Raw genomic sequence first — 62,356 nt, 5'->3', positions numbered from 1 at the left:
GCTATTCTCTCTGTCATCCCACAAAAACGTATCCATCGCTTACAACTTCTTCAAAATTCTGCGGCCAGCATGATAACCTGCTTTTCTAAGTCCTCTAAATCCACTGAACATATCACGCCTACTCTCTCTCAACGTCACTGGCTCCCAGTTCACTACAGAATACAATACTAAATCCCGCTCTGAACATTTAAAGCTCCCTCCCTCTACCTCACTGATCTCCTTCAGACTTACACTCCTCTCGCTCACTCAGATCCTGTAATTTGAGAGTATTCAGTCTGGCAATGTGGTGCAGCCTTAGTTTGGTGAAGACAGACACAACTGAAGACATGAACATTAAATGATGGCTGCCAATTTCAAACTGTGTTTCCTCAATGTGTGCTCCTTGAGTAAAAACACATCATCTGAACCAATCTCAGCCCGAACAAACTGATTGATCAAAGATACACTGACAGCTTGCCCTCATGTCGACTGTCAGATAACACGCTCAGCTACTTTGACCACCTTGAATGGACCCTCAGAAGGAATCATCAAACCTCCTCTGTTTTTTAATGCGAGCGAGCGGTAGCTTTGATCATATGATGCCGGTACAGCATCTGTTCCCAAACTATCACAGGACAGCTTTCTCAAAATCCTGTCTAAGGGCTACCTGACCTCCCACTGCTTCCTGAGGTGGATTTCTTCGGGAAACCTTCAAAGTCTGAGAAATGTTAACAGCTAACAACAATCTACATAGTTAGTGACTAAATACATTTTGTCAAAACGTTGTTTGGAGGCTAACTTGAGCACATAAATGCATAGCTTTGCTAGCCCGGCGTTTATAAAGTGGGAATTTCTAATGGCCAAATATAACCAAAACAATTGTTCAGCCTTACCTATGAAATGTAATCCCCTGGGATCTGGTTTGGAGTGTGCAGCGGTTTGCACAATCCCAAGCAGCACATGCGTGAGGCATCTTAATCCATTACTGTACTTCATTCCACAGCAGTGCCACTCGCAATATGGCGGCGACGTTGACGTACGATGCTGCTGGTCATGCGGCGTCTATTCTATATCTATGGGTGCGGCAACGTGCTGTAATCAGCGCATGCTCCCAACCTCACCATCCCTCTCTCTCTCTCTCTTTATCAACTTCTGGGCCACTTCCGAACACATGTCAATTTTTTTCATGTAAACTACGGCTATAAATAAAGATTTATGATTAAAAACTTGTGTGCATATTAGAAATGACGAAAAATAAATAGATATGAAAGTTGAGAAAAATCGCGCAACTGGAAGTTGTACCTTAACTGAATACTTTCGCGAATTTTTAAGTAAACTATGGTTATAATTACAGATTGATGATTCAAATTTTGTGTAGATATTTATAATGATAAAAAGCAAACAGATATGAAATTTGAGAAAAAATAAATTTTATTTAAACAACCATCCAAATTTTTGTATCATGTAAAAATAACACGGTGGCGCAGTGGTAGCGCTGCTGCCTCGCAGCTAGGAGACCCGTCTGGGTTCACTTCCCGGGTCTTCCCTGCGTGGAGTTTGCATGATCGCCCCGTGTCTGCGTGGGTTTCCTCTCAGAGACATGCAGGTTAAATGGATTGGGTGCTAAATTGGCCCTAGTGTGTGCGCTGTAATGTATGTGCCTGTGTTCATTCTTTGATGGACTGGAACTCAGTCCAGTGATTCATTCCTGACTGGCACTTTTGTATTTTTAATTACCAAGTATAATCAATAAATAGTTTCAAGATGGCTTTTTAAAATGCCACTTTGTTAATTACTATTATAAGTTTTTGTAAATCAATAAACTTCGCTGCTTTAGACCGTTACATCTAGTGATGTTTTTGTTGAATAAATGATTTAAAAGACCAATTTTTCTTGTGTTTTATTGAAGCAGATCACCTTTACCGACTCTTTGTGAAGAACTACTGCATGCCTGTTAAAAGTGTTGAAAAAGTCAAACTTTTCCACGATTGTGTATCGAATCATAAAGTTTTGCCTGCTGTTCTTGTATCTGTAATTCGTAACCGCCATCCTATGCTTGTGGGGACTGAAAGGGCTTGATAAACCCGCTGACCATGGCAGATTATTTGTGCCGAAATGAGAATTCAATCAAAGTGTTAACTACATTGCAGTGCAATTCCATACGCACGTGGTGCATTTCAGTTCGGCACAATTTGATCGTGTTATATTCAACCAAATGATAGTTTGATCTTTATCATAGCGCACAATTTTCGTGTCATTTTAAAACGCAAAACAAAAAGCATTGTGCATTGACACAGATAATCTTCCATAGCCGTGTATGCCCCCATTTTCTGACAGACTAATCGATTCAAAAACCGTATATACGCTGCCTAAGGTACATTGCAAGTTCTATTTTCTAAACCGTGGCGGTGTGACTAGAGGTCTTCTCTGTCCGAGACCTGAAGCCAAGTGTGCCAGCGCGAGCAATTTTTTCATTGGTTGTCATCATCTTGCAGGACTTTGACGTCACCGGAAGGCCATGCGCTGAAAGGTCAACGTGTTGTGAGGAAGATGGCGGCCTCCTTGTGGCACTGCGCGCAGGTGACTTGATTTATCTATTAGTTTTTTTTCTGTCCCTCTTTCTCTCTCAGTCCGCGTAATGATCCAGTGATGTTTTAAGGAGTTCATGTTTTAAATGGTTTATTTCAATTCAATTGTTCCGTAAAACAACCGGGCTGCTTCGGATACGTGTCCGTGCCGGCGGAGAACGAACAATCGGCCTGGAGAGGTGAAGCAGGCGGAGATAAGAATTGGGGAAGGAGGAGAGCGCCAGAGAATAGCGGGGTTAATGGACGGAGAGAGACAGGAACGAGCGCGCATCGATAGCGGGTGAAAGGGGCAGCGATTGCACCGATTGGCAGAGGCAGCGGGACGCCAGTAAAGGAGGGTGACCGGACTTGATGCAGTCATTGCTAGAAGACGCTGAGAGGTTTGTTCAGAGAGAAGTGACAATGGCCGTTTGACCGTAAGGGTGACAGAGCCGAGTTACTACGGAACCCGACAACCAAAGTACGGAAGTTCTGAATTGGCGTAAGGCGCCTACCGTCGGGGCGTTCATAACAAATGTAATGATTGACTTCATGAGGTACACAAGTACATGACAAGCAAGAATAGTTGTCGGATAAATGAAATGCTAAAATGTACGTTCCAGTTGAAAAGGTAAAATATCCTCGATTGTAATGGAGATTTTAAAAGATTTCGCCCACTGGTAGAGGTCCATAGAGGGGATAGATCACATCCAACTTCATATTCGGAATCGCTGACCTTGAAAAAGTCTAAACCAGATGTTCACAAAGTCGGTTCCGGGGGGCCCATTGTGGCTTCAAGTTTTTGTTTCAACCAAATTCATAATCTGTGACAACTGATAACACAGCTCAATTAATTAGCTGGTATTTTTTCTCTTCTCTTATTCTACATTATGAAAGCCCAGCAGCATGATTTTTACATTTATAAGACGTTTAGAAATACTTCAGTTTTTTTGCTATAGATTTAAATGCTTAACTCACTTTTGTTGCTTTCATTATATTTTGCCCTTTCTCTGTGCAGTTTGCCCCCTTTGTTATTAATGACAGTTAAAAATGAGCAGAGCAGACACCCGGGCAAACAATATTGAATCGTGAAAGGCTACAACTACTGCAGCATCAGACCTACTAATTAGAAAACAATGAATTAATTAAACAATTAGAGCACCTGGAAAAACAGAAGGAACAGCAAGATGAAAATATTGTTAAAAAGAAAATCTATTATTCCCATATAACTGCTTAGTACATTTTAATATATATATATATATATTACCAAACTTAGTTTTCTAATATCTACATTGTTCCCAAAACACAGAATCTGGGCAGTAACAGTTCACTTAATTAACCCAATTGCTTGGAACAAAACCCTGCAGCCACAGGGGGTCCCCGGGACTGACACTGAGAACCCCTGCTCTGAACCAGAGGTCTCTAACTCCTGGAGTGCTACTGTGGCTGCCGGCTTTCATTCAAACCCTTTATTTAATTAGTGGTCTGTTTTTGCTGCTAGTTAACTTATAGTCATTTCATTTTAATTGTTCATTTTAAAGTTCTTCTGCTGGGGGTGGGATCGGTGGCCCTGAGGCTAGGGATTTGTGCCGGTTCGGTTCCTCACATTCACTGGGTTGATTACCTAACTTAGGGGCCTCCAGGCCTCGGGTTTGGGGGCCACACCAACACCTCGCCTCGTTCTGCACCTTACCTTCACAAATTGACTCATCTATACTAATAAAAGGCGAAGCCCTCACTGGCTGACTCACTGACTCACTCATCACTAATTCTCCAACTTCCCGTGTAGGTAGAAGGCTGAAATTTGGCAGGCTCATTCCTTACAGTTTACTTACAAAAGTTGGGCAGGTTTCATTTAGAAATTCTATGCGTAACGGTCATAAGTGGAACCTACTTACGTACATATATACGGCCATAGCCTGCAGCTCGGTCACCGTGTGAGGCGGAGTTGCATCCCGCGTCATCACACCTCCCACGTAATTGAGTGCCTGCCCTTATAAGGTAAATATTCGCGGGTGAAGGACTGTGCTTAGCATATTCATAAGCACAGCTACTGCGGAAACCCTCTGACGCTAAACAATGCTTTGTACACATATCAATAAGAAAGCAAGGTGTAAAGCTTAAGTTTAAATTACGTTCATAGACACGCTGCCGCTAAATATTCGCGGGCAAATCTACAACTTAACATCGGGAATGCCTGTTAAACATCTTAGATTCACGAGTAGTGATTTGGGTAGTGATCACTTCGATGAATGAAACCTGTTCAAAAAACGCATTACAGAATTGAGAAGGCAGCAAAAGAATATAAAGCGAGTGACGCATACAAGCATATTCATAAGTGCAGCTACTGCGGAAACAAAGCACGGTGTAAACCTTAAGTTTAAATTACGTTCATGGACAGGCTTCCACTGGCATTTGTGATGCCTAAGACGAATACGATATTAATTTAATGAGAAGACACAGGGTATAAATGAGACTTTTGATCACTTTGTAACAGAGTTAAAATTGCTGGTGAAGGACTGTGCTTATGCAAACGAATAGGAAGGCAGGGTGTAAAGCTTAAGTTTAAATTAGGTTCATAGGCACACTGCCGCTGGTGTTTGTTATGCCTAAGACGAATACGATATTCGCGAGATACAACTTTTAAGTGCCGGGTCTGAGCTAACATTAAATAAAGCCGTGGACATTGCGAGATCGCATGAGATAGCACAAGCACAGCTCAGAAGCTTTGATGCATGTACTCCGAGCGGCTCACGTGAACTGACTTTGCAGGACTGGGAAATGTTAAATTAAGTTCATAGACACGCTGCCGCTAAATATTCACAGGCAAATCCACAACTTAATACCGGCAATGCCTGTTAAACATCTTAGATTCACGAGTAGTGATTTGGGTAGTGAACACTTCGATGAATGAAACCTGTTATCTTTATGACGGTTGACAAACACGGAATGTAAACTTGAACACAACACGTCCTCTAAATACGAACCTGATTGAAAGAAATAATGATAATCAAATCCTTGATGACAGCAACACTCATAACAGTCACAAAACAATTACATTGACAATCATGTTACGTTATTTTTAAATGTTCTTCTTTAACACATCACTTCTCCGCTACGAAGCGCGGGTATTTTGCTAGTAGCAAATATAAAATGCAGATCACTGTGTGGGACCTTGTGCTTGAAACATTCATTTCAATTTTACGAATGTAACAATATGTTGTGGGCCATGCAAATGCACATTGTGAATTACCAATCTGGATTTTGGGCCAGACATTTGATATCTGCAGTGCTGCCTGAAAGACAACGAGCTGCAGACATAAATGGTGCGTATGAGGAAAAATGTTGCGTACGTCCGTTTCCACGCTCACTCCAAGATGTATAAAAACTAAACTTTGCTGAAAAGAGAGCACGCATTTTCATTGCAGCCTCACACCTTGCGTACGCACGTTTCTGCTCGGTTTTGTAAACCGGTGGCACCCAGCCTCAAGCGCTGCTACCATTTCTGTGTGCTTTCAGTTTCTTTTTTTTCCAGATTCGCATCAATGACACAGGTTTTATCAAATACACCAAAATTAATTGCATATCCTTTGCAAATTTAATTTTGTAACAATATAATGGTGCATGGAATGGCCAAACTATTCCAGCTGCTTTAGTGCTGCTAGAAGACATCGCAAATGGAAGAATTAGAAGAGAGCGCGTATTTCAAGATGATGATGATGACTGGCTTCTAAGTTGTTTTCCATTTCCCAGTCCTCTTCTCTTGGCACTGTGTGCTGAACTGGCGCCGGCTTTACAAAGGCAGACTTTGAGGAATTGTGCTCTACCTGCTCCTTTGCAATTTCTGACCACTCTCGCGTTTTTAGCCACAGGAGCTTTTCAACATGAACTGGCTGACCGATCGGGTATTTCACAAACATCGCTTGAGTCGCGCCATGCCAGCTGTATGGGATGGTATTATCCGCTTGTCATCCAGATATCTAAGATTTCCTTACACTGTGGTTGAGCTCGGAAACATTAAAGTGTAATTCACAGCAATGTCCGGTTTTCCAAATGTAATCAGAGAGTCAACTGCACGCACATTGCTATTGCAATTTAGCTGGACAAGTTGCATCAGTTAAGGATGAATTGGCAAAATAATTAGCTTCTATTGCATCATCTATAGCAGAGAGAGAGGCTGAGGGCATGCACCAATAGGACGTTGCTGCACCCACCACATGATGAACCACCTGGATTGGAACCCGAGTGCAGAGGGTGACCCCTCAGCACCACACTGAAACAGTGTGAGGTTTTTCTATGGTGACTGGAGTGCCAGTCTTGCCACCAGCCCTAAGTTTTCCCTGTAAGTTGGAGGACCTGCCTGCAGTTTAGCGTCATACCCAGGACAAACCAATTGCAGGTTAAGGGCCTTGCTCAACGACCCAACGGTCCTATGAATTGGCAGCTCCGCACACTCACAGGTGCTTTTTCCAACTAGTGCGGCAAAAGGCGAGCAGTCCTTTAAAGATGGCGAGTCACCTCATAGAGCTGTGAAATGATCCATTGTGGCGCTTGGTGCAGATACTGCACTATAAAGGCACCTTCAGAGAATGAATTTGCTTATGTAAATAAAAAGCATTTCCGCTCTATTAATGTGCTGCTCTATAGTGCACAGAACGTGCCGCATTGTGCCAACAACAACAACATTTATTTATAGAGCAAGTTTTCATACAAATAATGTAGCTCAAAGTGCTTTATAATGTGGCAAACAATCGCGTCATGCCCGTACCTGAAGAGATGCGGCATCATGAACCTGATCCACCAAATGATCATCCAAATCGGACAGCGTTACAACTTTGTTTGAGTGTAATTAACAGAATGTAAAAACAGGTAATCAGTTGCAGCAGTTATTTTTTTAACCAATTCATTTAATTTGCGGTCATTATCACATATTCTTTAGATCATTAGGCCACATCTCTGATAGCAGAGGTGTCCAAACTATGGCCCGTGGTCCATGTTTAACTGGCCCACAGCAGATTCTAAAAATATAATGAAATATGGCCCACACCGAAACTCGTTCTTAACTGTATTGTACTACTTAGATTTAACATACGGCGGGGCTACTGTCTTGATCAAGGCAGCGTCTTCACAAACAAGCGCAACCAAAGAACAATTTTGCTACGGGTGACCAAAAATGGCCAAAGAAACACACAATAGCAAGTGAATGCAGGTGGGAAAATGAATATTTCTTCCTAGAAGTCAAGGGCAAGTGTGTCTGTTTGATTTGCAATGAAACTATTGCAGTGGTGAAAGAGTATAATGTGCATCGACACTACGAAACCAAACATCCGACCTACACGTCCCACACTGGTGCCGAGCGAGAACAGAAAGTTAAGCAAATGGCAGCTAGTCTGCTAGCTCAACAACAGGATTTTTTCCGTGCTAATAAAACACAAGAACATGCCACATTAGCCAATTATGAAGTAGCGCAACTCCCTGCCCGTCACAGATGGTGACTTCATAAAACAGCGCCTCACTAAAGTCGCAGGAATAATGTGCCCGGAGAAAATGCAGGAATTCAACAACATTAGTTTGTCCAGAAACGCAGTTATTTGACAAACTGAAGATTTGTCAGCTGAACTAACTTACAACGTCAAGTGTCAGATAAAACTTGTGCTTTTGATTTTTACTCGATTGCATGTGATGAGAGCACTTTGTAATACAATAAATGAAAACCCATTAATCGAGAGCTGTGATGCTGTTTTTTATTTAAGCATATTCAATTATGAAGCATAATTTACCGATAGGCACGGTGGCGCAGTGGGTAGCGCTGTTGCCTTGCAGTTAGGAGACCCAGGTTTGCTTCCCGGGTCCTCCCTGCATGGAGTTTGCATGTTCTCCCCGTGTCTGTGTGTGTTTCCACCCACAGTCCAAAGACATGCAGGTTAGGTGCATTGGCGATTCTAAATTGTCCTTAGTGTTTGCTTGGTGTGTGGGTGTGTGTGTGCTCTGTGGTGGGCTGGCACCCTGCCTGGGGTTTATTTCCTGCCTGTGTTGGCTCCAGCAGACCCCCATGACCCTGTAGTTAGGATATAGTGGTTTGGATTATAGCTGGAATTTACCGATATTTGATTAAATTTGCTAGCTTAATACACAGGAGGTGAGGCAATAGACCTCACCCCTAGTGGGTGGCCCAGTGCTTTGTCTATTTCTCTGTATGTGGCCCCCAGTGAAAAAAGTTTGGACACCCCTGTCTTACAGCATCCCCTGTTGCATTTTGTGACTCCAGAATAGCGTCTGTCAGCACATAGCCAGATGGTCGTCCAGTGGTTTTTGAGACAGAGGTGTGTGTGTGTGTGTGTGTCCGGCCAGCACCAGAAGATGTGTAGGGCACAGCAACACCATCAGTGCACAGGGGTCAGCTTTTGTAATATTGTCTGAAACAGAATAAGCAGATGGTGGGCTGCGACTCACCTTTTTACATCGACTTTGATATCTGACCGCTTCTTTTTTATATTTTCGGCACTGTGCGACTTTCAGAACTTGAACGTTCGAGTGTCTCTGCCACACTGTATCACTCCTATACTACTGTTTAAACCAACAAATAGTACGTTTTTCCTTGCCTCCACTTAGCATTTGCTGAAATTCTTTTTTCCACATGCTTTTGCTATTGTCTTTTAACAACACACTCAATGGAACGGGCTCTTTATATTGATTTGCATATTCAAATGTACAAAATGCTGAGAGGAGTCGGGTTTGGGCCGTAGGTGCGTGGACGTGTGTTAAATTTCACATTCATTTGGGTTTATAAAGGGGAAGTGAGTGGAACTTGGCATATGCACAGTTTTATGCATCAGGATTTTTTGAGCGTACGCACGTTTCCATTTTTCTCTGTATGCCATGTTTTAGTATGAATTCTATGCATGGCGTTATACATGAGGCCCCAAGTGATGTCAGTCAGTTGCAAAAAACAAAATATAAGCACGAAGGTCAATTCCACCAGTCCGCACATTGGCGTAGTGCTGTTTAGCCAACAAACCCACAACATCCACAGAACTTTGGGTGAATGGACAACACAAAATACCACATCAGCATATTCTATGGGCCAATTTTCATAAGATTTTTATACTGGTGTTCTTTGTAGCAAACTTCTTTATGATTCCTTTTAAATCCAGCTCTTGAAGGATATCATTTTTAAAAAGTATCAGCGTTAGACTGTTGCCTTTCTCCTCTGACACCGTAAACCTCAGCCTATTTTACGTCAAAGACAACTTTGACAAAGTGCCATCCACACTGGCCTTGGTGGCAGGTAATTGGGGAGGGGCTGGGATTAAAAATTGGCCCTGTACTGGCACACCACAGTCTGTCACACACCAACAATTAATATTCCCCATTATTTGCATGCACCCATAATAATTTATAAGTAGTGTAGGGCACTGGTTCTTAGGTTCAGTCTCAAACCCACAATCCCATACCTGCATTAGTAACCACTTATTCACAGAAACCTGGGTTTTAAAATGCCATTTAAAGCCTTATTCTGATTAGAGAAACCATACATTTCTCTGCGAGCAACGTGGTGATGTGACCATGTAAACCCTTAACCGGGTTACACTTAAAGATTTTGTAGATTTCATAAGATCCTCCAGTTAGCTGTGAGCCACCCTGTCTCACTGAGATTGCACAGATGGTGAACCAGCGTAGGGTAGGGAAGGCTGCAGGAACCTGTGGTATTCGGGCTGAACTTTTCCAGGCTGTTGGTAAGGCTGTCCTCCTGGTGTTGCAAGCAATCTTTGCTTTCATTTGGGGGACGGGTGCCATCTCAACTGACTGGAAACTGGACTTGTCATCCCTATCTGGAAAGGTAAGGGTGATCGCCTGGATTGTGGCAACTATAGGGGGATAACACTGCTTTCGGTGCTGGGTAAGGTCCTTGCTAGGGTCGTCCTCAATAGGATCCGTGAACACTTTCTCACCTACCAGTAACCAGAGCAATCTGGTTTTACGCCTAAGAAGTCTACCATCAACCGCATCCTGGCACTGAGGGTTCTCATGATGCGCAAAACATGAATATCAGCAGAGTTTCTTTGCAGCCTTTGTTGATTTTTGTAAAGCATTTGACTCAGTTGATCGAGCTGCCCTCTGGGATATCCTGAGCCTTTGCCAGCATCCCCTAAAGTTTGCTGGATATCATGGCCGGCCTGTACACTGGTACTGTGAGTGCTTTGCAGAGCGGAGGCTGAACCTCTGTGTTCTTCCCCGTTGATTCAGGGATTTGTCAGTGGTGTGTTCTGCTCCTACTCTGTTCAATGCCTGCATGGACTGGGTGTTGGGTGGGTCGTGGGGTACAGCGCCTGTGGGGCATCTGTTGGTGAAGAAAGATTCACGGATCTTGACTTTGCTGACGATGCTGTGATCATTACAGATTCAATGGAGGCTCTGATCGTGGCTCTTAAAAGAATGAGCGAGGAGTCCGAGTGTCCTGATAAAAACCAACATCCAGGGGCCTCATGTGTAAACGGTACATACACACATAAATGTTGTGTACAAATGTTTCCACGCTCAGTTCGCGATGTATAAAACCTAAACTTGGCGTAAAGCCACACACATTTCCACAGTAGCTCATACCCTGGCGTACGCAAGTTCTGTGCTCGGTTTTGCAGACTGGCGGCATCCAACGTCAAAGCAGTGCTACTGTTCCAGTGTGGTTTCCCTTTCTTTTTTAGATCCACATCCCTGACGTGGCTTTATAATTACACTGGAATTAACCGCATATTGTTTATTAGTTTAATGCATCTGATTGTAATTGACTTGTAATAATATAATGGTCCACGGAATGGCCAAACTATTGTAAATACCACAGCTGCTTTAGCGTTACTCTCACTGCACCTTCTTCTTTCAGCTGCTCCCGTTAGGAGTTGCCACAGCAGATCATCTTTTTCCATATTACTCTTACTGCACCACTCGTAGTATATATATCACTGTATATGAGTGTAAATCACAGCTCTACAGCAGCTGACTGCAAAGAGAATTATTGGTATACAGCATCAAGCACACGCTGCCTCAGCCATGCTGTCTATTGAACTGCTCTCAAACGGCAACCGCTTCAGAGCCTTTCCTTGCGGTTCAGAAAGAGTTTCATCCCAAGAACTGTAAACGCAGTGAATCAGTCCATCAAGTGCTTCTTGTAGAACACTTTGTACTTATAAGTACAATTACCTCACTGTAAACTTGCGATACAGTTATAATATTGCACAACCTGAGCCACTTTATAAAGAGCGTATATACATATGGTGACGATATCATTTTTAAGATGAAATGCAGCAATTTATGTTTATTATATTATACAGATAAAATTGTAATTTAATTTAAATAATCTATATTGTTAATAATTAAGCATGTGAGGACACGGTGCCCCAGCGCTAGCGAGGAGCTTGCGCTCCGTTTACAGATTATTCCTACCTCGCGCTGTATTCTTGCTGAGGCTGGCGCAACACTGGAAGGATAGAGGGATAGAATAATTAAACACGTACTGCGAAGATATTTCAGTGTTCCTTAAAAGTTTTGAAGAATCGGCGTTCTAAGCTTACAGATGGCTTAAAGTCTATTACAGAGCTGATTGTGTGCCGGTTGGGTATTTGGGGATTATTGGGTATATTAAGGAAGGACAGGAATTGGAGGTTAGTACATTTGAAAGAGACAGTACTGCTACAATAAATTATTTCATCGAAGTTCGTGCACCGTGCAGCAAGCATCTTGCATGAGACATGAACAGTCACTGTGCCACCGTGTTCCCATGTTTAATATTATACTTTAACTCCTGTCATCATGAAAATGATATCGCATATATATCTCAGTATTTTAATTATTCAGAGAGCTGTAATATCACTAATGTAATGGTTTCTGTGTCCTGTCAGAGGAAGAGAAAGCCCTTTTAAGAGGCACGTAGTGATTCACACACACAGAGCACATAGAAGAACAAATACAAAACAAATCATTTAACGTGCTACTTTAGTTACGATGGGATTTGAGAAACTAGTAAATTAAATGATTTTAAGATGAAGTTTATGATGTTTTAGTTTAATGACAAAATAAACTACATGATTCAAGTGGAAATTTTGAGATTGAAGTTAACATTTCGTGCTTTTTTCTCGCTGTGTTCCTATTTTTCTTTCCTCTGTACCCTAGTAAGCTTTCATTGGACACTGAGATGGTGGGCTATGACTCACCTTTTCATGCTGACTTTGATATCTGACAACTTTTTTTTTATTTCGGGCACTGTGCGACTTTATGAACTTCAGCTTTTGAGTTTCTCCGACACTCTGTCACTTGATCAACTTCCTTTTGCTGTTCATACCACTGTTTAAACCAACAAATAGTACGTTTTTCTTTGCCTCCACTTGGTATTCGCTGAAATTCTTCTATTTCCCCCCGTGCTTTTGCCATTGCCTTTTCACAGAACACTGAGCTTAAGGGCTATTTATGTTGATTTGCATATTCAAAGAGGCGTAATTCTGGGAGAAGTTTGGGAGTGGCAGCAGGCGCATGCACGTGCGTTACTTTTCACGCTGACTGGGATTTATGTAGTGGAAGAACGTGGAAATTGGCAAATGCACATGTTTCTAAACCAATCCAGCGCTTCATGAAGGCGAAGCTCAGAGTAGGGGCGGTGATATAAACAGCAAACGGTGATGGTGAGCTTGTTAACCTGGTCTGACAGACAGCAAGTTTTTGTTTGTGATGGACCGTCTACACTCGAGAAGACTTCTTGAAAAAAAACGCCATTAGACATATAAATGTGTGTCGCCCCTGCACATTTTAAGCCTGAAGCAGTGGAAGAAACCTTCCTGTAGAATTAGATGATACGTTGCCTTTTGACAGTATTACTGGTCGAGTCGTAAATGGGAATGAGATGTTGCAGCAGGTGCTGTGTGCGCTCTCTATTGTTAAGACGATAGTGTAGAAGTCGACGCGGGTTTGAAAGAACTGGCAGCTGCAGTATATTCATGAAAACGTGAACTTCAAAATAAGCAATTGAAGTAAGCAGTGTGTCACACTGTAGCAAAAGGACTGCCATTAAGAGATCTGATAATGAAGAGCCACAGGAGATGCAGATTTCAGTACTAGAATCAGAATCAGAAAACTTTATTAATCCTGAAGGAAATTACTTATGTTACAACCTAACAACAGACAAGGGACATGTTGCACTAAGAGCAGGTATAAATTAATCATGTAAATATAAATAATAAAGTATAAGAAATGTAAGTATCAAACTAGAGTGCAGAGTGTTGCACCTTAAGTTAACATTGCACATTCTGAGAACAAATAAGTTTATTCTCATGTGAAGAGAAGACAATTTATTGCACAAGAACAAGTCTGCCGTACCACACCAGTAAAATCAGGGAGAAGGCTGCACAGCATTCACCTTTTGCCTGCACGTCTAAACAAATAATTTAACATTACTGTCTAATTAGAAATGGAATCATGCCATGACAGAACAGGAGCAGCGGTTTAACACGTTGTATACCAAATCATATAGGTATAGACACATGGAGTGAGAACCATACACACACAGCATAAGGTACCAGGTGGCAAGTTAGACAGTAGAACTTTGAGAACCTTCAAAATGCAACTTGATGTTATTTTGGAAGAATTAAATGGATAGGACTGGCAAGCTTTGTTGGGCTGAATGGCCTGTTCTCGTCTCGTTTGTTGAAATGTCGAAACATTCAGCCCAGTGTACACACCATGTTGCTATACCGCTTGGTAACTTAATCCATGTTTCTGTGGTTCTCTGTGTGAAGAGAAACATCTTAATGTTTGTGCAAAATTTACCCCATGTCACCATGTTCTTGTCCCCACTGTGCTTATTCCTTTCAAAATTTTAAATACTTCGGTCAGGTCTCCTCTTAATCTCGTTTTGCTTAAACCGAAACGGCTCAGCTCTTTAAATCATCCCCTGTAGTCCTGGAATCAGCCCTGTTGCTCTTCTCTGGATTATTTCCAGCACCCGTTAAGTCCTTTTTGTAGCCTGGAGACCAAAACTGCACACAGGACTCCAGATGAGGCCTCACTAGTGTGTTATAAATCTTGAGCAGAACCTCCTGTGACTTGTACTCCACCGATCAAGGCGCTATATAATTGAACATGCTGTTAACCTTCTTAATGAATTCTGAACACTCTCTGGAAGTTGGAAATGACATGTCCTTCACTACTCCTAAATCCTCCTTCATAAGATGGACTTTCAATTTTCAGACCCCAATTGTGTATTCAAACCTCACATTTTTACTTCACATTTACTGACATTAAATTTCATCTGCCCAAGCGTGTCTGCTGTCCAAGTCCCTCTGTGATTCTTAATTATCTGCCAGTCCACCTAGCTTGGTATCATCTGCAAACTTAACCAGCTTGATATTTAGTTTCCTTTCCAAATCCTGTATGCATCAGATTATAGTGTACCTGCTCTGGATACTCCAGTCAGCCTTCTTACACCTCAGCTGTCATGTTCTTTAGGTTGTGTCATTGCTGTTGCTATCTACCAATCAGAGTGCCTGGTGCTTCCATTATACCACTCGGTGAATTGCTCCTTTGGCAAGCCCTTTTATCATGTGAGCTCACTGCTGATATCATAAAAGAAGGGTTTGCCATCAAAACCCTCTTAATCATTATTCAGTTTCCAACATTTTTTCAAGAAAGGATTTATCATGCTGCCCCTGTTGATCTGTTTTGTATGTTCATTTTTTTAGTACTGGGATATTCTTAGTAATTGTGTTCTGGACCAACATAATCACTAAACAGACACACTTTTTTGTTGACATAAAAGTACCAGAGAGTACAGCAGGGCCGTGGGATGTCCAGTTAGTAAAATGTTTTGTAGAGAGAGAATTTTGCTGCGACTAAACTGTTGGTTTTCGCCTATGGTTTGAATGTGCTGTATGATGGGGCCTTTCAGAGAAACACAATCTTCTGAACTGGTTTTTCTTTCCTTTTGTCAGCTGTGTGCTGCGCGGCCTCTGCGGTTATTGTCATCTCGCTGCTACGGCTACAGCTTTAACCAAGTCCATGCACAGCGGATACCCTGGAGACCCACAGCAGTACTGCAGGTATGGATTTAGCTTATTTCTGTTTGGCTAAGTTTAGAAATCTTTATGTCTTTTAATTCTTATCTAACAATTTTGAAATAAACTAAAGGTTTTCATATAATCTTAATCAAGTATGTAAATATAACTAAAAAAGCTAGATATTTTAAGGGTGAACAGTTTATTTCTACTATCAGCTTTCAGACTGTTTTTATTAGATGTACTCATTATAACCCTAACACTGGACGGTCTACCCCTCCCTCAACCCTTAGCTTAACCTCCATTGACAAGGCAGCTTTTATTACAGTAAGTGCCTAATCTTAAAATACTGACAATGGCAGCCTTAATGTTAAATTATTCTTTTCTTGTATTTTAGATGGTCAACCCCTCCCTCCCTTAACCCTTAGCTTAACCTCCATTGACAAGGCAGCTTTTGTTACAGTAAATGCCTAATCTTAAAATACTTACAATTGCAGCCCTAATGTTACAATCCCCCCTTTTCTCCTGCTTTTCAACATACTGTTTATAACCCTAATTTAACAGGATTATAGTCCTCCGGGTTTAAGGATTAACCCTATAGGACTATATAGGTATGGACTAGTTTTTAATTCATTAATTATTTTGAAATACCTTTTAAATAATACCTTTTTTAATATCTATTTAAATTAGTTTTAAAGGTCTTTTAAGGTTTAAGAATGGGTGGGTTATTAGGTCTATTTTAAGGGGTGGGTATATTACGATATGTTATCGCCTGCTTTTAGACTTCTTTATTTACTTTTTTTGGACTCTTTTGTAAACCTATTTATATCTTTAGTACAGGGATACTTTTTAGGGGGGAATTATATTAATATTTGGGGGGAGCGGTTGGAATAGTTGTGAAATGTTTCTAATTAAAAATTATTTTACGGGAGGAGTATGCCAGCGCCTTTGTCCTGAGGTACAATCATCCTCCACTAACCCTAACACTGGTACCTGGCAGATTCTCCACATGGTCTCCCTGAAGGTCGATACGCTTCTTGTATTGTTTCACTAACTTCATTCCTGGGATGAAGAAACGTTTTGACTGCTCCAAAATCCAGATCTGCATCGCTTCCTTAACCTCATCATCAGGGGTGAACCTATTACCCCAAAAAGCCTCTTTAACTCTTTTAGGGTTTTTTTTGTTTTTGTTTCTTTTCTTCCAGGGCTGAATATTTTTCCAAAAACTTTGTTTTTTAAAAAGAACACAAAGCAATGGTTTAACACATCAAATCAATAAAAAAAATATATATATTTTTGACAAAAGTTACTGTCTTGCATGTTGTATGAGCCTGCATACCATGTGATTTCATACTGTATACATATCACACACATGTTACAAAGCAAAGTCCTACAAAGTATGATAATACCACAGAGCCCTTCATCTCGTCTTTTATTGTGGGTTTCCACTTCGAAAACCGAGAATGTGGTGCAAGTGCACCCCACCATTCAAAAGATTGCTCCGTATACCTGTTTGCCTCGTCCGACGGTAGCGGAAAGGCAGCCTCAGGAAACAACAGCCTGAAGTAGTCCAGCGGCTGGTAATCTGTCATGTCCAACAGCAAGCCATGCCGTCTTGTAAAGTCCGGTAGTCAGGTTGGCTCTCATGGATTGATGTCTGGGTATTCCACGCAGGCGAACGCGCTTAGCTGGCAGCTGATCACTCCCAACAAAATCAGACTCCTGAAAATTCAGAGTCCGACTCGGCGATAATGCGCAAATTGTTGTCTGCGGAGTATTTTGTTTTCTGCACTCGCTTCGCTCCCTTGAGAGATGTCGATGCCATCTTGCCTTAGTTTAGGTTTCATAACTCACGCACATGCAAGTATTAGATGCCGAGTGAACAAGTCTAACGTTCCTCCAAGCAAAGAGGGAATATTTTTAACATAACTGTGAGTTTTGTCGCAGTTTACAGCTGATTATCACCCTCTACCCCCTGGATGTCGACTTTTGTTGATGGGCGCCCTCAACCCCTCATGTCGACATCCACCCTGAAAGAGTAATTTGGACGAAAGATGTGGTTATTGGATGGTGCCAGATCAGGGCTGTCATGGAGGGGATGACAGACATTTAAGCCACAGCTGTTGGATTGCCTTCACTGCCTCTGCAGTTGCATGGTGGACGTGCGTTGTCATGGAGCAGCAAGACTGTTTTTGACAGCATTTTGCTGCAAATTGCAGGTTTCAGTTTCTCTCTAAGCATAGCGCAGTACGTTGCACTGGTCACTGAATCGTATTAATGTCTTTGTTCCAGAAAATGCTGCAGAATAGGACCCTTCATGTCCCAAAAGACGGTCATTGTGATTTTTTTGAATTTTTTCTTTACTGGAGTAGGTGGGTCTTTCCACTGCATTCTGTGTCTCTTTCCGGGCGACAGGGATGGACAGATGTCTCATCTCCAGTGGCAGTCTAGTCCAAAACACCCTTCATAACATGAGTTTCTTCATAACATTTTAAGAATTAACTTGCAACTTCCAGTCATTGTTGCTGGTTCAGATTATTAAGCTGTTTGGATACTCATTTTGCACAAACTTTACGGTACCCCAAGTCACCATGCACTATGTCATGTGTAGATCCATGGTTGATATCCAAATGTGCAGCAACAGTGGACAACATAATCCCATCGATCATCTCTGATGAAGACATTCACCATGTTGAAGTGGGATTGTGTGCATGTTGTTGATTGGCGACCAGCTCAGGCTTCGTCGGTTGCAGCTGTTCTTCCTATTGTAAACCTTCCTACCCAGTCATAAACTTCTCATGGAGTCTTGGTGTTTTCACTTTTCATACTGAACCACCATCCATCCATGAATTTCAGCAGGTTTCATTCCCTCTGCTCAATGAAATCTCACTACGGCGTGCTTTTTCAACAATCCCACAGTGGAGTGTCCATGTTTATTTGACCTTTAAACTTCACCTAGAATGCTGCACTATGCATGTTCGAGCTACCCATAAGCCATTGCGAACACGTTGTGTATTGTCTGTCGTGATTACTGCATAATTTTCAAATTGCCTTTACTTTTTGATTTACTCTCGTACATTCTTCTAGCCATTTGCTAACCAACTTATCCATCTCAGTGTCAAGAGTGAACAACAGCCTGCCCTGCCAGCTCTGTCACAGGACACACTCCCTGACACACCCATTCTCATTTGTGCTGGGCTAATTAACAGTTGGCATTTAGCCTAACCTGCATGTGTTTGAAATGTGGAAGGAAACCTGGGCATCTCACACTTGTGGCGTCTGGTCCATTATAAGAATCCTGCACTCTAAAGCTTTTTGGGTGTACTCGCACTGGACATGTTTGTTCCGTACTGTGCCCAAGCGTGATTGTCTGCTGGTCTGCATTCACACTGTGCTTAACATTCTGGACCTGGGTACGGTTTCATCATGATGTTAAGGGCAGGATAATGCTCTGCCCTCTTACGGATTTATTGAGTGTGCAGCGCAGTGTTTTGCTGTTAATCGTGCTGCACTGTAGGAGAAAATTTTTAGAACATTAGAACAATCTACTTTGTGGTTTGCTGTCAGAAGTCAGTACATGGATTGGGAGAGCATGGGGGGTCATGAGGTCGCTGGAAAGGGGCGCGTGGCGCTCCCGATATCTATGCAAAAGGATGAAGGTCTAAGGCTTTAGAGTCCTGGTGCTTCCCGTCTTGCTTATATGGTTGTGAGATATGGACGCTATCCAGCGACCTGAGACGAAGACTGGACTCCTTTGGTACTGTGTCTCTCCGGAAAATCCTTGGGTACTGTTGGTTTGACTTTGTGTTGCTCATGGAGTCCCGAATGAGGCACATCACCTGCATTGTGTGGGAGCGTCAGTTACGGCACTATGGCCATGTGGCGCGTTTCCCCCCGAGGGTGATCCGGCTCATGGGATCCTAATTGTTGGGGACCCAATTGGCTGGACCAGGCCAAGGGTTCGCCCACGTAATACCTGGCTGCGGCAGATGGAGGGTCATTTCTGGAGGGTAGGACTGTACCCATGTCTGCCTGGTGGGTTGCCAACCGGGATCCCGAGTTGTTTTGCTGTGTAGTGGGTACGGCAATGCACTGTACCAGTCCATGCTCCCCCTACTTGACTTGATTAGAAGAGAACAGGCCATTCAGCCCAACAAAGCTCGCCAGTCCTATCCCACTTATTTCTTCCAAAAAAACATGAAGTCAAGTTTTGACAAGTGATGTTATTGGAGTATTTTGCAGCTTTTCTTGCCAACTACAATTCAAGTTCATGTGTAAGGTGAGAATAAAAACCTGTTGAAATGAGAATTGCACAATCTGACTTGTCTCATCATTGACGTCATGTCTATTTTCCGTCCTCGGGCACATTTAGTGATCACACTGTTCCTGAATGCTACTGACCCATACCTTTTCCACCTCTTCCAAGTGGGCCAGGGTATGGTATGGTTTGCCTGGCACAGAGCGATCACACTAGTCAAATGAATGAGACTTTGTGGGATTACATGCGGACAAACGTGCTCGGGCACGGCAGTGTGACAACAGTGCTATCCACTACACTATCATGTAGACCCTTATAATTTCTATTATTTGCATTAATTTCTCTCCTCTTTTGATGATTCATTGTGGAGGCTGTGGGTGTCATGCCAATCCCCAAAGCCACTTTAAAGAAGAGGATACAATTCCACTGTGTATAGATTTTCTTTTTTTGTTAATTACAGTTGGAGCCGTTATGTTAAGTGACATTTTTGGAATCGCACAATGAAGCAGTGGCAGGAATTGATGTGAAAGCCTTGTTGTTTGAGTTCTAGTGTCTTAGCCACTGCACCATGCTGCTTACATACAGTAGTTGATAACAAATTCTGTGTAACATGCAACAGTTTACATATCCCTACAAACTGGGCATGAGCTGGAGAAATAATAAGCCAGTGGTAAGGATTTAATCAACATGCTTGTGCTTTACAGTGCAGAAGGACACCAGCAGTTTTTCCGGGATGTTCTTTTTCTTGAGGACTCTTAGGAAATAAAGTCTCTGCTGAGCCTTCTTTGCCAGCTCAGCTGTGTTCACACCCCAGGACAGGTCTTCCATGATGTGGACTCCCAGGAAGCGGAAGTCTGAAACCTTCTCCACACAGTCGCCTCTGATGTAGAGTGGTTTGATGTCCGTTTTCTTTCTCCTGAAATCCACAGCGAGCTCCTTGGTCTTAATTGTGTTCAGGAACAAGTTGTTGTCAGTGCACCACGCTGTCAGCCGTCCACTTTGTGTTATATAAGAGAGTCGAGTTAATAAGACATTCCAGAGATGGCAACACCTCCTGGACAGCAGAGGGCAAACTGATCCAGAAGGCAACATAAGGGACTGTGTTGTCCATCTTAAAGGATGAGCAACAAATATGCTGTCTTGGAAACCTGAAAATTTAAGGGTACACAAACTACAAGGGCTACCATAAGAAGTTCAAAACTGGTGTCCTTGGAGCAAATTGGAGGCCACCCCTAATAAAAGCTGGTGAGTTGTCTGCCAGGTGAGACAGCGAGAGTGAGTTTGGAGGAGACTAGTGTAACAGTGGTAGGTGTAAGGTAGTGTCTCCCACCCCCACTTAGATAACCTTATAATACCAGAAGATGTAGGCCCGGATAGGCTGCTGGTGGTGTGTTGCCTTTTATATGAAATCTTGTTTCCTCTTTCAGGTCATTTCTCTCTTACGTTTAATAATGTCAATAACATAAGTAATATTTTGAGTCTGATGGCTATAATAGTACTAGCACTTTGCTGTTGTAACACTTGTAGTCTTATGTATGTTTTTGAATCTCCATGCTAATTCTAGTGAGCTGCCTTTCTTCCGCAGGTCCAGTATGCCTCCTCAGAGGGTGGAGGGCGGCGGGGTTTCCTCTCAGAATTTCTGGATAGCTTAAAGCAGGAGATGAACAAAAATAAGGAGATGAAGGAGAACATTAAAAAATTCAGAGAAGAGGCCAAGAAGTTGGAAGAGTCGGAGGCTCTGCAGCAAGCTCGACGGAAATATGTAGGTGTCTTGTAAAAACCTACCGATTCTGTCTCCTTTTGATCCACTTCACGGCACTGCTCAGATGTAGTGGAAGGTGTTGTGTTGCTTCTTTATAAAGTTGTTTTATCACTTGTTGTCAATGCTGATTGAAATTATAGGAAATGCCGTCTGCTTCTGGCGAGTTGTTTTTTTTTTTGTATGTAAAAAGAATGGATTTTAGTATGAAAGATGCTGTATTAAGTAATAATTGGTTATCTGTGGAGAATGCACACTAATGCAGTTGGAAATATGAAAGCAATTTTCATTTTTAATATGTATTTTAAAGTAATAAAGTGCTCTGTTTTTGTTTTTTTTTAATTTAGAAAGTTATTGAATCGGAAACCGTGAAGTCCTCAGAAATACTGAAGAAAAAACTTACAGAGCTGTCTGAATCAGTAAAAGAGGTACGGCCATCACATTTTTCTCTAGCAGTGCTCCTGTTTGTCTCGTGGGGTGGAACTGTGGTGGGGAGTCGTCAATAACACAGACGCTCTCATGGTCTGTCATCTTAGTAGGTGTAGTGCTGAAACCTTCTTGTTAACCTGCCTCACTGTGTCTCTGTTGCTTTCTCCTTCCATTCTTTTCTGAACATACTAGTTTACGCTCACAGGGGTTCATTTTCTTGATGTTATTGAATGCAACGTGGAATTCAGTCCATTAATGGGTGCACCAAAGCACACAAGGACACTTGCATGTGCCCAAGTTAGAAGATTTATGCCTTCTTCTTGATGGATCATTTCAGTATTTCACTTTATCTCTTCAGTCGTTCAAATACTTTGTTGAGTACATGGTTTTTTTATTTGACTAGTGCTGCTGCCCAGCAGTTAGGAGACCTGGGTTTGCCTCCCGTGTCCTCCCTGCGTAGAGTTTGCATGTTCTCCATGTGTCTGCGTGGGTTTCCTCCCACAGTCCAAAGACATGCCGGTTAGGTGCATTGCTGATCCTAAATTGTCCCTAGTGTGTGGGGGTGTGTGTGTATGCCCTGGGGTGGGCTGGCGCCCTGCCTGGGGTTTGTTTCCTGTCTTGCGCCCTTTGTTGGCTGGGATTGGCTCCAGCAGACCCCCGTGACCCTGTAATTAGGATATAGCGGGTTGGATGATGGATGGATGGATGGATATTAAGTAGTGATTACTTAGACTTTTTTTGTGCATGCTCTAGTAGTTTAGGCGGAGTGGTGGCTCTGAGGCTAGGGATCTGCGCTGGCAATCGGAAGGTTGCTGGTTCAAATCCTGTAAATGCCAAAAGTGACTCTACTCTGTTGGGCCCTTGAGAAAAGGCCCTTAACCTGCAATTGCTCTGTCCTGGGTATGACGTTAATCTGCATCCAGCCCTGCATGTAGGCCCTCCAACCTGCAGGGAAAAACCTGGGTGTTGGTGGCAGAATTGGCACTCCGGCCACCATTAAAAACCTCACACTGGTTCCATTCCACCTGAACTAGTGTGGTGCTGAGGTGTCACCTGTCGCATGGCTGCACTTGGGTCCTAACCTGGGGTCCTGAGTTGATTTGTCATGTGGTGGTGCGGCAATGCACTGTATCAGCACCTGCTCCTAACCTCTCCCTCTCTACTAGTTTGTGTTGATTTACTTATTAATGAATTATTAGTGTTAATTCTTAAAATATGTCAATGTTTTTCGTGCAAATTAGTATTGTGTATACATAGAGAACCGTCCATCTCTACTTCTGCTGTTACTGTTCTAAACACTATTCCAGTAGTGACTTTGGCAGTAATTGCAAAAAAAGAATCTCCTGGAAAAAATATACTTTCAATGTGTTAAATTTGTTAGATGACATATGGTCAGCATCAGGTAATATCAATTGCTATGTGTACAGTGATCTTACTTCTCACAAAGGGAATCTCATAAATTAAAAATGAAGCATTTTTAAAATTAAATTGTCATTCACTTAAACTTGAACCCTTTGTAGTTTTCAGTCGGCAACATTCCTTGGTCCAGTGGCTAAATTTAGACAGACAGGTAGAACATTGAACAGAAAATCTCCAGGCTGTCTTCGGACTGTACGAATTCCTGAAAACATCCAAGCTGTAAGGGCATCACTTTTGCTGTCTCCTAGACGTTAAGTGCGCTTCAGCCTTAGGCATTTCCAACTCGTCTTTGAGGACCTTAATTTCCATCCAAATAAAATGATGGTAGTGCAGGAACTCACTGAGAGAGACAGGGAGAGCTGTAGAGAGTTGTGCGCGAACATTCTGCAAACTGTTCATCTAAATGCCATCGTCATGTGCAGCGACATGGCACATTTCCATTTGAATGATTGCGTCAATAAGCAAACCTTTCACTATTGTGCAGAAACCAACCCTCGTGAACTTCATCAGAGACCCCTGCACGGTGAATGTGTTACAGTTTGGTGTGTTGTTGCAGAATTTGGCACTGTAGGCCCTTAATTTTTTGAGAATAGGGGAGCAATGGTCACCGTCACTTCAGAACATTACATTGAAATGCTACAGAACTTTTTGCGGCCCCAGCTGGAAGAAATGGATGTGTTGGATTCCTGGTTTTAGCAGGATGGAGCAGCAGCTCATATGACACAGAGATCCATGCAAGTTTTGTGGGAGATGTGGCCTTCACATTCGCCTGATCTCACTCCGTGTAATTTCTTTTTCTGGGGCCATCTCAAGTCGAAGGTATACACACACACCGACCTCAAAACCTTGAAGCCCTCAAGGACGCTCTTCACCATGAAATTGCCGCTATTCCCTATGAAATGGCCGAACAAGTCATGTGACCATTCAGAAATCGTCTCGAAGAGTGTATCGCTAATAATGGCCACCACCTTGAAGATATTATTTTTAAATCACATTAAAAAAATCTATTTTGTATACCCTTTATTGTGTCATAATGAAATTTATTTGATCTTGTAGCGTTTTTGTAGAATAAAGGTTTTAAAGGTGGTACTTCTTTTTGGCTCACCCTATATTTATTTTTTAATTATACTGGAAGCCTTGAACTATTACTTTTTCACAGGAAAATAGAGTTCTGTCACAGACAGTCAAATCATAAGGGTTGAGTTGACAGGAGCAACATGAATGATTTATAGACGGGCAACTACAGAGAAAAAAGGTGTTTGTACACTTGCAAAACTGCGTCCGTGAGGACATTTTTCGTGAGTCATACAAAACTAATAAAGTGTGACAAACTGAAAGCCAATTGCTAAAAAAAACTTAAACTACATAAAATGTCAAAAATGAAAAACTATCCATCCATCCATTTTCCAACCCGCTGAATCTGAACACAGGGTCACGGAGCCAATCCCAGCCAACACAGGGCACAAGGCAGGAACCAATCCCGGGCAGGGTGCCAACCCACTGCAGGACACACACACACCAGGGCCAATTCAGAATTGCCAATCCACCTAACCTGCATGTCTTTGGACTGTGGGAGGAAACCGGAGCGCCCGGAGGAAACCCACGCAGGCACGGGAATAACATGCAAACTCCACGCAGGGAGAACCCGGGAAGCGAACCCGGGTCTCCTAATTCCGAGGCAGCAGCATTACCACTGTACCACCGTGCCGTCCCAATGAAAAACTAAATAAAAGTAAAAATAGAAAATGACAAAAAACGAAAACTACATAAAAAATCTCTCTATTATAAAAAAAGATGTGATCTTTCGAACAGAGATCTTCTGAATAGAGACAAAGACACTTTCACGTCCCGCGAGATGGACAAGTCACGTCATACTTACAACCCTCGGAAGCAAGTCCCGTGATACACATGCAGAGCAGGTTAGAGATAATGGAAGTAGGAAAATTCGAAAGTCTCAAAAAAATGAGAGTAAAGATTGCATTAGTGCAAACAAATGTAAGATATTACTTGGGGAAAATAACGGAACAGTGAAAAGAAATCGCATAGTGTTTGAGGATGTCTGGGGGGCAAGAAGGTGCTGTACAGGCTTTTAAACGATTGCAGCGCCACCAAAATGCAGATCATGCGGCACGGCAGGATCAGCAGGCTAGCAGGTGATCGAGCAAAGAGGAGGTAAAAAAATAAAACTGTATTTGTTTCCCATTGTATCACCGTTTAAAGAGGGGTTTTGGAGGAGCGACCGCGTCTCCTTGGAGTGCGTTCAACTCCCCTCTTCACAATGGCGCGTAGCACTGACAGGGGATGGGGAAAGGGGTAGGAGAGCGAAGCCCCCTAGTAAAATCAAAAACTAAAACAAAAAACAAATCTTAGAAATTGAAAAATGCTGCCTTTATTAAGTCGTTTTCCTACCCGTAGCAAACAGTTGTCTTTGTTGTGCTGGGGCGTTTGAGGAGGAATTAATGGATGAATGATGAATAGGATCATCAGGATTTTCATAGTCTCCTCCTAAAACGAACTTCAAAAACTTTTTATGAATTTCCAGTATCAGTTAACAGAAGCAGTGCTGAACAAATACGAAAAGCTACATGTGTAATGTCACATGAATGCAGCATCAGATGTGCCCTACTTTTCCCTTATTTTATTGTACACTCCCATTCCTTTTTTTTATTATGTCCTTTTTGAATACCGTATACTTTGGCCATTTTTAAAAATATTTTCCTGAAAAATGTGTTCTTTAATAAAGTCTACTGTGAGCCATTTCTGTTATTTTGTGAACAGCAAAGTTTGAAGAGTGCGGCTTGTATAGTGAGACGTAGTAGCAAAACAGGTGTATATGTGAAACAGCATTGTGTAGGCATGTTATAATAGGAGTCTGTGAATGTGAAGTAAAAAATACTGACAAAATTTGTTAATGTTTTGTGTCAAAATTGACTGAATTTAGAAAAAATATCAGTTGTATGGTGCACATTCCATGCTGACATCACAATACATTACTTTTTTTTTTATTAACACAAAACTGAAAATAACCATTCATTGTTTTTCTGCTGGCAATCACCGTTCCTTCATTTGTTGTTTAGTATCATTATTGGGCTTTAGTGTAAGTACATAACCTTTAATCCAATTACATTTAAGTTTTTTTTTTTTCTTTAGTATTTATTTATTTATTTTTGACCAGGGTCTGGATGAAGTTAGCCGCTCTGATATTGGAAAGAAGATCAAGGAAGGTGTGGAAGAAGCAGCAAAAACAGCTAAGCATTCAGCAGAGAGTGTGACAAAGAGTGGAGAAAAGATTAGCAAGACCGGGGCCTTCAGGGCCATTTCCCAGGTACACAGTATGGAATGGTAGTATTGTAACAGTCATGTTTTCCACCATTAAGGATTTTAATAGTGGTGGTAACTGTAATAATTATTATATGAAGGAATAAAACTTGCCTCTTTCTCCTCCTCATTTTCTTAGCAGCTTGGCTTTTTTTGCCTGTCTGTATATATTCACCTCTCTCTGTTATGAATACATTGTGTTTCTGTAGGGTGTAGAGACTGTGAAGAAGGAGATTGACGTCCTTGGGAAAAGTGGATCTTACCGGCCACCTGTTCGGTTACGGAAGAGGAGTGAGTTCTCCTTGAAGGATGCCTCTGCTGAAGCAAAGGTGTTTGAACCCAATGAGTAGGTGGCTGCATGCTGTAGTGCATTGACTTTTTGTTTTTAAATTATTTAGCATGGGTGGAGAGAGCTTAAGAAGGCTTTTGTAATGTGTTTTGGATTTAACTAAATCAGTAAAGGCATGCTGATGATTCTTCTGTTTTGGTAGAGAGGTCATAACCATGGTGGTACACAAAGATTCCAAATGGTACCAGCAGTGGAAGGACTTTAAGGATAACAATGTCGTCTTTAACAGTAAGGATTATTATTATTTTTGTTTTTACTTGGTTCAATAAAAAGACACCCAGCCTGTTAGAGGGGAATCACTAGAGACACCCATGCAATTATTTTCTGATATTTAGATCATTATTCTCTTTTTATTATAGTAAAGAGAAAGCTAAAATTGTAGCAAATAAAAAAAACAGAAACAAAACTTGACCCTGTTATTCCAGTTAAATCTTTTTTTGAATTCCGAAAATGTACTGGAAATATTTCAGCAACCTCCATGGGTACTTGTGAGAGAAGCCCCTTTGATTGTATCATATTATGGTGCATGTGTGTGTGTATATGTATATGTACATGTGTGTGTGTGTGTGTGTATATATATATATATATATATATATATATATATATATATATATATATACAGTGCATCTGGAAAGTATTCACAGCGCATCACTTTTTCCACATTTTGTTATGTTACAGCCTTATTCCAAAATGGATTAAATTCATTTTTTTCCTCAGAATTCTACAGGCAACACACCATAATGACAACATGAAAAATGTTTACTTGAGGTTTTTATAAATTTATTAAAAATAAAAAAAACTGAGAAATCCCATGTACAGTACATAAGTATTCACAGCCTTTGCTCAATACTTTGTCAATGCACCTTTGGCAGCAATTCCAGCCTCAAGTCTTTTTGAATCTGATGCCACAAGCTTGGCACACCTATCCTTGGCCAGTTTGGCCCATTCCTCTTTGCAGCACCTCTCAAGCTCCATCAGGTTGGATGGGAAGCGTCGGTGCACAGCCATTTTAAGATCTCTCTAGAGATGTTCAATCGAATTGAAGTCTGGGCTCTGGCTGGGCCACTCAAGGACATTCACAGAGTTGTCCTGAAGCCACTCCTTTGATATGTTGGCTGTGTGCTTAGGGTCGTTGACCTGCTGAAAGATGAACTGTCGCCCCAGTCTGAGGTCAAGAGCACTCTGGAGCAGGTTTTCATCCAGGATGTCTCTCTACATTGCTGCAGTCATCTTTCCCTTTATCCTGACTAGTCTCCCAGTTCCTGCCCCCCACAGCATGATGCTGCCACCACCATGCTTCACTGTAGGGATGGTATTGGCCTGGTGATGAGCGGTGCCTGGTTTTCTCCAAACGTGACGCCTGGCATTCACACCAAAGAGTTAAATCTTTGTCTCATCAGACCAGAGAATTTTGTTTCTCATGGTCTGAGAGTCCTTCAGGTGCCTTTTGGGAAACCCCAGGCAGACTGCCATGTGCCTTTTACTAAGGAGTGGTTTCCGTCTGGCCACTCTACCATACAGGCCTGATTGGTGAATTGCTGCAGAGATGGTTGTGTTTCTGGAAGGTTCTCCTCTCTCCACAGTGGACCTCTGGAGCTCTGACCGAGTGACCATCGGGTTCTTGGTCACCTCCCTGACTAAGGCCCTTCTCCCCCGATTGCTCAGTTTAGATGGCCGGCCAGCTCTAGGAAGAGTCCTGGTGGTTTCGAACTTCCTCCACTTACGGATGATGGAGGCCACTGTGCTCATTGGGACCTTCAAAGCAGCAGAAATTTTTCTGTAACCTTCCCCAGATTTGTGCCTCAAGACAATCCTGTCTCGGAGGTCTACAGACAGTTCCTTTGACTTCATGCTTGGTTTGTTCTCTGACATGAACTGTCAACTGTGGGACCTTCTATAGACAGGTGTGTGCCTTTCCAAATCAGGTCCAATCAACTGAATTTACCACAGGTGGACTCCAATTAAGCTGCAGAAACATCCCAAGGATGATCAGGGGGAACAGGATGCACCTGAGCTCAATTTGGAGCTTCATGGCAAAGGCTGTGAATACTTATGTACATGTGCTTTCTCAATTTTTTTATTTTTAATAAATTTGCAAAAATCTCAAGTAAACCTTTTTCACGTTGTCATTATGGGGTGTTGTGTGTAGAATTCTGAGGGAAAAAAATGAATTTAATCCATTTTGGAATAAGGCTGTGACATAACAAAATGTGGAAAAAGTGATGCGCTGTGAATACTTCCCGCATGCACTGTAGATCAATAGATAGATAGATACATAAACTTTGAGGCTATGGATCTGCGCTGGTGTCCAGAAGGTTGCTGGTTCAAATCCCATTACTGGTAGAAAAGATTCTACTCCACTGAGCCCTTGAGCAAGACACTTAACCTAAAAATCGCTCCAGGGGTGCTGTACAATGGCTGATCCTGTGCTTAGACCCCCAGAGGTCAAGTGAAAAGACAATTAATAACTTATGTCAAATCAAATGAAAAAAATTGCCATGGAAGAATGTGTAAAGCAGAAGCCCAAGTTTGAGACCAAGCTGATGGTATACTGCAAAACAAAAGGTATTCTGCTGCATCCATGTGCTATTAGGTAGACAGAAGTTGGAGTCTCCTAGTTTGAGACTTCATGTAGATGGCCTTTCAAGTTGGAACTCCCAGTCAGAAAGTCCAGAGAAAACAATGCTACCCATACTCTCTGTGGTGAAACGCTGACCTTCCCCTTTAGTCTGTAATATAAATCATTAACAAAATAGTTCGCTCAGGCAAAAAATGAATTTTTGTGGGGAAATACAACTGCAATGACTTTAGCGTATTTGTTATTTTCACAAACAAATTGGAGCATTTTTTTTTTTGTGGAGACCAGGAAGCTACTTGCTAACAACTTTACAGTTCCCCCAAAAATATTAACTGAAAATTAACTTGGAACACAATGAAGTAGGAAAGTAGAATTTTAAAAAAGGGAGCTCCAGAAACATTCATGGCATACAAATGCAGCACTGGATTGTTAAAAGTTACAGTCGTATACTGTAATATAATCTTTGTTCATTTATTTTTTGAGGGAGACTTTGTTTGTTTCATCTTGATTTTATTGTGTACATCCTATTGTATGTTCATCTCTCCTTGACTCTGATCTTGATGAAGAGAGTTTGGTGACGGTAGCCTGTAGTTTGCATTATTAAAAAAACTGAAGCTCACCGTGGTATGTAAACATTGAAGAATATGTCAGCTGTGCTGTCAAATGGGGAAAGTAATGTTATCCTGTTTTCTTTAAGTATCAATTGTAACTGTTTATACAGGGTTCAGTGGATAACATTTCAAGTGCCTGAGTGTTTATATCCAAGTGTTTGTGTTCCCTAGGATTCTTTGAGATGAAGATGAAGTATGATGAAAGTGACAATGCCTTTATCCGAGCATCCCGAGCCATTACTGACAAAGTAACTGATTTAGTAGGTATGTGTTATTTGCTTCCTTTTCAGAGACCCCAGTTACCATTTGTCAGAGATTCTTGCTTACCTAAGGTTCTTCTTTTTTTACTTAGGGGGAATTTTTTCCAAAACAGAAATGTCAGAAGTTCTGACAGAGATCCTCAAGGTGGACCCGACATTTGACAAAGACAAGTTCTTGAAGCAGTGTGAACAGGACATAATTCCCAATATTCTGGAGGTAAAGGAAGAATGTAGGACAGATTGTTAGTGATATGGGTGTGCTGGGTTTAAGTTTTAATTTAATGAGAATGCAATTGACAATGCAAGGGCCACCAGTGAATGGAAAGTTAATAAGTGAATTGCAGAACCTCTAAATGTTGATAAACATAAAATATTGATAGCTGCATGTGGTCTTTGGAGCAAAAATCAACCCAAAGACTAAATTCGTGAACTTGGAGAGGCGTCGGGAAACTCTTTTAAGAATTACCTCCCAGGGCAGAGGACGTGGACTCCCCTTCTGCTTGCTGCCCCACTGGCTTTCGTAAGAAGACACTGGCGATACCATACCTTTGCTGTATTACTGGCATATGAATCCTGTTAATCTTTGTCTTGAGGAAATACCTTCAGAAAGATGAAGTCTTTAGTGAAGACTTCAAGCCTTGCCCTCCGTTGCTGAGGTGTTTCACTTGAATATTGTTGTGATGTGGCATTTTCCTGCGCACTGGTCTTTCATAGTGAGGGTCAGGCAAACCCCGAAAAAATTGAAAAGTGCATGCATGCGCCATCTAGTGGCTGTGGTTGAGCTTGAGGAGAGCAGACTGCTCCATACACACACACAGGTCTTTCGTTTATATATGTCGAAGCTGGACTGAACAGATGTATTTGAGTTTTCAGTGCATGATTCATAGTTCAATTAAAGCAAAATATGGTGCATTGGTTAAACGGATATGAGAAATTTGACAAACAAAAGACGACCAGCCACTCCATCCAGCTGCTTTTGTTAGCTAAGCTGCCCCAGTATCTGATGCCTGTTGTCAACGTTTCTGCTTCAGTTATATGATTAGGTAGTTTGTTTCCGATTCCCACAACTCTGCTGTATGTGTTGCTTCCTGCCTTCAGTCTTGGTGTCCTTGCATATGTGAACGGCCATTTTAGTGAAAAGAATGTTGGACCTATTTTGAAGACCTGGATTAGACCTCCACACCATCTCCTCTGCTTGAGATTATACATGTTTAAATCCCTGAGCCTGCCACAGCAGGACATGCCACTAATTCCTGGGATGCTCAAGGTTCTGCCAAATGTTCCTTGTAGTGTGGTGACCAGAACTGCACACGATGCTCCAGATGTGGTCTCACGTGAAATGTGACTTGATTTACTTGGTTATAGTAGGACTGTAGAAGGTGACAAATTGTAAAATGTTTTCAGTTTTTTACTAGTGGATGGTAAACATTAGATCATTGGAACAATCTGGATGAGATAAGGCCATTCAGCCCAACAAAGCTCACCAGTCCTGTCCACTTAGCCCTTAAACCGCAGGAACTGGCTATAGTTGGTTTCCAGTGCAATTTGCCAGCACGCCGGAGCCGAGTATATTTGGTGACGTACATTCGTTGAACGCAGCACCCGGCTGCAGTCAGTTCTCAGTGCAATTTGTCAGCACGCCACAGCCAAGTATATTCGGTGGCGTACATTCATTGAATTCCACAACCGGCTAAAGTTGGTTTCCAGTGCAATTTGCCAGCACGCCGGAGCTGACCAGTCAGTGCCATACATTTGTTGAGCAGCCAGCTCATGGCCGATGGCGCCCCCTGCAGCGTCACTGTCCCTGGGATTGAGCCGCTGCACTACACTAGCCTGCCAGCATCAGTGCTTACCTCTGTGTTCTTGCATGCAGCCAGTTCAAGCGCAGTTGGCTCAGAGATTTACTGAATTTCATCAGTTGCACTTTGTACATATTGCTGTAGTAGCTTTTTTTTTTTAATAGTTTTCATATTTTCATTGGCAGTGTGTAAAATGATCAGTGTTAGAGTAATTGTGATGTACTTTGCATGAAAAAAAAATGTGTTCCATTAAAATTTCATTTTTTCTTGGTGAATTTTGACATTTCCTTTCAAAAGTGCAGCAAACAAAAGTATTTGGCGTCCAGGGGTGCATTAACCCTCAAGTATGTGGCAGTTTCAGGGTTAATTCTTCTAGAAAAAACATCAAGTCGAGTTTTGAAGCTCCCCAAAGGCCACTTGTCTACCACTCTATTTGGTCGCTTATTCCAAGTGTCTGTGGTTCTCTGTGTGAAGACAAAACTTCCTAATGTTTGTGTGAAATTTACCCTTCACAAGTGTCCATGTCTTCTTGATGAAATCGTTTTAAAATAACAGTCTCGATCCAAACAGCTATAACTTGAAAATTAAGGTACGAGTATCGGGAAAAGTTTTGTAATAACATTTAGTAATCATTACATTCAGAATTAAATAAAAAGATTAAAATATATGCAAGCTTTCGAGGCAACTCAGAAAGCTTGCATATTGTAATCTTTTTAGTTAGCCAATAAAAGGTGTCATTTTGCTTGACTTTTCACTACGTTCATAATGGCTAACACGGTACGACACCCTAGTACTACATTCAGAATTAAATAGTTTGTGTAAATTGCTATTTTTAGGAGTCCTAAGATTCTTATTGTGCATTACTTTTACTTTGAGAAAGCTCTTCAGATAGGCTTGTTTGTCTGGATTTCTGACTGTAAGCTGAGGCAATAACCATTTAGTGAATTTATCCATTGTAGATTTATTAGTAGCTGGACCCAAGGTTTGTAATTACATCTTCCTCACACATTTCTTTAGTATAATATACAGTATAGAGAAAATATTGTGACAGGGTCAACATTTTGAGTTTGAGTAAGTTTTCAATAGATTTACACATTTTAGTCATCTCTGAATGCGACTTGGCCGCTTTTGGAGTGATATATGTCTGTGTGTGAGTGCCAGGATGTGAGTTTATGGGCGCAATAACCTAAAAAAAAAGCCAAAGCAAAATAAACTAATTACTCAATCCAAAGGATACCTGGGACATTAGCTAGCATTATGTTAAAGTGGAAATAAGTAAGCACATGGGTGTTTTCATAGGGGAAATACTGTGACGGCATCAAAGGTTTAACAGATTTACTCGTTTTAAGCATCCCTGAGTATGATTGACCACTTGTGCATTAGGATGTGAATCTTTGAACACTGCAACTTAAAAACCACCACCTAACTATGAAAAAAACTTGGAGCAGTTCCTATGATTCTAAATGTATTTCAAGCAATTTACATGAATTTCAAATATTATAAACTGCTCAACAAATTAAAGGAACACTTTGAAAACACATCAGATCTCAATGGGAAAAAAAAAATCCTGCTGGCTCTCTCTGCTGATATGGACTGATATGGTAATGTGTTAGGAATGAAAGGATGGGACATCGTTGGATGGAAATGAAAATGATCAACCTACAGAGGGCTGATTTCAAAGACACCCCGAAAGTCAAAGGGAAAAAATGATGTGGTAGGCAGGCAGGCAAGTCCATTTTGCTCAAATTTAATTGCAGCAACTCCATGGCACATATTGATGTGCCTGCCATCCAGGAGATGTTGGACTACCTGTGTAGGGTCCAGGTATGGCCTCATGCTACCAGTAGTGACACTGACCGTAGCCAAATGCAAAACTAGTGAAGAAACAGTCAGAAAAGATGAGGAGGGAAAAATGTCAGTGGCCTCCACCTGTTAAACCATTCCTGTTTTGGGGGTCGTCTCATTTTTGCCCCTTTAGTACACCCCTTGTTAATTTCATTAAACTGATTAACAACCCCCTCTGCTACTTAACTGACCAGATAAATAGCCCAGAAGTTCCATTGACTTGATGCTCTGACTTAAAAGTGTTCCTTTAATTTTTTGAGCAGTATATCGTGCCCAAATCACAGTACAGTTGGGGGAAAAAGAATATACTTTTTTTCCAACAGGATATGATTCTTTAATTTCATTTCATATAATAAAGTCAGATTAAGTGTATTGGCCGTGCTAAATTGCCCTCTGTTGTGTTATGTTGTGTTCACCCTGCAATGAGCTGGCACATCCTGTCCAGGGCTTGCAGGACTGGGTTCCAGCTTCCTACCCTTCTTTGCATAAGTGGCTTTAGAAAATGGATAATTGGATAGTGAAATATTTAAGAGCTAAAACAACTGTTTTATGCAGGAAGGTTGTGCGCTGGACACATTGGCTGTGTTAATCCTTGCCAAATATTGGCACGTGCCCAATCTAAAACCAAAGACAATTCCAGTGATCTAGGAATACACTCCCACTCCCTATGCCACACTATCACCGAAGTAATGCACACAGCACAATGTAAAGATTCGTATCTTCCCTTCTTATCCTTTGCCACAGATTTAGAAGGAGTAGTTTGAGCAGTGGGTGTGAAATTGTTTCAGGTTTTCTTTAAAACACCGTGACCGTGATGCAGTTTGCACTGTGGGATACACAGTAGCCTACAGCCATGCTTTATTTTATGAGTTTACAGTCAGGTGCATATTCTTTAAAGTCTTCAAGGAAAGCAGCGTCAGGTATATAAACATACAAACAAATGTTTCTGCTGGGTAAGGGCATTCAACAGTTCTATATTTCTCTTTGTGAAATTAAACCTGTGAAACTAAATGAGCAGTGAACAAAAAACTTCAAACCAAAATAAGGGAGTTTGTGAGCCATGGCTATTAATCTGTAAAACGTCACTCCTTGCACTGTTTTTTAATTTAATGTGCTTAACTGATAAAAAAAAAAAACTTGCAAAATTAAATTAATGAGCAAATGAATATAAAATCACTCATTTTCCTACCATTGTATCACTCCTTGTGTGTGAAACGAGAGCTCATTTTCTGAAAAGTGTTCTTAGTTTACTGGGTGATCTCTGTTCTTGTCACTAGTTGGTGGTCCTGAGAGTTTATATATTCACCTTGTTTGGCTTATTGTCCATGATGTCTGTCTTGTCTTTTTCAGGCCATGATACAGGGTGAACTGGACGTCCTCAAAGACTGGTGCTATGAAGCTGTGAGTTGTTTATTTGTGGCTGCTTTTTTTGAATAGCATCACTTTGCATGTCAAATGTACAAAACTGTTTGGGATTATATGATGTTGACAAGGGTGGCACAGTGGTGGCACTGCTGCCTCACAGTAAGGAGACCCGTGTTCGCTTCCTGGGTCCTCCCTTCGTGGAGTTTGCATGTTCTCCCCGTGTATGCGTGTTTCCACCCACAGTCCAAAGACATGCAGGTTAGGTGCATTGGCGATCCTAAATTGTCCCTAATGTGTGTGTGTGCCCTGCAGTGGGCTGCCCAGGATTTGTTCCTGCCTTGCACCCTGTGCTGGCTGGGATTGGCTCCAGCAGACCCCCGTGACTCTGTAGTTAGGATATAGCGGGTGGGACAATGACTGACTGACTGACTGATGTTGACAATTCTGAGTGTAGATGTCTTTCTAACAGTTATGTGCATAGCCCTCTTGTTGGGCAGTGGCACTTCGCAAGAGAGAATTTCTTCCATTTCTTTCTTATTCCTGGACAAAAACTGATGCAATGCTTTTATTACTGTGCCTCATTTTCAGTTGAAATTTGGATGGAATATACGGGGCATTAACTGTACCACGTGGCTGCGCCCACATAGTAATGAAGCAGGGCAAACTTTAAAAATCAATAGATGTTGGCACTATATCTGATCGTGTTCAGCTGTGATGTGACTGTGATATCTCTGGCAATCAGCAGGTACCCTCTAAAACACACATAGCTCTGATCTCTCTCTCAAAACGTCAAACGTTACTCCTTAACAATCTCTAGATGATAATGTCTGCTGAACAAACGGGTATCGCTAGCTAAGTGGAGGCAAGGAACACTCCAACACGTGGCGAGACGTAGACCGACTTGAACAGAGGCTGGCAAGTGAATGAGGAAGGCCCCGTCCCCTTGCTCTCGGCCCATAGCCACTTTCTTGGATTTGCATAAATACATCGGTACCGCAAGCGAATTGTGGTACTTAGTGGGATGAGAGAAGTCGCAAAATCAACCGGAAAGTTCCAGCAAATTATAGAAAACAACCCGATCTAAATCCGTTAAATAATTCTCTCGTGAAAAGCGGACATACATACAGACGGAATGCGCTTGGGCCATGAAATTTTACAAAAATGCAGGGTGAGTCAAAATTATGTTAACACTAATGGATTATTTTTATCTCGACCACACCTTTCCAGGTCGATGGATAGATCATGGTGGACCATTGCCATGGCCTCCACACTCCCCTGATTTGACACCCTGTATTTTCTGGTTATGGGGTATGGTAAAGGAGCGTGTGTATAGCGGGACAGTTTGTGATATCAATGACCTGAAGGACAGAATACGGACTGTGGTTTCATTTATTCCCCGTGAAATGTGTGTCAGGGCTTTAAATGGTACTGTTGCTCATTGGTTTTTGTGTGTTGAACATGATGGCAAACAGGTTGAGACATTTCTGTAAATCATTTTCCACATATGAAGTATGTTTTGTGAATAAATTGTTTCTGCCATTCAAATGTTAACATAATTTTGACTTGCCCGGTATTTTGTCTGTGATTGTTGATTATGTTAGATTATCAGAATAGTCATTACATCCCCTCTATTGCACATTCTGTATACAGTACTAGGGATGTCACAAGAACTGGTAATATGGTACCGATACCAAAGTTGTAGAAACATTTATGGTATTGGTAGTACTGAGTGAAAGTCAGTACTGCACTCATGTGCGACTGTGAGCAGACTACAATACATGAGAAAAATTAGATATAAAAATCTGTCACAATGGTGATAATACAGCACTGCATCACCACAAGTCACAAAGAGAAATGGCAAAAGTCATGACTAGAAATGCTTTGTGTTTGAGGAAGGAGAATTTAAGTATGCGATTGTGTGAATTGTGCTTATTATAATAAAATAAAACACACACACACACAGATTTGCGTTACTGCCACTTTTATCCCATTATGGAGGTAGTTCAGAAATAGATTTGTGTGTGCTTTGAGGGCACACTGATAACAGCAGCGTCATTTATTTCTACAGCACGTTTTCATACCAATGATGTCGCTCAAATTGCTTTACAAGATGAAGAAAGAAAAAAAAATATGTGAAAATTAGGCAATTCTAATTAACAAAGAATAAAGTAAGGTCTGATGGCCAGGGAGGACAGAAAACTCCAGAGGGCTGAAGGAAAAAAAAAAAATTTGCAGGGGCTCCGAGGCCACAAGACCACCCGCCAGCCCACACTGGGCATTCTACCTAACATAAATTACCTCAATCAGTCCTCTTGGTTTTCAGGCTTCACGTGGAAGAATTAGATGATGACGGTCATGTGGACATCTGGCCTTCAGTCTATCAATGTAAGGACATCATGGTGCCCTGATCAGGTGGTGGGGGCGCAGGTCGCCACCTCAGAAAACTGGAAAAAGAATAGCAGAGAAAGTAGGGGTTAGTACGGATTGTGGAGCCATGAAAAAAAAACAAAAAAACACATTCAATGCATATACAGAATATCGAGAGTTACACTAAAATGAAGCGATGAGAAGGTCATGTTAAAATAATGAGTTAACAGTTTTTTAAAGTGCTCCACCATATTAGCCTGGGGAATTTCTATCGGTCTGCTATTCCAGATTTTAGTTGCATAACAGCAGAAGGCCGCCTCACCACTTCTTTTAAGTTTACTAAGTATACACTTATTTGAAGATCTAAGGTTACGATTTAGAGTGTAAGGTGACAGGCATTCTGGGATATCAGATGGAGCAGATTATTGAAGGCTTTGTAAACCATAAGCAGCATTTTAAAGTCAATTCTAAATGGCACCAGTAACCATTGTAGTGACATCAAAACTGGAGAGATGTGCTCGGATTTTCTTTTCCTACTTAAGATTCTGGCAGCTGCATTCTGAACTCATTGCAATCAATCGATGTCTTTTTTCTTTTTTTTTTTTTGGGAGGTCTTGAGAGGAGTGCGTTACAGTAATCTAGTGACCAAGCAAATGTGAGTTGGGATCATTTACAAAATCCTGTCACCAATTTGTCAGAGGCGACAGCATGACAGCCAGATGATTAACTTTTTAATGCAGTGTCCAACACAATCCCTAAAAATGAAGAGAGGCTTCACATTAATTCTCTGATTGCACAGATGTTCGTTTAAGCATCCCTCCATTTTCTAATCGGTGTATACCAGATAGAAAGACAAATAAAGCCAGCAACTGGCATTATGCAATAAAGATACCCCAAGGTATGTTATCGAATACATTATTGGAGGACTAAAGTAAGACATGTGCAAAATAAATTAAAAAAGCAGTGTAATCTTACACTATAGAAATCGAAACATGGGCCCACTACAACATTGCAGACCTAAACCAACTCTTATACAATATAAGTGACTCTCAGCTAGTCTCTTCATCTTCTTTGGCTTTACTCCACCAATTCTCAGCCTCTCTCATTTTAATGTTTTCCCCGTTTACTCTGCCGTAGGCACATGTTCAGTGAAGTTTGAACAACTGAATTAAAGTTTTAATTATTTTTTTCATCGTGACTGTAGCCTTTATCTGTTATTTTGAAAAACGACATGGTGGTGTAGTGATTAGCTTCTTCACTGCTTCATGGGATCAAATCCTGCAAATCGTAATTGACCGTAGACAACATAAATTTAGCTAATAACTAAACAAAGCTAATAAAATAATTTGCTAAATGTAAACTAATTATTTAATTACGTATTCAATTAAGTTTTAAACATTAACTAAATATAAGCTAATATTAATATAAAAGATAGTTAAACTAATATATTTAAAGCTGATACCTTTCCTGTTTACTCTGCTTTAAGAACGTGCTCACTGACGTTTGTTACAAAGCATTTCTAGGTTTAATTTTTCAGCATGGATGTAACCTCCATCTGTTATTTCCCAGAGCTGCATTGTGGTGTATTGAGTAGCGCTGCTGCTGCCCTACTGCTTCCTGGGGTCAAATCCTGCAAGTAGTGCTTGTCTGTGTGGAGTCTGCTCATTCTTCTTGTGTCTCTGTGGATTTCTCTTTCACAGTCCAAACACATTCACATTACCAATGTGTGTCTGTGGACCCTGTGGTGGTCTAATGCCCTCTCCTGAGCTGTTGCTGCCCTCCTGCTCCTGAATTAAATAGAACTTGAGAATGTTTCTATTCTTTTGAGAGCCGACAACTTTTAGTCTAGTCTAATAAGGTGTTATCAGAATCAAGCGGCCTCTTTAAGCGCTTTTCTTGGACGGACAGACATTTGCTAACCTCTGATTTTCCTTTTTCACAGACTTACAGCCAGCTGGCTCACCCTGTTCAGCAAGCTCGGGCAATGGGACTTAAGTTTCAATCCAAGATTTTGGACATCGACAATATTGATGTGAGTTTCTCTGAAATTATTAGGGGGTGGTTTAGATCAGTTTTGTATTATGGAGTCCTCCATTGTACGCACAGCTAGTTGGAAGAGACCTTTTAATTGAACAAGTTTATAAAATAACAGTGATGGAGATGTTCAAATTTAAAAGAATGTGAAGTATAAAATATCATACCTAAGTGTCTTGCTTAAAAGAGGACAAAGGCAGTTAGACCCCTTTGTGTGCCTGCATTTGGGCCCATCCCTGATACTTTAATGAAGAGAGGAGTTGAGCATGTCTTATGAACTCTGTGATCTTGCAGTTCCACTCGTATGTTTAAATAATCCTGGCATAATTTGTAAGAGATTCACCTTTTTTCAAAATGACTGTGGGGAAAAAAATGTATTAATGTGAGAAAAGTAATCGCTTGATGTTAATCAATCCATTAATTACCAGTTTTTCCCCTTTGCTGATTCCAGCAACTGATTAAATAATTTGATAAGGTTCCCACTTTATTTTCCTTACCTTCCCTGTTGACGGGATTTTGGCCGTTAGACTTGTAACATGGTAACTGAAGCACACTTGTCATAAGGAACTAAATAATACAATTTATTGATAACCACAAGGACCAGTAGCAAGAGTAGGGAGCAGGAAAAGGAGACCCTGAAGAGGTGGAGATCTGCTCTAGAGAGGAGAGGAATGAAGGTCAGTAGGACCATCACGACAGAATACATGTGTGTGAATGAGAGGGAGGTCAGAGGAATGGTGAGGATGCAGGGAGTAGAGTTGGCGAAGGTGGAGGAGTTTAAATACTTGGGATCAACAGTACAGAGTAATGGGGATTGTGGAAGAGAGGTGAAAAAGAGAGTGCAGGCAGGGTGGAATAGGTGGAGAAGAGTGTCAGGAGTGATTTGTGACACACGAGTATCAGTGAGAGTGAAAGGGAAGGTCTACAGGACGTTAGTGACTCCAGCTATGTTATATGGGCTGGAGACGGTGGCACTGACTAGAAAGCAGGAGGCAGAGTTAAAGATGTTAAGATTTGCACTGGATGTGATGAGAATGGACAGGATTAAAAAACGAGGACATTAGAGGGTTAGCTCAGGTTGGACAGTTTGGAGACAAAGTCAGAGAGGCGAGATTACGTTGGGTTTGGATATGTGCAGAGGAGAGATGCTGGGTATATTAGGAAAAGGATGCTAAGGATAGAGCTGCCAGGGAAGGGGAAGAGAGGAAGGCCTAAGAGAAGGTTTATGGATGTGGTGAGAGAGGACATGCAGGTGATGGGGGTGGCAGAACAGGATGAAGAGGACAGGAAGATATGGAAGAAGATGATCTGCTGTGGCAACCCCTAAAAAGAAGACTGATAATCACAAAGATAATAGAAGTCTGCTAACTGAATACACAGTATACCAGCAAAGAAGACAGAATGCGAGACAGACAAACGTGTGACACACAAGAAGGCGACCATTTACTGGCTATTTAGAGGTCTAATTTATGGTTACAGTACCAAAGCTTTAATGGTGATGTCTAAAGTTGTGTTTTGAAATGCATTTTGTTGCTCCAGTTTCAAGTGGAGTACTGTAATCTTCCTGTGCTGGAGTACACTCTTGGATTTTGCTACATGGTCCTTTGTCCCTGGTGTTGTGTGATGTTGCTTTTCTCAGCTCATGGTTAAGTTCTTCGTTGTGTTCCCTGCATCTTCAACCCGTACAGTCATAGTATATATAGAAAGAATAACACTTATCCTGATGAAGTTCGGCTGCCTATCCCTCTTTTCAGACTGGGCTCAGTCACTGGAATCTTAGGTAGTGCTAGTTCACGATGTCCAGCAAAAAGTTCCTGGCAAAAGAAAATATTGCAAGATTTTTGCTCCACAGACAGCGGGTGGCTTCTCGCTCCAAAGAGAAAGTGGATTACCAGCTTTTAGCTTCCCAAAAGAGAACGCATTGTCACGATTCAGCTCCCCCAAAAGAATCAAAAGAGATAAAATCTCTAGATTTGAAGGGAGGTGTCACTTCTGGTGATTGGATCAAGGTCTCTTCAAGTTACAGGTCCAGTGCCTAGTTTATAGGTGCATTCATTTTGTCCATCACATCCAGCCAGAATTCCTTTTGTGGTTACAGGCCTAAGATGAATCTTAATTTTGGGTGCCTTTTTGGTTCAAGGAGTCTTGGCTGAGATGCCAGCTCAACTCTGATTTACACCTTTTGTTATCAGATGAAGCAATGAGGTGACCAAAGGGTTTGCAGAGCTTCCATTCAGCCTTTCACGTCAATGGATTGCAAGTGAGGGTGCTGTTATAACAGGCCTTGCATGCCACCGAAAACCTAGCAATATGGGCAATACCCCCTTTGACCTGCACGAGTAATCCTAAAATGCACATTCTTAACGTAGTCCTAGTCCTCTGATGAAGCGGTTTGTCTTCACACAACAGTACATGTTCAAATGTGTATGTACCCTTGGGTCTTAATGAGCCTCAGTGACTTGCGAGTCGAACTGGATGTGAATTTTAACGGCTTTCTCAATACTAACAGAGACTGTTCTGTTTTGGCAGGATGGCTGTCGACCTACAGCTTTAATTATTCCTGGTTATTTGTGCTACATTTTTTAATGAATAATCCAGTTCAATTTCTCACAAGTTTGATTATGCCATTTTCCTTTTTTCATCATGATATACCTGTAGTGTGTAACAGTTTACAAGCTGCTAGTAAACAAAACCTTTGAAATATAAAAGGTGACAATTGAGCACTGATTTAATTTTGATTCATTTCTGTTTCGCCGGCTCCTTTGGTTTTGCAGTTTGTGATGAACTTGCTTTGCACTACTTAATAAAATGTCTCCCGGTATTGCCTACCATCTCCACACCCTAAATGCCTTATGAGGCAAAATAAACAACTAAGCGGGTTTCACATTGGGCCACTTTGAAAAGTGCCTTACAAAGCAGTGAAGAATTGTCCAAACTGGCCACTTTTACAAGCTGGAAACGAGAATGCTCCACGTCAGAAAGCTTACCATTATCCGGAAGTCCCTGATTATTGCTTCTTACTACTGCTGCTCGGGGGTGTATTTATTCTGGGATGCTTAAGCTCAAAAGAAAGTGTTGATCCCCTGTCTGTGTGTGTTTCAGCTGGCCATGGGCAAGATGATGGAGCAGGGCCCTGTTCTCCTCATTACCTTCCAAGCACAGCTTGTTATGGTAGTCCGCAGTCCGACTGGCGAGGTGGTCGAAGGGGATCCAGTGAGTATGCCCAAGAACTCTAAATGGGCTCGAATTCTTTTTTTTTTTTGTTTTTAGTACTTTTCTTTTGCCTAAAGAGAAGTGGCCGATCTTTGCAAGTGTTGTGGTTTGCCAGCTGAAAAGAAGACAAACCCTCATTTGATTTGCTTTCTTTTTTTACCTGATGTATAACACAGATTACCGTAACCCCGTCTGCATATTTGTCTCATTTCTCATCAGGATAAAGTCCTGAGAATGATGTACGTTTGGGCCCTTTGCCGTGATCAAGAGGAACTCAATCCATACGCTGCATGGAGACTTCTGGACATTTCTGCGTCAAGCACTGAGCAGATCCTTTGAACACACAAAAAAGCCAAACCAGGCTTTGCAGAATTACAGACCAAGCCACACACTGAACAGACACTCTGAGTATTGGGGTGGGTAGAGGAAGAGGAGGAAGAAGGAGAAGGGATAAGGGGAGGGCACTGGTGAAATCACTCTTTCCTGGAACACTATTTCCTTTTCTGGATGGAGTTGCAGGGGAATGTCAAGGCCTGTTGCACCAGGATGGTGGCGCTAGTGTGGCACTAGGTTTGCTGCAATTGAGGACGCTAAAAATATGCAATCTCACAATTCCTGGCACTGATGGAGCGGAGAAACTGGTGCCACTGGAGTCATGCACGTATCCCTAATGGAGGTGGTTGTGAGGCAGGGACAATTATTTAATGAGGAATTCTTTCATCCACAATGTAGAAAAAGAAATAAATGGTTTTTTTTAAAAAAAAAAAAAAAGGAAAAGAATGTGATACGCCAAGGAGGGTCTGACAGATTGGACCAGATAGCAGAGAAGTACCGAGGTGTGCTCCTGTGTGGGAAACTAAGGGACTGGCCATTTTAAAATCTCAGTCGTACAATTCAGTCTTTATGCACAGCTATGCAATAATCCAACAAAACCAGCCATATCTAGGTATGCGTGTATATTTATTTATTTTTATATATATATATATATATATATATATATATATATATATATATTCCCCAACTCTCTACTTCTGTCTCTGTCTGTCTGTCTGTCTCTCTCTCTCTCTCCTCCTCACAAGCTTCGTCTCCTTCCTCCCAACTCTGGCTCGTCTACTGGAGGGAGGCGGCCCCTTTTATCATGACCCGGATGAGCTCCAGGTGCTCCCTTTGACATCACTTCCTGATGTGGCAGAAGTGTCAGGAAAGCACCTGGAAGCACTCCAGGTGTCCTTAGAATTGCTTCCGACAGCACTTCCTGGTGTGGCGGAAGTGCTGACATCCAGGATTCTCTAATTGTCCGGGCACTTCCTGGCGGTGGCCACGTTCTTTCATAATGAGCGTCCCATCTCCGCTCATCTGTGACTATATATATTTATATTGAGATATATAGATATATATGCATGCATACACACACACAGAATGGGTTTAGAAAAGAATCCCCCCTTCAAAATATTCCCTTTTTTTTTTTTTTTTGCTTTACAGCCTTAAATGAAAACACACAAACCAATATATTTTCCAGCTTTACTTACTCAATGCAATCTGTAACATCCAAGTGGAAGATATCACAGCTACAGTTCAGAAAATTTTCAAAAAATAAAAACCAAGAAGTACTGAGATTAATAAAGGGTCATCCACCTCCAAAACTCGATCAGGTGTAAGTGGCCACCATTTCCATTGCAGACCACGGTTACTGGCTTCCTTCCACCTGTGATCAACTGTAATGAGTGTGATTAGTGAAGCTGTTCCTGGTCCATTCATTCCCTTGCTTGGCAGTGCAACTGCAGCAAACAACTGACTATGGGTGGCAAGCAACTTTCAAAAGATCTCAGGGACAGAGTTGTGGACAGACATAAGACATGAGATGGAGACAAAAACATCTCAAAGGCTTTATCAATCCCAAGGATCGCAGTAAAGTCCATCATAAAGAAGTGGCAAGTGTTTGGTACTATTAGGACCCTCCCTGGATCCGGCCGTCACTCCAAACTGGATGGAAGGAGGAAACTGGTAAGAGAGACTACCAAGAGGCCAATGTCCACTTTGAAGAGGTTATAGCATTTGGCAAAGAGTGGTCATTGTGTGCTTGTGACAACAATTTCACAAGCGCCCCACAACTGTGGCTTGTTCAGGAGGGTCACAAGTAAAAGCCACTTCTCAAGAAAGGCCACATTAAGGTTCGCTGGAGGTTTGCCAGAATAAACCTTGAAGACTCTGATGCCAAGTAGAAAAAGGTCTTATGGTCAGATGAGCCCAAAATCGAACTATTTGGCCTCAATACCAAACTGTACACCAATGCAGCTCACCATCCACAACACACCATACCTACAGTAAAGCATGGAAGGGGCAGCATACTGTTGTGGGGGTGTTTCTCTGCCGCAGGGCCTGGGGCTCTCATTTGGATAGAAGGAAAAATGGATGCTGCAAAATACTGTAAAATTCTTGAGGAAAACCTGCTACCCTCTGCCAGAAAGTTGAAGATGGGCAGAATAGTCACCTTTCAACATGGCAACAAACCAAAGCATGCAGAAAAATTGACCACACAGTGGCTGAAGTAGAAAAAAGTGAATGTCCTGGTGTGGTCAGTCAGAGCCCAGACCTAAATCCCATTTGGCTGAACTTGAACATGTAAACTGTAAAGGGGGCAAATATTATACAGTCTAGATGTGCAAAGCTGATAGAGAAGAATCTCAACAGACTTAAGGCTGTCATTAAAGCAAAAAGGGGTTCAACAAAATGACATTGGCATTGGCGGGGGGTGATCCTTTATTAATCTCAGTAAGTCTGGATTTTGATTTGTTTTAATTTTTCTGAACTGTAGCTGTGATATGTTTCACTTGGATGTTATCGGTTGCACTGAGTAAGTAAAGCTGGGAAAAAATATCTTTTGTGTGTTTTCATTTAAGGCTGTAAAGCAAAAACAAATGGGAATATTTTGAAGGGGGGATTCTTTTCTATACCCACTGTGTGTATATATATATATATATATATATATATATATATATATATATATATATGTGTATATATATATATATATGTATGTGTGTGTGTGTGTGTGTATGTATGTATGTATATATGTGTATATACAGTATATATATATATATATATATATACACACACATATATGTGTTTGTGTGTGTATATACTGTCTGTCTGTATTGTCATAAGGAGTCAAAAATACAGAAAACGATTTGGGGGTACCACCTTGGTAACTCCATAAACTTGGAGATTTTTCAAGATAAACAGCACATCTTTACAGACAGGAGTCCAGTACAGAACTGAATGAAGGAATGGGTGTGCAGGTTTTACAAAGAATGACGACAGGAAGGGGCAGATACTGACGATGATGGCAGTGGTGGGAGGGTTGTCAGTCAGCCAGTCTGTAGAGGGAGAAAAGGCCAAAAAACAGTGCCAACCCCTGGTTCAGTGGGTAATCACATTTACTCAGGCCTGAGGGATGTGGAGTTTGCACATTATCAGTGTGCCTGCATACAATTCATTTTTGTGTGTGAGTGAGGGTGAGTGAATGGCCCCTACAATACTGTAGTCTTATCCAGTGCTAGCTCCTGCCTTGGGTTTGGTGATGTCAGAATAGGCTCCTGGATCAGTGGCCTTGAACTAGATTAGGAAGAGATGAGTGGATGGGTGACTTAACTTGCTACATCCTCTTGTTTTTTTTTTTCCTTCTTGCCACAGTGGATCATCTTCCATATCTTTCTGTCCTCTCCATCTTGATCTGTTACCTCCATCGCCTGCATGTCCTCCCTCACCACATCCATAAACCTTCTCTTAGGCCTTCCTGTCCTCCCCTTACCTGGCAGCTCTATTCTTAACTTCCTTCTCCCAATATACCCCTCTTCTCTCCTCTGCACATGTCCAGACGAATGCAATCTCGCCTCTCTGACTTTGTCTCCCAACTGTCCCACCTGAACTGACCCTCTAACATTCTCATTTCTAATCCTGTCCATCCACGTCACATCCAGTGCAAATCTTAACATCTTTAACTCTGCCACCTCCAGCTCTGCCTCCTGATGTCTGGTCAGTGCCACCATCTCCAGCCCATATAACATAGCTGGTCTCACTACCGTCCTGTAGACCTTCCCTTTCACTCTTGTTGATACCCGTCTGTCACAAATCACTCCTGACACTCTTCTCCACCCTGCCTGCACTCTCTTTTTCTTCCATACTCCCCGTTACTCGGTGCTCTTGATCCCAAGTATTTAAACTCCTCCATCTTCGCCAACTCTACTCACTACAGAATTTCTAAATGACTTGAGCTTTACATTTGTGTTAAGTGTCCAGTGGTACAAGCTGTACTTTGCATGTTGTGTATCAAAAAATTTTCACCACGGAACTTATTTTACAGAAAGCGACTAAACAGGCAGGTAGCTCAGCGCCTTCCTTCATCAGACATATGCGGTGGCTGAGAAGGTCAAACGCGGCGCAAAAACGTTATGCCAGAAATGTCCACCAGGTGGAGACAAAGTAAAAAACTAGGCTTCCAAGTGAAGCAAAGAAGGCGCCAGTGCTTTTACGGTTCATCAAGCCAGCGTTTCTCAACCTTTAAGTATTTGCGACCCGAGTTTTCATAACAGTTTTAATCGCGCCCCCCCCTAACATTTTTTTGAAAAGTAGCTGCATATTTTAATTATACCTACTTAACTTTTATCGACATTTATCTAACTCTATATTTATTTTTCTGGTATCAGAATGTAGTTTAAGTTAATTTGTTTTGGTTTCAACAGATGTTTCTTTTCATATTTTTGATTCTTGTTTTCTTTTTTTCACATCTTCACGCCCCCCTTTTTGTTACTTCGGGCCCCCCACAAGTTGAGAACCTCTGCATCAAGCCATTTTCTAACTCTGTCCAGTTCAGGGCTGTTGGCAACTGGTGCCAATCTTGGCAGCAACTTTGCACGGTGTGGCAGTAATTTTATAATTGGTATTGTTTATTTTAGTTTGTGCTTCTTGATAGATGAGCTCTGAAATTTGGAGTTCAACCATTTCCATATGTCCAGAGTTTGAACCCTGGTCAGTAACTAAATGTCATGCGGGAAGTTTGTGGTGCCTTTGGTTTCATATAGCGCCTTTCCATTATTACTCTGTCTCAGAGTGCTTTTCTGGAATTGTGCAGTTATTCTCATATTTCTAGATTTAAGAGTTGTGTTCAGGGTCAGACAGTGACTGCGTGCTGAGGATTTAACATACACACACATCTAGACTTATGTAGCAACAACAACGTTTATTACTATAACACATTTTTATACACAGTGTGGCTCAGCGCACCTTATAAGATGTCAAAAAACAGTTACAAGGAAATAACAAGTTGAAATTGGCAAGAAGAATAATGAATAAGTAGTGAGAAATGTCAATAAGACCTTACATGACAGATGCACTGTGTCCTCCATAAGGGTTAGGGTCATGAGACATTTTCCCTTGATTCCCCCCTCTGCTCCACAGTTTAAAATTACAAATCACACAATTCAGACATTGTGATTAAAGTGCACATTGCAGACTTTCATTTAAAGGGGTTTACAGACATTTCAGTCATACAGCACTTTTTCTAAGTGGCCCCCCATTTCAGGGCACCACAATGTTCGGACACAGCAATGGCAGGTCTGTTAAAGCCGTTGTCATATTTACAACTTTGTCGTGTCTCCCTCATATGCAATGACTGCTTGTAGTTTGCGATTCACACACATCGCCAGGTGCTGAGGGTCTTCTCCGGTGATGCTCTGCCAAGCCTCTAATTCAGCCATCTTCAGCTCCTGCTTGTTTCGGGAGGCTTGCCCCACTTAAGTTTTCTCTTCAGCATATGGAAGGTCTGCTCGATTGGATTTAAATTAGGTGACTGGCTTGGATACTCAAGAATTTTCCGTTTTCTAGCTTTGATTAACTCCTGTTTTGCCTCAGCAGCCTGTTTGGCTCATTATCTTGTTGTTGGATGAAGCTCCGTCCATTGAGTTTGAAGGATTTACTGGAACTTGAGCAGATCAGATGTTTCTACACACCTCAGAATTTATTGTGCCACTCCTGTCAGAGGTTCCATCATCGATGAAGAGAAGTGTGCCAGGACCTGTGGCAGCCGTACATGCCCAAGCCATAACACCCCAACAGCGCCGTGTTTAATAGATGAGGTGGTCTGCTTTAAGGCTCTTGTGCAGTTCGTTTTATGTCTCCACACTTTGCTCTTTGCCATCACCCTGATCAGGTTCATCTTTGTCCCGTCTGTCCACAAGACTTTTTCCCAGAATTCCGCAGGCTGCTTTAAGTCCCTTTTCACAAACTGTAATCTTGCAGTGTGTCATCCTCTGTGTTTCTGTTCATGAAGTCTTCTGCTGATAGTCGTCACTGACACACACACATCGGCCCCCTGAAGACTGTGTATGATCTGTTGGACTGGTATTGGGTTTTTTTTTCTTGACCATAGTGAGGATTCTCTTGTCATCAGCAGTGGTGGTCTTCCTTAGCATACTTACCCCTTTGTGATTACTGTGTGTTAACTTGGCCAGCATAGTACACCTTATAGTTGGTAATTCTGATGCCCAGACTTTATTTTAGTTCCCTTTTAAGAGGGTCAACGCTGTGTATCTGCACCGAAGGACCGTTTTGATTGTTCATCAGTTTCTATCGACTGCGTGTTGTCACTTTCTCACAGCTCAGAAATATCTCAGCCAGGCTTCACCCCATCATGCCCGCTGTGCTGGGTGGCATTAACTGACCAGCGAGGTGGCACATCCAGTTTTCATTTGGTGTGGGCGCACATACGTAACACATAACACATCTTTGCCATCAATAAAATGTCGGTTTGTTGAAGTGTCCAGTTCTCCTAATGTAACAGGAGCACATTATGGCACTCATTTTGAATTGAAGAATGAAGTTGCCTTTTTTCAACCACAGACTATTACATTCCATTTACGCACGAGTCATCTGTGATGCCAAGGTGAGACTAACAAACCTCATGTCTCCGTCAGTCAGCCCGTGGTTCTTTTATTTTGAGGCAAAATAGATTTGACAGACGTGATGGTGCCGTACGTGGTGAATGGCTTGCTAGTAGGAGCTGAACCCTCAGTGTTTTATAGGGCCTGTATGATTTATTATATCAGCATTCATCACATATGCCAGGTGATAGCATTTACCCACTTAGATGCTGGCACCTTACACCTTTTCCGGACTCCCAGACGTAGAGGGAGACGCGCTTTAATGCCACTCAGCTGCTGAGCATAGACAGACGCTCTTGAATGCAGTGGGCGGGGCCTCGACACGTCAGGCGGGAGAGGCTGCTCTGCCAGCCAATGAAGTCCTGCAGCATCGCGATCGCATATGCATGAGGTTAATTAACCTATGGAGGAATATTTCGGACAAAATGAAATAAATAAATAAATGCGTAAATAAATAAAGGTACTGTGAAATGTGAGCATAAATAAATAAATGTGTCATGAAATGAGAGCATAAATAAATAAATGTGTCACGAAATATGTTTTTCGTTGCTTATTTATTTATTTCATTTTGTCCTTAACATTCCTGCAAACCGTCATGAAATACGGCTTGAAATAAAACTGTCACTTTCACTCGTCAAAGTTGAGAGGGTGGGCTCTAAAACAGCCCTCTATTTACTGATTGGTGAATCGAAAGCACAAAAATTAATTAGAAAAATGCTTGCTACTGCCGATGAAATGGATTCTGCCGAAGTTATTATGTATTTCAGAGAGAGAATTGAAGATTTATCGGAAGAAATTACAATGTTGGCGGCCCTTTTAGGCTCCGATATAGATGAAACTGTTTTTGAAATTATCGAAGAACAGGTGGAACGGACTCGACTACACTCCAGTTCAGGTGATGCAGTTCCCTGCTCTGGACGTCCATCCTTTGACATTCCAGCTGAGTCAATAGAACACCTTCTGTTATGCGGTTTAAAAGTACGCCAGATTGCAGATCTATATGGTGTATCGGAGAAGACGATCACAAGGCGAATGAGCCAGTGTGATATACGGTAATCTGCAACGGCTGTATTAGTGCAGGTACTTTGACATGGAATGCCCAAAGCAGCTCCAACTAATATTTTGAACTGAACAACTTTACCACTGATCAGAGCTGTACAGTTGTTTGAAAAAGTAGCTGCGAATATGCAACTGACTTTATACTCATAAAACAAGGGTCAAATACTCAGTTCTAAAAGGGCCGCCAACATTGTAATTTCTTCCGATAAATCTTCAATTCTCTCTCTGAAATACGTAATATCTTCGGCAGAATCCATTTCATCGGCAGTAGTAAGCATTTTTCTAATTAATTCTTGTGCTATCGATTCACCAATCAGTAACTAGAGGGCGTGTTAAAGCCCACCCTCTCAACTTTGACGAGTGAAAGTGACAGTTTTATTTCAAGTCGTATTTCATGACGGTTTGCAGGAATGTTACGGACAAAATGAAATAAATAAATAAGCAACGAAAAACATATTTCGTGACACATTTATTTATTTATGCTCTCATTTCATGACATATTTATTTATTAAGGCTCTCATTTCATGACACATTTATTTATTTATGCTCACATTTCACAGTACTTTTATTTATTTACACATTTATTTATTTATTTCATTTTGTCCGAAATATTCCTCCATAATTAACATCCTGTACAAGATGGTTGTGATTTATAAAGGATGTGTTTCTTAGAAACGTGCGTACGGCAGGTTTTGTAAATCAGACTTTCTTTTTCGGCGTCCGCGTTTTCCTGTTTTGTTTTTTTTTTTTGGTGTGCGCATATCTTCACGCTCGACTCCATCCAAAGTTTTTTTTTTTTTTAAACGAGGCCCCAAGGGACCCCCCCACATCTCTACCTACGTTGATACAGAACTACCTCTGTGCAAACATTGCAGAACATTTTCAGTTATGTTTACATCAAAACTGTGTAAGGCAATTTAAAGACAACCTTCAAAACTGGAACACAACTTTTTTTTTTTTTTTTTAAAAAACCGTCAACCTCATCAGGAGGGCCGCAGTCCCCTCATTTGAAAACCACTAGCTTATAAGACTCTGCACTCTTCTTGTAGGCATAATGACCCCATAAACTTTATATTTAGGACGCTGATATGCAAATCAAGCAGGGTAAGTGACCCCATGGGACTGTAGAGTTTTTATCACGGTCACAACAGACAGGCTTGTTCCTGGGAAGAAGGCCACCTGCCTCCCCTGCGCAGTGAATATCTCCCTGTAAAAACGTCCAGGAGAAAAATGTAACACAGCATTTAGCCCTCAAAAGAACAGTTAAGAGACTTAAGAGCTCATCTCAATTAACAATCCCCGGTGGGGTTCAGAGTGTTTATTTGTCATTCAGTGCTTAATGGCGTCATCAAGATCGCGCATGACGCTACTGTGGTTGGTCTCTTCAGTGACAATGAGAAGGAAGGTATGAAAGACCGGAATGCTTGGTGCCATAACAACAACCTCTCCCTGAATGTCCACCATGTTGGCTTCTGAAAGAACAAAGGCACTTGCATGGCACATCAATGTCTCTCCTGTCTAGACGGTTAGCAGCCTCCGGTTCCTGGGTGCTCAGATCACCAATTGCCTTTCGTGGTCGGTCAGCACCACCTGCATACTCAGAAAGAACTCAGCAAAGGCTCTTTATCCCGAGGAGGCAAAAGAGATTTTGGGTAGAAACCAAAACATTAGTAAACTTTTACTGCTGCACTAGTGAGGGCATCCTGACCCAATGCATCGTGGTGTGGTTTGGTAACCTCACTTGCCAAAATTGCAGACTCCTCTGAGGGACTGTCTGTACAGCTTCTAAAATCATTGGGGTTGACCTTCTGCAGCTTCATACCATCAACTCAACCAGATGTCTGAGGAGAGCCGAATCCATCATCTCTGACAGTCATCCAGCTCATCCTGTCTTCACTTCTCCCCTCTGGGAAGACCAAATGGAGACTCGGCCCTCACTCCACACACTTCGTGAAACAGGCTATAAGACCACTGAACTCCCAGTAACCTGATCCTCCCTGCCCTGTGCTATGTGCTGTACACTCCTGCTGGTTTATGTGTAATTGTACTGTTGTTACTTTTTAACTCTTATCTTATCGTGTCTTATTGTAGCATATCTTAATGTATATTAGCTTAGCTTATCTATTTATCTATCTTCTGCTACTCTTATTTATTTATACATCACCACACCTATGATGCAAGAATTTCACTATGCTCTCACAATGGATGTGACACTAAAGATCTCGAAATCAAATCTAATTTATGTTGTACCTCTCATAGGGGGATCATTTATGACATCTATATATATTGTGGAACACAGTCTGGACACAGACAGGTAGACATTGTTGGTTCAAACCCACACATGTTTATTTACAATTACTAATATTGTGAAGCACACAACCCAAAACTCCACCAAAGTCCAGGCCTCTCACACAATGCCTTCCTCTCTGGCCCGCCTCCTCTCCTCTCCTCCGAGCTCTTTCCTTATTCCTCCCGACTCCAGCCCACCAATGGAGGGAGCTGACCCCTTTTAGCCCCACCTGGATGTGCTCCAGGTGCCTCCCGATTAGCTTCCGCCGGCACTCCCCAGTGTGGCGGAAGTACTGGCTGCGCACCCGGAAGCATTCCGGGTGTTCCTGGTCGTTTTCCCCCTCTGCACTTCTGGGTGTGGCGGAAGTGCTGAGGACCAGGGCTATCCAGGCATCGGGGCTCCCCCTGGCGGCGACCACAGGCTCCTTTAGGGTTGAGCTTCTATGCTCTGTTCCAGTGGTCCCCAAAGCCAACAGGGCTGTCGCCACCTCAAGGTTTAGAGGAGGCACAATCCCTCCTCCGGTCCTTCTGGGCATCCCGGCTGGGTGCCACCCCTAGCCTCTTGCCACTATATATATATATATATATATATATATATATAAAATCCAACATCTGTTGGCATGTCTGTCCTCTTTTCACGAGAGAACTATTTAATGGATTTAGATCGGGTTTTCCTCTACAATTTACTTGAACATTCTGGTTGATTTTGCAACTTCTCTCATTGTGCCAAGTATCATAGTTTGCTTGCGGCACCGATTTATTCTTGTGGGCCGAGGGGCAAAGCCTCTGTTCGAGTCGCTCTACCTTTCGCCTCTTAGCTAGCGATTCCTGTTTGTTCAGCAGACATTATCATCCAGAAATTGTTAAGGAGTAACATTTAACGAGAGAGATCAGAGCTACGTGTGTTTTAGAGCAGTGGTTCTTAACTGGTGTGGCTTTGGGATCCTCCATCACCCCTTAATGACATGCCGTGACCCAAAATTTTCAACTTCTGAAATTTATTGAATGAAAAGATGGTGCAGTTTGAACCTGAGATAGCAGAACAGAATATCATGGAATGCCAACACAAAAAACCTGATAAACCAAAATGACCAGCAATTGGCGATGCCAGAGAGGGAAATATTCCCTTTTACACTCAATTAGCTGCATTTTAATTCAAACCAAAACTCTTCAGTAACTGTTTTTAACAGACTCAACAATGCTCTCATGCACAAATATGAAATAAAAAAGTGCAACTACTGAGAAGTATTTACAAAAAATTATGTAATTTTACCAGAGAATCCCCACTCCCTTAATTAATGACAACCAATACTGCACTATAGAAAAAAAAATCAGTTTCTTCATTGCCATTTTTTTAACAAGGAGAAATAAATTAAAGAGTGAAGTTCAAAAGGATTCAAGGATACTAAATTAAAGTTTCTTCTGATTACCTCATCAGTAGGTAAAATGGTGAAAACATTGTGCTTTGAGGAAAATTAAGCAACACTCACTTCGACCTTAGGTGTAGCGCTGACATTACAGACCTGTGTGTGGAGGAATTAATGGGAGAACTGGCCATGTTTTTTTGCTCCTGACAAGAGTCTCAAAGTGTGGAGTTACAGTAGACACAGCAGCTCTGAGGTCGCGCTCAATGTCCAGTCTGTTTCTGTGTTTTGTCTTCAGCTGAACCAGAGCTGAGAACCCACAATCACAGATGGCAGCAGGACAAGGATACTCGCTCATCACAGTGCTGCACCAGAGCTGGGAGACGCTTACCTCCGTGAATTTCTTCTTTAGCGTGCGGTCACATGACAGCTCCACTAGCTGACTCTCTTCGTTGCTTGGCAACGTGACGCTTTCCGCGTCGATTCCAAATGGGTCGCGTATCCAGTCATCATCCCTCTGTTTCTTGGGGAAAGTAGTCATTAAACCGCTCAAGAAGTTTATTCAGATGTGTCGTAATCGCTTTCCTCATTACATTTTTTCCTGCCGCGTCCAGTCGCCGTCCCTCATGACAGGCACTGGGGAACGTGTCGGGTCGGTTTTTAGAAATGTGACTTGCCCACAAGGAGATCTTTCTTTTTGAAAGCGTTGAATTTATCATACTGCCCCGCACAGACACATTTAATGTCTTTAATTGTTCAAAAACTTCAGCGGGTTAAGCGTTGCTAAACAGGTCTGCAAGAGGCGAATTGTTCTGGGCAAAAAAAGCTGCAATTTCAGCTTGTAGTTCCTATAAATAGGACAGTATCTTTCCCCTCGAAAGCCAGTGTACCTCGGGATGATGCAACACCTGTACGTGGTCGCCTACCAAGATCTTGGCACAGTTTCTAAAACACCGGGAGCCTCACGTATAAAAGGTGGGTACGCACAGAAATGTTGCGTAAGAATGTTTCCACGTTCAAATCGCGATGTATAAAACCTACACTTGGCGTAAAGCCACACACTTTTCCACGGTACCTCATACCTTGTCGTACGCAAGTTCTCCGCTCGGTTTTGCAGACTGGTGGCACCCAGCGTCAAAGCAGTGCTACTGTTCCTGTGTGGTTACTCTTTTATTTTCCTGACGCGGCTTTATAAATACATTGAAACTAACCGCATATTGTTTATTAGTGTAACGCATCTGATTGTAATTAACGTGTAAAAATATAATCGTCCAGGGAACAGCCGTAGTATTCCAAATACCATAACTGCTTTAGCGTTGTTACTCTCACTGCACCGTCTTTTTCTTCTTCTTCTTTCAGTTTCTCCCGTTAGGAGTTGCCACAGCGGATCATCTTTTTCCATATTACTCTCACTGCATGACTCGGAGTATTTATATCACTGTATCTGAGTGTCAATCACAGCAGCAGCTGATCGGAAAGAGAATTATCGGTATACAGCTTCAAGGACACGCTATACCTCAGCCACGGCAAAAGGTTTCAAAGCCTTTCCTGTACGGACCTCGCGGTTCAGAAACAGTTTCATCCCAAGAACTTTAAATGCACTCAATCAATTGCACCTTGTAGAACTGTTAGGACTTATAAGTACAATCACCTCACTGTAAACTTGCACTACAGTTATAATATCTCACAACCTGGGCCACTTTATAAAGCTCGTATTTACATATGATGACGATATCATTTTTAAGGTGAAATGCAGCAAAATATGTTTATTAAATTATACAGATAAAACTTTAACTTCATTTAAATAATCTATATTCTTCACTGGGAGTGTCGCTAAGGATAGAATAATTAAACATGTACTACGAAGATATTTCAATGTTCTTTAAAAGATTTGAAGAATCGGCGCTCTAAGCTTAAAGATGGCTTAACTTCTATTACAGAGCTGATTGCGTATTACTTGGAGAAAGAAAAGCAAGGACTGCAGTGGCGGCTACGCCAATATATATTGAATATAAAACAGAAAGAGAAATAACGACACAGCTAAAAGCATGCGACAAATTTCGGCAAAAGTTAAACGCTTGTGTCATGAGCACGAGACGGCTATGCATTATCCGCAACGGACGTGGCCATCCACCGTGCATAAGATGCCATACTGACATTGGCTGGCGAAGGGGCCACCACAAGACTAGAGCCGACATTGAGTACTGCTGCAATAAATTATTTAATCGAAGGTCGCACATAATCACTGCGCGTAAAACCCACCTTTAATAACGAGCTTTAACTCCTATCATCATAAAAATGACATCACGTATACATCTCAGTATTTTAGTTATTCAGTGAGCTGTAATATCACGAATGTAATGGACTCTGTGTCCAGTTGGAGGAAGAGAGCCAGTTTAAGAAGCAAGTAGTGATTCACACACATAGAGCACATACGAATAGAAGATCAATTACAAAACAAAGCATTTAACGTGCTACTTTAATTACGATGTGATTTGAGAAATTGGTTAATTAAACGATTTTAAGATGAAGTTTATGATGTTCTACTTTAATGACAAAATAAACTACGTGATTAAAGTGGAAATGTCGAGATTAAAGTTGACATTTAGTGCTTTTTCCCCACCGTGTGCCTTTTTTTTCTCTGTACCCTAATAAACTTTCATATGACACTCAGACGGTGGGCTACGACTCGGCTTTTCACGGCGACTTTGATATGCGACTTCTTTTTTATTTCCGGCACTGTGCGATTTTGTGACTGTGAGCTATCAAGTTTCTCCAACACGCTATGTCACTCGATCAACTTCCTCTTGTTGATTATACCACGGTTTATTTGAACAAATAGTATGTTTTTCCTTTGCCTCCACTTGGTATTCGCTGAAATTCTTATATTTTCCCTGTGCTTTTCCCATCGTCTTTTCACAGAAGGCTGAGCTTAAGGGCGATTTATATTGATTTGCATATTCAAATAGGCGTAATTCTGGGAGGAGTTGGGGCGTTACATAATGCGCGTGCACGAGCGTTAGTTTTCACTCTGATCAGGATTTATGTAGCGGAAGAACGTGGAAGTTGGAGTACGCACAGATTCCTGCATCTGGATTTTTCTGTGCGTAAGCACATTTCGGCTTTTGTGCTTACGCCATGTTATAGTGCGAGTTCTACGCACGGCGTTATACATGAGCCCCCGGGTGTTCTTTGCACTCCGTTTAATGTAGTTTACCGCTTGGATGACATCTTTTAATGTTCCATGAAGCACTGGTACCATATCCTTTGCTGCCAGGGCCTCCCGATGTAAAAAACAATGTTTCCAACTTGCATTTGGAGCTTTCTCAAGTGTTCTCATCAAGATCCCCCCAAGGTTTTTCCTGTCATGGTGGCAGCGTCATCAGTTGTGATACCAACGCACATGTCCCAGCTTACTCTGTTGAGCAGAGAAATTGTTCCTGTAAGTCCTCATCCCACACACGTCTCACATAAACGAGTAAAACCGCTTTGTTTGTTATGGCTGTGGATTCGTCCATTTGTAAGGCCTTAATGCGAGCTGTGGTCTGTTGTTTGATGTCATCTGGCATGTCTTCAATTTGCCTACTAATAGTGTGTGAAAGCTGGCCCGGACGCAGACAGGCAGGCACGTTCATTTCACCCAACACACGTTTATTTACACTATATACAGTTCAGTGCACCACAAAACCCCCAATAGTCTCCAAAGTCCTGGCCACACAATTCCTTACTTTCTTCAGGCCGCCTCCTTGCCTCCTCCAGCAAGCTCAGTCCACTCCACTCCCGACTCTCGCTCCAAATAAAGGGAGGCGGCCCCTTTTATCCACACCCGGATGTGCTCCAAGTGCTTCCCGGCAATCTCCCGCCGACACGCCCCAGTGTGGCGGAAGTGCCGGCTGTGTATCCGGAAGCACTCCGGGTGTCCCTGCTCCTCTTCCCCCCAGCACTTCCTGGTGTGGCGGAAGTGCTGAGGTCCAGGGCTCCAAAGGCAGGGTGGAGTTTCAAAGCTCTGTACCCGTGGCCCTCAAAGGAACCAAGGCGGTCGCCCCCAGATGGTCTGGGGAAGGCGCCAGCCCTCCTCCGGTCCTCCTGGGCATCCCGGCCGGGTCGCCACCCCAGCCACCTCTGACAAGTGTCATTTGACAGAGGTATAGTTTTTAGTTTATCCGCTGCGGATTGATCCCACACCTCTCTGACCAGGTCCATGGCTGCAGGTAAGATGAGGTCCTCTGCAATGGTGTGGGGCTTCTTTAACTTTGCAATACGATGTGCCACCAGGTAAGACGCACGGTGTGCCTGTTCTTGCTTCGAGCACAAAGAAGTAAGACACTTTTTGTGATGTCCTTAGGTCTTGAAGTCATCTTTTAAACTACTCAACAGGTTTATCTTTGAGATAATGGTGTTTTGTTTCCAAATGCCGCTTCAGGTTTGACGCCTTCATGCTTTCATATGCCAACACCTCGCTGCACAAAACACACTGAGGTTTGTGTCCTCCTTTGTCGTCAACAGGGCTGGATTACGACGAAATTGGGCCTGATGCTGCAGCGCATGAAAGGCCTATTTTTTCTTGGCACTGGCATTCAATACTCACCGTACCTGCGCACTCAGACCGACCAAGGAGCCTTAATTGCTTGTGACGCAACCAGCCAGCCTTTATTGAACATGATATGATTAATAATAACGACGTAGTGTCGTAACAACTCAAGATTAACATCAAACTATGTAACATCAACATTCAATAGCAATTGTCTGAAAAGTGCACTTAATGCAGAAAACCTAACAATGAAATACACAAAATTTCACAATTCTCTTACGAAACAGAGTAAGAAAAAATAAATTTGCAGAGACATTGGGTCAAAGTGACTCAGTTCAGGCTCTTGAGGGTAAGAATTTGTCCACAATTTAAATTTCATAATAGACCAGAATCCTGTTGAGGATTTTAAAAATTCTAAACATCCATGCCAGACCTGCGGGCCGCCTTTTCATTTTACCTTTACAGATAACCATTTAAATAGCCATCGATTTTTACTGTAAAACTAACTTTCAAGGTGAAAAATTGACTACGTGGCATTTACTGAACAATAATAAAGTGGCAAGAATCCCCAAGATATTGCAAAAAAACTCAGCTAAATTACTAAGTAAACTGTTTAACGTAAAATTGATAGCATTAACTTGAAATCTCCGGTTAACAATAAACACAACGTCGTTATAGTTACATCGCAGCGCAAAGAACACTAGTAACTGTATAATAATTAGTAACGCTCTGTCTAGGCGTCCGAAAGTCGAACTCTAAGAATTTTTTTGAGGTTAAAATAGCAAATGAAAACTGTTCAGTTTCTGGAAAATTCTCGTCTGTTTTCATCTGGGCCTATTTCAGGAATGGGCCTAACGCTGCAGCATCAATAGCACCCACCTTAATCCGGCCCTGGTCGTCAATATAAAAGAATCCATATCTAATGTGTTCTGCGTCGTACCTGCGTTTTCGCCGTTAGCATATATATATGGTGTGAAACGGCGGTTGTCAACTCGCATTACCGGGCATTATCGCCACCTACTGTTAAGAAGTGTGAACAGATGGCACGCTGTTTATTCTTTTCTTAACATTTTTTTGCCCAGGCAAAGGTCCGTGACCCACTGAAAATGGGTTCACGACCCATCAGTTGAGAATCACTGTTTTAGAGGGTAGCTGCTGATTGCCAGAGATATCACCGCCACATGCTTTTCTCCCCACGCAGGGGATGCTCTCCCAAACACGATCAGATAAAGTGCTTGACGTCGGAGCGTACCTGCCAGAGATACCTCGCCAACTTTTTACATTTTTGGCAAAGAGATCACAGCTACATTCTCGCCCCTGATAACAAAACCAAAAATATTGTATATTATGATGCCCTGGGATATGAAAGCTATCAATATAAATTCTTCTCAGTACAAATGACATATTTTTTTAATTTTGTAATTGATTGTTAAAGTTTGTCCTGTTTCGCTACAACGCAGGCGACGCCACGGAGGACAGCTAGTTTGTGATAAACATACTAATAATTAGGGGCTGCGGTGTCGAATCTCCAGAGTCCTGAGTCGACCCTCTGATCAGCCTCAGCCTCTCAGGAGTTGCCATATCCTCCTCATGCCTGTGTGGTATTTTCTCCCCACAAATGTCCCAAAGATGTGCCAGTTAGGTGAGCTGGTAGGCTTTTGTGTTGACAGGTTTCCAGTCTTGTGCCCTGGGCTACTAGGAAAGGCTCCAGGAACTGAATAAAGTGGGTTTGATAACTCTGGACAATGATCTTATGGAAGTTCCCATCAAGTACTTGATGTAAATACTTCTTGTATTTTTTGATGGTTCCCAGTGCGCCTATGACTGCTGGAGCCATTCTTGTCCTCGTGCTCCTGTGTGTCTCACTTCAATCTCTAGGTCCTTGTATCTGATGATCTTCTCGGCCTCCTCGCTGAGGTTGCTGTTGTCATCTGGGATTGTCACATCGATGAAGACACATGACTATACTCTTCTTGTCGCGGAACACGATGTCCGGCCTGTCTGTGGGAACGGTCTTGGTGTCAATGACTGCATCTGGTATGTGCTTGCACCATTTGTTGTTATTATGTTGTTTAATTCATACGCCGAGTCGTTATTATATATAATGTGTGTTAACGTGACAAACACAGTACACCTCAGAGTTGGTAAATGTGATGCCCAGACTCTGTTTTAGTTCCTGTTTAAGAGGGTCAATGCTGCGTATCTGCACTGAAGAGCTGTTTCCTCTCACATTGTAAGTTGCAGCTGCCACTAAAATTCTTGGAAGAAGAATTTAAGGTGACAAAAAAAAAGGGAAGTACTACCGTGCCAGGTGTGGTGTGACCCAAAGGTAGCCAAAGCTGGAATCGGGATGAGAGCTGGGAGAAGAAGCAGTCCTGTGAGCTGAAGCAGGCCTGTGGATGTGGTGACTTGAGGAAGAGCTGGGCTGACAGCTGCGAAGGGATGAAGAAGAGGTGAGGGTAGCAGTGAAGAAAGAGTGGCAATGAAACGGCCACATGCATGGAAAAGATAGGACGGCATTCTGGGTAGAGATGTGAAGAGCAGAGCCTTAATGGATTCAACTCCTGCTGCCCAGTCCATCTAACCAGAAGATAAGAGTCAAAGTAGAAACACCAGCTTGGCCACTATTGTCCAAACGTGGAACCTTGGTGCGTATTTTAAATACTAGGAGAAGGAAGATACCAGTGGTGGCATGATCAAGTCCTGAAGGTTGTGACAGAAGCTATCAGCAAAGGGATAAAGTGGAGCAAACAGGTTTGTCCTTCTAAACAGGTCATCACAGTAATTAGAGCTGTCAAAACCAAAAGGAAAACGATCTGCCTGAATCCTGGCCTCTGAAGGTGGACCTAGACAGAGACGGCCAAAGTTCTCTTAGCGTATTGCAGTCACTGCACTCCAGTACAGCAAACAAGTTGTTCTACTGGAGCTGATGGCCCCATGTAAAGATCATATGGCTATGAGGCTTTCAGGAGAAAACTCACCAAATAGGAGGAA

General features: G+C 42.0%; 1 protein-coding gene across 1 annotated transcript; it reads left to right on the top strand.

Moving 5' to 3' along the window:
• The first annotated feature begins 2,482 nt into the window (after positions 1-2,482).
• Positions 2,483-43,955, top strand: timm44 (translocase of inner mitochondrial membrane 44 homolog (yeast)). The gene is made up of 13 exons (XM_039766987.1): positions 2,483-2,559; positions 15,518-15,625; positions 21,424-21,600; positions 21,945-22,025; positions 26,621-26,770; positions 26,973-27,109; positions 27,255-27,340; positions 30,473-30,565; positions 30,654-30,778; positions 35,556-35,606; positions 39,880-39,969; positions 43,074-43,184; positions 43,404-43,955. Exons 1-13 carry the CDS (start codon positions 2,530-2,532, stop codon positions 43,521-43,523), a joined length of 1,359 nt encoding a protein of 452 aa, XP_039622921.1. The 5' UTR covers positions 2,483-2,529; the 3' UTR covers positions 43,524-43,955.
• Positions 43,956-62,356: the final 18,401 nt, after the last annotated feature.

The sequence above is a fragment of the Polypterus senegalus genome, chromosome 10 (genome assembly GCF_016835505.1).
Source record: "Polypterus senegalus isolate Bchr_013 chromosome 10, ASM1683550v1, whole genome shotgun sequence".
In the NCBI taxonomy this organism is placed as follows: Eukaryota; Metazoa; Chordata; class Cladistia; order Polypteriformes; family Polypteridae; genus Polypterus; species Polypterus senegalus.
This window is presented reverse-complemented; position numbering and strand designations above follow the sequence as displayed.

Bases quoted from the DNA above. Each gene is read 5' to 3' on its own strand.
- timm44 (XM_039766987.1), top strand. From the start codon at position 2,530: ATGGCGGCCTCCTTGTGGCACTGCGCGCAG. The intron at 30,566-30,653 runs GTATGTGTTATT...TTTTTTACTTAG, and splicing joins CAAAGTAACTGATTTAGTAG to GGGGAATTTTTTCCAAAACA. The intron at 35,607-39,879 runs GTGAGTTGTTTA...CCTTTTTCACAG, and splicing joins AAGACTGGTGCTATGAAGCT to ACTTACAGCCAGCTGGCTCA.